This window comes from Lolium rigidum, chromosome 4 (assembly GCF_022539505.1).
Source record: "Lolium rigidum isolate FL_2022 chromosome 4, APGP_CSIRO_Lrig_0.1, whole genome shotgun sequence".
Lineage (NCBI taxonomy): Eukaryota > Viridiplantae > Streptophyta > Magnoliopsida > Poales > Poaceae > Lolium > Lolium rigidum.
The window spans coordinates 80,532,561-80,600,896 of record NC_061511.1 but is presented as its reverse complement, the minus strand read 5'-3'; the positions used below and the strand labels follow the sequence as shown (position 1 = coordinate 80,600,896).

The window sequence follows — 68,336 nt, the reverse complement described above, 5'->3', positions numbered from 1 at the left end:
CCGAATCCTCTTGCGTCCATTCGGCCCCAATCTAAGCCATCCTATGGCATCTGTCTGTTCACCACGACGACAAGCATCAAGAGTTTTACTAGCATAATGAATAACATTTAATTTTTTATCTACTCGCTGTCCAAGAACAGCGCCTACAGTAAAATCACTAGCATCACACATAATTTCAAATGGTAAATTCCAATCAGGAGGTTCAACTATAGGAGCAGTTGTTAAGGCTTTCTTTAGAGTTTCAAAAGCTTCCTTACAATCATCATCAAAAACAAAAGGTACATCATATCTTTTTGAAGAAGATTAGTAAGAGGCTTTGAAATCTTGGAGAAATCTTTAATAAATCTCCTATAAAACCCAGCATGACCAAGAGTACTACGAATACCTTTAACATCCCTCGGATAGGGCATCTTCTCAATGGCTTCAACTTTAGCTCTATCAACTTCAATACCTCTCTCGGAAATTTTATGTCCCAATACAATTCCTTCATTAACCATAAAGTGGCATTTCTCCCAATTAAGAACAAGGTTAGTTTCTTCACATCTCTGCAAAACTTTATCAAGGTTTCGCAAGCAACTATCAAAAGAATTCCCATAGACAGAAAAATCATCCATGAATACTTCCACAATACTCTCACAAAAGCCATGAAAAATAGCAGGCATGCATCTTTGAAAAGTAGCAGGAGCATTACATAAACCAAAAGGCATACGCCTATGAGCATAAGTTCCATAGGGACAAGTAAAACTGGTTTTCTCTTGATCTTTAGCTTTAACAGCAATTTGCGAAAACCCAGAATAACCGTCAAGAAAGCAAAAATGAGTATTTTTAGATAACCTTTCTAACATTTGATCAATAAATGGTAAAGGGTAATGATCTTTCTTAGTAACTTTATTAACTTTTCGATAATCAATGCACATTCTATACCCTACAACTACTCTTTGAGGTATGAGCTCATCATTATCATTAGGCACAACAGTCATTCCTCCTTTCTTAGGAACGCAATGCACAGGACTAACCCATCTACTATCAACAATAGGATATATAATACCAGCTTCAAGAAGTCGTAATACCTCATTTCTTACCACATCCTTCATCTTGGGAATTAGACGACGCTGAGGTTCGACAACTGGCTTCGCATCATCTTCCATATTAATGGCGTGTTGGCAAATAGAGGGAGAAATTCCCTTCAAGTCATCACGAGTATAGCCAATAGCACCTCGGTGTTTCTTCAATATTTGCAATAATCTTTCTTCTTCAAACTCTGTAAGCTTAGAACTAATAATAACATGATATATTTTCTTATCATCAATATGAGCATATTTAAGATTATCAGGCAAAGGCTTTAAATCAAAAACAGGATCTTCCTTTGGTGGCGGTGTTGTACCCAAGTCTTTCACCGGTAAATCATGCTTGAGAATAGGTTGGCGAAGAAAATCTCCTCAAGCTCATCTCTTTCTTTCCTAAAAACTTCACTCTCGCTATCCTCCAAATGTTGTCGCAAAGGATTATTAGGAACAAGAACAATAGATGCACACTTGCTCCATTTTAAAATCATTACTAAGCAAATCGGCTTTATAAGGAGTTTTGGTAAATTTAGAGAAGTTAAACTCATAAGATTCACCAGACAAATTTAGTCAAAATTTTCTCTTTCTTGCAATCTATAATAGCTCCACAAGTATTTAGAAAAGGTCTACCAAAAATGATAGGACAATAATCACTAGCAGCAGAACCAAGTACCAAAAAGTCGGCAGGATATTTAATCTTACCACATAGAACTTCCACATCTCGAACAATACCAATTGGAGAAATAGTTTCTCTATTAGCCAGCCTGAATAACCACATCAATATCTTCAAGTTCACAAGAATCAATTTCGTGCATAATCTCCGTGTAAAGCTCATAAGGTATAGCACTAACACTTGCACCAATATCACATAGACCATAATAGCAATGATCACCAATTCTAACGAGATAGCATAGGAACACTAGCTTGTTTGGGTTTATTAGGATGTGAAACAATATTAGAAGCATCTTCACGGAAAATAATATGACCATCCTCCACATTCTCAGTCACAAGATCTTTAACTATTGCAACAACAGGTTCAACTTTTATTTGTTCTTCAGGTTCTATAGGTTTCTTTTCACTTTTATGAACCGCACTATTTATAACGGAGTACTCTTTCATTTTAGCAGGAAAAGGAGTTTTTTCAATATAAACTTCAGGAATAACACGATCAGCAGTTTCAACTACAACACATTTATTAATAGATGAATCAATTTTATCTTTATACGGTTCATGATACTTATCGAAATTCTTCTTAGGCAATTCATAATGAGAGGCAAAAGCTTTATAAAGATTTGCAGCAACTTGAGAATCAAGACCATATGTAGCACTCATATTACGAAATGTATCGAGTATCCATAAAAGCTTCAATGCATTTATAATCATAAATTATACCTGATTCTCTATCCTTGTCGTTCTCCCAACCTTCAGTATTTTCTTGGATCCGATCAAGAAGGTCCCTTTTAAACTCTTCCTTATTGCGTGTAAAGGATCCGGAACAAGAAGTATCCAGACAAGGTCTTGTCTTGAAAAGAAAGTCTTGCATAGAAATTATCAATAATAACATTACCAGGAAGCTCATGAATGGGGCATTTGAGCATTAAAGACTTCAATCTCCCCCAAGCTTGGGCAATACTCTCTCCATCATGAGGCCGGAAATTATATATGCGGTTCCGATCTTTGTGAATTTCACTTGGAGGATAAAATTTGGAATAAAATAAAGGCACAATGTCCTCCCAATCAAGAGAATCACCATTCTTCGAGCAATTTATACCAATGCGCCGCTTTACCGGACAGCGATATAGAGAATAGTTTCTTCCTAACTTCATTCATAGCAATACCTGCACATTTGAATAACCCGCATAATTCATGCAAAAACGAGTAAATGATCACCGGGATGGACAGTTCCATCCCCTTCATAGCGGTTATCCATAACATGTTCAATAATTTTCGTAGGTATTTTATATGGTATTACTTCCTCACCTGGCGCCTCATCCACTACCGTTGCGGTAGTAGTAGATTTCCCAAATAGAAATTGAAGAGAAGATCTCTCCATAATGACTTATAGCAACGAGAGTGAAATAAAATCAGCACAAACAGTAAATGTTTTCCTTACCAATTCCACTTACCAATAGCGCTTCACTCCCCGACAACGGCGCCAGAAAATAGTCTTGATGAACCACAAGTATAGGGGGTGTATCGTAGTATCTTCGATAAGTAAGAATGTCGATCCCAACGAGGAGCAGAAGGTGTTGACAAGCAGTTTTGATGAAGGATTCACTCGTAAGTGCTCACAAACAAGTATTCGGGGGTTTTGATGTAACGGATGAATAAAGTACAAGTAAGTAAAATGCGAGAGAAATAATTGCAGCGAGTGGCCCAATCCTTTTAGCACAAAGGACAAGCCGGTTTGTTTACTTATAATGACCAAACGTTCTCGAGGACACACGGGATTTTAGTCTAGTGCTTTTGCTACATACAACTGATTAATCTTCATTGTTTTGATAAGTGTTGTGTGGGTGAACCTATGCTAATGTACCGCCCTTCCTAGGACTAATACATACTTGTGATTATACCCCTTGCAAGCATCCACAACTACAAGAAAGTAATTAAGATAAATCTAACCACGACCTTAAACTGCGAGATCCTGCGATCCCTCCCGCATCGATATACCAACGGGGTTTAGGTTTCGTCACTCCGGCAACCCCGCAATTGGCAAACGAGTACAAGATGCATTCCCCTAGGCCCATAAATGGTGACATGTAGTCGACGTTCACACGACACCACTAGAAGAATAACACCACAACTTAAATATCATAACATTGAATATTACTCAACCATAGTTCACTACTAACATTTAGACTTCACCCATGTCCTCAAGAACTAAACGAACTACTCACGAGACATCATATGGAACATGATCAGAGGTGATATGATGATGAATAACAATCTGAACATAAACCTTGGTTCAATGGTTTCACTCAATAGCATCAATAACAAGCAGAAATCAGTATCGGGAGAGTTTCCCCTATCAAACAATCAAGATCAAACCCAAATTGCTACAGCGGTGACGGTGTCCAGCGGTGGAGATGGCGGTGATGATGGTGGAGATGATGATGATGGTGATGGAGATGATGTCCAGCTCGATGGCGGTGACGATGGCGTCGATTTCCCCCTCCGGGAGGGAATTTCCCGGCGGATTCCTCGCCCGCCGGAGAGCTCTTTTCTCTCCGGTGTTCTCCGCCCCGCGAGGCGGCCGTAACCCTTCGTGAGGATTCCTCTCGTGGCTTAGGTCTTCGGGACAAAGGGTTTCGCGAAGAAAAGGAGGCGAAAGAGGCCGAGGGGCCCCACACCACATGGTGGCGCGGCCGGAGCCATGGGCCGCGCCACCCTATGGTGTGGGCCCACCTTGGGTCCAGCTGGCTCCCCCTTCTGGCTTCCTTCGTCATCTGGAAAAATAGTATTTTTGGTAAAACTTCCTTCCACAGTTGAACTTCCGAAATATTGCATCTCGACGGTGCTTTTTCCGGCAGAATCCCGGCTCCGGTGCTCGATCTCCAAATAATCATGAAACATGCAAAATAGATGAAATAACATAAGTATTGTGTCCCAATATGAAATATATCAATGAATAACAGCAAATTATGATATAAAATAGTGATGCAAATTGGGCGTATCAATCATCATCGATGATTGTTGCATTGGCCGCCATAGTTGCCGCATCCAACTTGCCGCGGGTCTTCCACTTTTTTCATTCCCTAGAACTTCATAGCAATGATGCAAGGTGAATGGCTTGCCAAAAATCCTGTTGCCTTTCTTGTTCTTCTTTCCCACATCCCTAAACAATCCTTGAGCCATAGAGTTCTACACATATGCGGAAAAGAAAATAGATGAGCTATATGAACTAGAACCGGATTCTTCACATATGAGCCATATGGTCAACATAGTAGTAGAATGGCTTACCCTATCATTCTCATTTGTGCCACTTGGATTAAGAACATCGACGTTGGCTTGCACGCCCGCCCATTTTTGGCAATCGGTGTTGATGCCGGATCAACGGGAGCGAAGTGAGCGCATGGTTTGCTCGTTCCCACTTGTGTTGTGTGTGTTGAAGTACTCCGTCATCCTCATCCAATATGTTTCTCTTGTTTGATCGGTATCGGTTGTTGGATCCATTCCAATTGTCAACCACGTCTTGCAAAGCAACTTGTCCTCCGCTATGGTGTAGTTGGCCGACCGACCGGGATGGCGAGGTTCAATCAACCCTTCTCCTTCCTCATCTACATCCTCATATTCCTCCTCTCCATCGGCGGCTTCATCATGCATGAACGAAGATCCAACATTCATTGTCTCCATGAATGCGTCATCATCGACTCTACATTGCAATGAAATTCATTATTATCCGGCTAGGTATGCATCTAAACTACAATTTGGATGGAAAGTAGTGTTTTTTACCTCTCGGGCATTTCATCATGCACCGTATGTGTGCCCGCGCGGCTGCCGGACGGAGGCGCCGGCTGACTCGTCGGAGGAGGAGGAGGCCGCTGCGGCCGGCGGGAGACGGGCGCCTTCGCTTTCTTCGGCGGCGCGACGGAGGCGGCACCGATGGACGACCGTTTGGTCGACGACACCTTCCCCCTCCTCGGCGCGAGCCGCGCGTTGCTGGCGCCCTGCGCGGCGGCTGCGCCTGCGTGCATCGCCCCGCGCGGCGGACGAAGAGCGCGCGCGCAGCTGCCGTTGTGTTGGCGGCGGCGGCGCCGCCGCTAGGGTTTTGGCGCATTGGGCGGCGGCGCGGCGGAAGCGGAGGGTGGGACGGAGTAGGGAGGGGTCGGTGGGTTGCCGGAGGGACCGTCCATCGTCGGGATTGCACCGGCGGCCGCGCGGGGACGACGGATTGGGCGCTCGGGCGGCGACACGGAAGGGGAAGTTTCAGCGCGGGGGTTTTTCGCGCGTGGACGAGCGATGCCGTGCGCTGTAGCTGACACACAAACTATGCCGCTCGCGATAGCGCAATCCCGCCCGCGCCCTAAAAAGTTTACAACGCCGCGAGGTTTGCAGCGCCTGCTGAAGAGCCGATTTTCCTCTCACGCGCTGCAAACCGACAGTTTTTATGCCGCACGGGCGTTTTAGCGGGTCTGTTGGAGATGCTCTTAGACGGGACCAAATCCAGATCGAGCTCTCCCAACTCCCGACGCTCTCCAACACCAAACCCTACCCTGCCGCCACCACAGCGGCGGCCTCCGCCTCGCCCACTTCCTCAAGCTCGTCGACTCCATCTTTTTTGGCTCACCGGAGCGACGTCCCTGGCCGGCCTCCGCCTCGCCCACTTCCTGTAGTTCCTCAACCCTGGCGCCACTACTACGCCGCCGTCTGCAAGGAGGGAGCCAGGTCATCCTCGGCGACCACGTCTTCCACAGCGCGCAAACGCGGTGACCCTCGCCGGCGTCCGCCACTCCCGCTTGCTCAAGGTCCCCAACCCCGGCACCTCCCTCTCATTCCTCCCCTTCGCCGCGATTCCATCTGCACCAGCGACCCTCGCGTCTCCCGCCTCGACGACGGCTTCCTGAGCTTGCGGCTCGAAGATGGATAAGGTGGGCCGACGAGGAGTTCTACAACTGCAAGGGCCGCATCTTCAACTACCTCGTCGAGAAGCATCCAGTGAGTTCTCAGCCTGCTCCTGTCCGATCCTTGCTTTATTCTTTGTGGATTTGATCAGATATCTGTTGATCTGGTATGGTTGTGCTCGATTTGTGCAGCCTAGTTGTCGATCTATTGGTGTTGGCTGGGTGTATATTGAGCTGCAGTCTTACTTTATCTGGTGAATGAAACCTAGGTAGTGGAGGAGGTAGAATAGCTCTTCTTTGTTTGTGCATTTTGTTTTTCCATGGTGTGATTGTATCAAGATCACCCTGCTGTTGGTCTAATCAACATGTGTCCTGACGTTAGTTGTTTTTGGGGTGTCAGAAGTAGACCAATTCACCTCCCACACGGACCTCACCGACATGGTTTGGTCTGTAGGTCCTCTTAATTTTCAGTTTAATTGTTGATATGCATCAACTGTGTTGTGCAAGATAAACTAACAATTAATCGCAACTCATGTATAAATCTGTATTGCTGTGTTATTTACCTATGTTCAGCCTGCCTGCAGTCAAATGTGTGACTTGGAAGAGCTTTTCTTGTAGTTGGAAATGCTTGTTAAATTCCTTTGAACAATTATTTTTGTATTCATTCAAATGTGATGAGGCTTGCGAGGTCTATTTGAGAAATTTGTAATGCCTTTTGTGTTCTTGATACACTATTGCGCAAGTTCTATAATATAGGACATCAACTGCGTGCAGGGCTGAAACCAAAGATCCCGGAGGAAATACCTGTAGAGGAACAGACTAGACAAGATTCAATAGGAGCTGCAGAAGCTTGCATGCAAGGTATGCAAACATATAGTTTCTTGAACCACTGGACTGCGGTGTCTGTTGATACTTTATTTCCATAAGTCTCCTCATGCCATGATGTCGTGTCCAGCAAATTACCATGCTTCTGCACAAAATTTTGCCATTGTTTTATTTCCAACGTATATGCATGTTTTAACTTCCTAAGTTGAAATAGTGTATATGCCCTTTGTGTCATGGATACTTCTGAGAGCTGTAAACTTCTGTAGGGCCCCATCCCATAGATTCATGAATACCTGTAGATATTTATGCTTTAACTTCCTAAATTGAAATACACAATATATATATTTTTTGTGTCTGTACAGAAAATTCTTCCAATGAATATGTATGTTTTAGCTTCCCAAGTTGAAGTACAACTATATATGTTCTTCGTGGGTCGTGAAACTTATGGGATCAGTAAATTTTTGTAGGGATATGCCTTATACGCTTGTGGTACTCTCTTACAAGAGCTCTAGGCTGAAGCTTGAAGAAGCCTGTAATAGGATAGCATCTTATGCTCATCCAGGTTGTTTGAGGGGCACTCTTTCTGACTAATGTTCATAAATCTGATTCTGAAACGCTAAAGTACTGCGGAATTTCTTTTGCCTTGTGGAACATGAAATAAATATGTGCATATTAAATTTTCGTTACTCATATACAATAGCAACACTCTGCATTGGAACTGTAGATAAGCAAGTCATTCATTATCGTTCTTTGCTGTTTTTGACACACTTGATCAACATGTGTTTATGTTTTTAAACTGTCAAGTAAGTGGACAACATTTTAACTGTCCTTATATTAAAATTTACATGAACATCTTGCACTAAATAAAAACATTTCCGTGCCCATAGGCATGTGCCCAGCCAGCAAATGATTGAACAGTCTTGTCTCTATTTGGTTGGGAGAGTGTTCTTTCTGAAATTTATACATGAGCAGTACTTAGACTTTTCATTGAACTTATATGACTGGAGATAGGAGCCCTTGAATAACAGAATCATGGCCATATGAAATAAAAGTCTGAATCAGAAAGGGTAACTCTTGCTGACTTCTTTCGTCTTGTGAAACATGAAACCGGTGAGATGCCTGGCTAATCAAGATTGATTAGAAAAGTGTGTTTTAGCTTTTGAATCTTCTTTTAATAGCATATTAAAATGTTATTTCAGTGAAAAGCTAGAGATTACAAATTTTATGGAAATACCTGCAGGCGATAAGTTACTCTATTGTTTTGTTGTATACATTTTTAGCGTTTTAGCTTAGTGTCTTTAACAGTCCCGGTTGGCTCAGTTACCTGTTTAAACAATCTTGAGTGTGTTGCCGAATAAATACTTGGTATATCCATAATAGGCGGAGGATGTTCTCAACCATGTAGCTATTCTTTGTATACGTGCCTGCTTTCTGACAACTATTATTTACTTGTCACAGATCTGCATTCTGCATATGTGTTTCTTTATTTTTGTTACCTATTTCTGTTACGCTCCCATGCTATGCAAACCTAAAAGTAATTCTGTTATAATATTTGATTGACTCTGGAGTTAGCTTGAATCCGTGCAATTCTTTGCAGATGGAGCCTCACTGGAGCTTTGATGGAACTGCGTTCTGGGCGCTGGACCACCTCGCATCGATCTTGTCCACCTCTCCGGTGGCAAGATCGGTGACTGCCACATCTACATGTTCAACAATAAGGTACTTTTCCTTGTTTCGCTCTCTGGATGCAGAAACATCAGGTATCAAAGTGTTTGCAAGTGTACTGTCTAGTAAGATGATAGAAGCTGCCTAGCTATGTAGCTAAGGTTACTAGCTATCTGATACATGTCCAGGGATGATTACTAGCTTAGCCTAGCAATGCAAGTTCCTTGTTGAAGCATTACTTTTGGACCTATGGAGCAGTAGATAACCTGGAATATGATTCTACAAGTTCACCACAGGCGTTGTTCGTTTAGGAGCAGTTTTTTCATCCTTTTTTTGGTAGAAACCTGAAGCATTCGGTAAACAGACCACATCAAAATGCAATGGCGTGATATGTTATAACATGTTTTTTGCTTTTCCTGAAGAGTGTAATAATTGTGACTACTTGATGCTGTCAACTCCCTTTCTGTACTCAAGCTAGGAAAAACAAATCTCACTTTTGCATGACATGTAGGTTATTGTTGTTTATTACCGAAACCAATACTTCTCCCTGGCAATATTTTATTCAAAACAGTTCTCCCTAGTATTTCAGTCAAAATTCAGAATACCACCCTCTCTACAAGGACTGGCATCCCAAACCTCTCTCTGTTTGGTTCCCATTATAATTGTTTGTTGTGTCATACTACTGAAATAATTAAAGGAAACAACATTTACTACTGAACAATTAACTTTCCTTTGTCATTATACTGGTATGTTGGGAGCTTCAACTTTATGTCTCTAGGACTTGGTTGAATATATGATGTTACTTTATGATCACTGCTGTACATGTTTCTAGCTATTTTAGAGATTTGCGTGCAGGATCATCATAATATAGGTTAAATAGTTTCTGGAATTTATTTTGTTATACAGATGTGCTAGTCTCATTGATCTGTGCCGTTTTCTGTTGTGTAGGCTCTCGGTGAAGAAGAGCAAGGCCGAGAGGGACCCCAACAAGCCAAAGCGTCTCCCCACCTCCCTGAGCTCCTTCATAGTCTTCATGTAAGTCCCCAGATCCGCTCCCTGTTTCGAGATTTGTCTTGGACCTGTGGTGTGCACCTCAATCTGAGGGTTGTTTTGTAGCATAACTAATAACTACTACTCCCTCCGTTCTTTTTTAATTGACTCAAATTTAGTACAAAGTTGTACTAAATCTGAGTCAATTAAAAGAGACCGGAGGGAGTATATTAAAGAGCAACAAACATCTTTTTTTACAGAATTTTGGGCCTATTTCTAAGTTCACTGGGTGGTAACACGTATGGGCTTAGTAGTTTCATTACCGTCACTGTTTTCCTGTGTGCATTTTCGGTGCTTTCTAGGATTTTTAGGCAGGCTAGGAAAAAATCTATGTAGTATAATGTATTAACTATATTAAACCTTAACAAACATCCTTTTTCTCCTAATTTTGCAGTTTTTTTTTGAGTCCACATCCCGCTGACACGTGTATTTTTACCCCACTCGTTTTTTCTGTGTACTGTTTGGGTGCTTGTCTAGCGTATTTAGAAGACCTGGAAGCACTATGCAATTTCTTTTGCCTTCTTTACACGCGTAGCTGTAGTATTTGTATAGGAACAAACTAAAGTATGCCGCTTAAGGATGCATTGGGTGTGGAGTCAACCAACCGATTTGCCCCCCACCTCCCCCGTTTCTTCTCTCGCATCTCTCCACCGCCCCGCTCCCAGCACCGCCCCGCCCCTATCCCTGGGCATGTCCAGCGCCCCGTGCTGTGCCCCTCCTCTCCCGTTTCCACGCCACCACGGTGCTTGGTCGCGCCCTTGGGCGCGTGCCCGCGAAACCCTAGCCCCTCCAGGCTTGGTCGCCGGCACTTCTCTGATGCTGCCGCACCTCCGGCTCCTCCTCCTCACGGATGATGTCTTTCTCTACTTCGCATGCATCTCCTCCTCGACCTCCCCTGGCTGCTGCTCCGCTACATCGACGCCGACTCCTACCTCCTGGAAGCCCGCGTCGTCCCGTTCCCATCCCTGGGTGAACGTCTATCTCGACTCGCCCGTTTGGTTCAGTCGTCGGGGCAGCTGGCGCTGATCTGGTCGCCGCATGACATCGGGAGGGAGCTGGGGCGGCGGTGTTGTCGTCGGCATGGAGGCGGGAAAACGAGCAGTGAGCAGCGAGGAGGTGACGCCGGTGGGGGTGCCTGGTGAGCCTCGCCATAACGTTCCACGCCCCTGCAGTTGACAGCAATTTTGGGGTCCGGGGGTTGCTGTCATGACACGTCTGACGGTGCGATGGAGGAGCTCAACGTCTTCCTTTCCTCCATAGGTTTCTACTAATTTTGTTTGAATCTTGTGAGTTCATTCTTATATGGTATATGAAACTAAGGCTAGATTTGCTTTGCTATGTTCTTTTTTGCTTTTGATATTGCGTTTTTCTTGATCTCTAGAATGAGCAGTTGCGAGCCATGCTGTTGTAGAATCAACCCGATGCTATGTTCAATTTTGTAGCAGATTTTCCATTCTCAAGTTTTATTTTTCAGAGAGGTATCTACCTGTAAATACATGCCATAATGAACATGGAAAATAAAATAGAAGAAGCCATTACTCCTGTTGTATGTTGGTGTCATGCAAACTCTAAATATATGTCAATTGTCTGTCCATTCTTGCTGCTTTTTTGTCACATTTTATCAGTTCAAATCCCTGCGCCTAGATCTGTATGACAACTGATTTATATTTGTTTTCATTCACATTCGCATATCTAGCTTTCACCAATCCAGCAGATCAATGAATCCAGTTGGCTGAACTTGCAGATGTGCCTTCCAAGCATGGGAGATATAATTGCAAACTGATCTCAAATCTAGGTATGTTTACAGTCCAACAAAAAGTCTGTCAACCTGATCCCTTTCCTATTCAACCTTTTAATCTCCTTGGGTTCCAAATTCTGACCATGATGCTATCTATATGATGGTTGATGACCCGATGCAGTGGAGGAAGTGCACCGGTGGTACTTTAAGGCAGATGGACAGACGACGGACTGCTGGTGTGGCGTTTTACCTCACTAACACTGTTGAGTTTGTCCCGGATGAGCCATGTCCAACTCCGAAGGCAAGCAACCCTATAATTTTTAAATTCCTTAAAGTTCTTGTTTGATTTCCAGCCGGCTGAACACATGATGAGCTATAGTAATTTATTTTGATCAGTAGTGATAAATAAAGAACAAAACTGTAATGTACATGCCTATCCATGAGACTTCTCTACATCGTATTATGTGTTCTAGGTAGCAGAGGAAATCCACCTGTGTTGGTCTGCATCGTCATTAGCAGCAACATGGGGGGATGCTACATCAATAGTTCGAACACTGGCAAACCAGTTCACTGTGATGTAAATTTCGTTTTCTATGTGAATTTCTTTCTTGCAGAATACATCTGAAGCTTAATTTTCATATTTTTGTCCTTTTCATCCCATGCTTGCCAACGGAATTAGTTGTTTTTTCATGTAGAGGATTTTTCATAGGAACATCATAGTAGGAACCACTTCTTCTGCTTTAACATCACAAGAAAAATATCTGAAGTATTTTGCATGCCCTATACTAAACAACCATTGAGGCCAATTCAGTGGCAAGATTTTTAAGCACTTACTGTGTGATATAACACCACATTTCTCCGCCTTTTCTCTTTTGGTACGATCTGGCAGTTCATGTGATTTGTTTGTCTTCCTTCCATGATTCTCCAAAGTCTTGAAGCTAGCGGTTAGACATTAAGGAAAACTAGAGATGCCATAGAGAACGGAAGAGAATTCGCTGTTAGTTGATTGATTATAAATAGAGGTATGTTACAGTCATATCCATGGAAGTAGGTGATGCATGTATTTTTATGTTGGTTTCAGAAAATCATTTTGATTTTGGGCCATTTAATTTTCTCGATGTTTGATTTAAAAAGTTATGCCATTGTGACTCTATGTTGATGCTTACCCCCATCTATATTACTATTTCGTACTTATGCGACAAATTAGGCTTCATCTTATTCAACTTAATTATTTATTTCATATCCGAGCTTAGCAATTATAGTTATGTATTGTTTTATTTGCAGCCATTGAGCTGAGAAATTATTAGACATCTATAATATTATATTGTTCATTGGGTTACTATCTAAGTATGATGTCAGTGCGATGTTGCTTCAGCATTGTATACTCTAATGATATGTTTTATAAAGTAATCAACTATGCCTGATCAGTTGAGGAATCTATGGTTTCTTATGTGGCTTCGTTTGATAATATAATGTTTGATGCATTTCTGATAGATTAACTTCTCAATGTGAATTCCAAAATAAGGTTCCACCTCTCTGTCATCTATGCATATAGACTTGCTAGATTAGGTTCGGATGGTTAATGCCAAATAAGGTTCAGATTTTTAGTCAGTGATTGCTACTTCAAAGTAAACTTGGTACTCGCTTACATTGTGTTTTCTTAGCACTGTTTATAACCTTAAAACTGCGTTGCCATTGTTATTTAGCTTTCGACAGCAACAGCGTCAGCTTAAAACTTAGACTTACCTCTCTCTCATCGATGGATGTATATATTGTTCTTCTCTTTTTTGTTTCACTCTCAGTCTACAACTACACTCCCTATCACCCTATGTACTGTCGGGTCCCTTTTCAATGTCTTGCGTAACTCAATTATACATGTCTGACTCACAGTTCCGCGGTGTTGGCGCCCATGTAGTTCGTGTGGTCTGATGCAACTACTTTGATCACTTTGTACTCTGCCTCCTCATCTTTGACACACAGTTATGCAGGGAGCTGATGAGATGCCGGTTCACGTTCGGGTTGTCACGCAGCTGTTGCTGGAGTGTTCGTCCTATTTTTTATAAACTATGATATTTCCAGAGGGGCTGATAGTGATGCTCGAGTAGTCTTCAAACTGGGGTAAATAACTCCCCTCCCTAAGACGTTTGACACTCTGCTTTCCCGAAGCAATTAGTCTATATATACTTATTTCAAATGGCAACCTTTAAATGTGTATGTTGCTCTAATAAAAATAGCATTTAGCTGACCAGGTTTTTAACTAACCTATGTATACCGAGTACCTTAAATTGACTTCTGAATGTGTAATAGACTAATTTTCAATGCACTGAACATACATTCCTTACTGGTCCATGTCTGTTCATGTTTAAAAGTTTTACACCTCTATATTTGTTTAGATAAATCCTAATTTACTAAGTAAATGATTGCACGGAACAAACAAATCATGTCTTGCCCCAGCCCAACAGATTACTCGTGACTGCTACTACGAGCACTCTATACTGAATTTCAGTTGGGCATCTACAGGTTTCAGGAGCTGTTCAACGAGCAATGCTGAGTTTCTGATCAGCAGAAATAGCACTAGCGGTGTATCAGTATCATAGGCTGCAGATAGCAGCGACAAGATGTCTATTGTTGAGCTGGAGTATTATGAACTGTACTTTTTCTGGTCTTCGGTAGCAATTCATGTTATAGGATGGTGAAATTAATCCTGTAAATTTTTGTGACCTGATGCTATAATATTTCGATTCAGTTATGCTATATAATTTATCACTTTAATGATTGTGATTTTTTCAGTTCACTGGTTTGACTTAAAATGAGTGAATTTTTTGAGTTTGCAACACAAGCATATAGATATTTGAGGTTTACATTAGGCGCAACCACCTACTATGTAGGTGATAATTTTCTAAATCAACGTTATGGTGCTGCCTTTAGCTTATTTCACATGTCCACTGAATCATGGCTATCTATGAGCAGCATATAGTGTCGCACCTTTCTTTAATAGCAGCATAATGCAATACTATAGGCTTGCAAAGGAAAAGAAAACAATGCATACTGACTCGAATCTATCTGTAATGCATACCGATGGATATGGTGACAATCGGTATTTAACAATCGTGAACAACACCGAAATTTGGTTGGGGAGAATCAAAGTGAATTAATAATGGAATGGAGGAACTAAGTTAACTCACTCCTTTCGTTATCAGTGAACTACAGTAGTATTATAAAATAAAAAATTAATGAGATTATCAAGCATTAATCGAGAACAAGGTGGGCGAAGAAATTACCGTTCGCGAAAGATGTTGGGAGGAGCATCCATCATCCACTCCGGAAGCATGCTATACTTTTTTTTTTTTTTTGCGAAACACAGTACAATTAAAGACGCTCATACATACGCGTATACACTCACCCCTATGAACGCACACACGCACATTCTACCCCTATGAGCACCTCCAAAAGACTGCGTTGAATAACTGATCCGGCGGGTCTTGAGATTGACGAAGTCACCACGGTGCGCTCATCTGTCGACGGGAACGTCGCCTCCCACTGAAGAATATTCCGCCTTTTATGAGACACCAAAGTGCCAAATCTGGGATTTGAACTCTGGTGGGCTGGGGGTGCCACTGCCCTCCTAACCATCCAACCACGGGTTGGTTCTCGAAGCATGCTATACTTGGGTGCTCCTGTGCTCCAACATGTCGGAGTGGTAGTAGGTGGCTGCCTTGGTGGAGTCAGCAAACGTCGTGGCCGCGAATCCGATGGAGACGAGGTCTGCACCTTCTGCATCCATTAGCGCCAACCTCCGGGTCACCTGGCCTTTCGCGAGCCTCCTGCTACCGCCTGGTCCTCGGGCTCTCCGGCAGCCCCAACTGACGATGACCGGCGGGGAATAGCAGGGGCGTGCCGCCAGCGCAAGCTAATTGGCGGCATCGGGTCATCATCAGGAAGGCCGGAAGGGAGACGCCGCCGAGGTCAGCGATGAGGAGGCATGGGCGCGAGCTGCCAGTCGCCGGCACTCGGGAGAAATGCGAATGTGAGGTGGAGTGAGATAGCCAGATTCTATCTCTAAGAGCATCCCCACTCGTTGGCGCTCCCCACGCCCAAATCCGGCGAAATTTTCGTCCGGATTGGAGGAAGATTTGGCGTGGGGAGGAGTAGTTTCCAGTCGTGTGCTCCCCAAGCGGCGTTTCTCGGGGAAAAAGAGGATGGCTCGGGGAATCCGGACGAAAGAGGAGACACGTGGGCGTGGACGGTTGGTTTAGCTTCATCCGGAGTCCCCGGGAGACCCCCGGGAAACCGAGGATGGCATGGGGAGTCCGGACGAAAATAGGCTCAAATCCGGACCAAAACGAGGAACCGGGGGCCTGACTGGGCCGTTTTTCGCCATCCGGATGAAAAAAAGTGGCCGTGGGGGGCTCTGTGGGGAGACGAGTGGAGATGCTCTAAAGGCCTCTGGCCTACCCGGCCAACCAAGGCACCAAAAGGGGCAAAAAGATCTTGGCTGCTGGTTTCACCTTGCATTTCTATCTATAAATGTTCCTAGCATACCCGCTCAACCAGACCATCCAAAAGGGGCACATCAATCTGGTTCGTCCAATCACGTGTCTGCAATAATTTTCAAGTCCCACTTTTCACTTCAACCGTTGGATGTGGTAGTTCCATTTTCACGTGCCGCTTCTCTTTATGGATGCATGACGATTGGGCCCGAGGGCATGCGGGGCCGCCTGTGGGAGGTAGCGAGGGCATATCGCTCGCGTCGCCCTGCCTGGGAGGAATCCCTGCCGCGGTGAAAACCCTAGCCCAATCCCCACCTATGCGTCGTTCCTTCTCTCCTCCAATCCCTAGCTCCTCTCCTCCTCCCCTCCTCTCGTATACTCTCGCTGCGGCGGCGGCGGCTGGACGCGCGCGCCCTCGATTTCTTCCTTGGTACTCCTGGCGTGGAGTCCTTCTCCTCTTACTGTCGTATGCTCTGTTGGTGCGGCGGCTGAAGGGAGCAAACAAGCGGCGGCGGCTGGCCCCGCACGCACCCTTGATTTCGTCTAGCGGCGGATCCGCAACTCCTCTCTAATATGCAGCTCCCCTCGCTCGATGGGCCGACGTCGGGATGGAGCCGGACGAGGACGGTCGTGGTCGTGGGCTGGAGGAGGTGCAGCAGGAGCACGGAGGAGGGCGGCGGTGACGCCTCGTCCTCTCCTCTTCCGCCGGCTTCGATGTCGTCTTCTGGCACAGCGACGGCAGACGGCGGTTGGATGCTACGAGGAGGGAAAACATGTGTGGTGGTGGCTGACGGAGGACAGAGGAGGAAGAAGGGATGCAGCGGCTGTCGACCCGTCTCGTCTTCAACCTCTGCGCGTTGCCGTCCCCGTACATGCTCGTCTCCGTCTGGTCTAGGTGAGATATTGCTCCTCACCAGGTGGGATACTGCTCCTCACCAACTGCACCTGTGACTATTCTTTTCTTTTCCCATTAGTATTCACATGTAGCTTCCTTTCCGCTTCTTCCATCTGGATTTCTGATTTCCTTCCTTTGATTTCAAGATGAGGCACAAAATTCATGCCCGGAGGCTGGATCCTACCCCCGGGGGGGGGGGGGGATCTTGATCAAATAGAAGAAGGGAAAATTCAACCAAGCCTGATGAGGTATATTGGGTGAGGTTCTGAGATTATTTAGGAAATTTTGAGCCCATCCTCTTGAAGGTTATGCTCTTTTGTTTGTTTGATTCAGAAATGGGATGCATGTTGACTTGTTAAATCAAAACATTTAGGTTTAAATGATAGCAGACAGTGTTCATGGTTGATAAAAAAACCTGCAGTGGTGTGTTTCTGTATCAATCATGCACTGAAAAGCATTATTTATCAAATATGGTGGCTTGAGGTTTGCTATTGCATGGCGTGATCCATGGTTTGAGCCTTACATCTACTTATGGAGTCTGATTGTTATCATCTGAAGCAGTCAAGCATGTAATCTGAACAGAATATCATTAAAATGTCATTGACCCAACAACTGAACCTTCGTTTGAACCATCCACTCTTTCCACTATATATCTATCTTTTTCTGAATTTAACAATAGAACAACATCATATGTTAGATCAGCACACAAGTGAATTGGAAATAATTTTATTCAGATTCTTGGTACCTGTAGTGTAAAGTTATTCCTTATCGGTTGGGGATTTGGAGACATAGTAATCTGGTTGGTGATGGATTTTTTTTGTCTCCTAAGCTCCACACAACCTGTCCTCACCACCGTCAAACAGAAGGAGGCGATGGCTCATCTTTGGCGTGTTACAGCGACGAGCCGCTGGTGATGATATTTGGCACTCGGCGATCCTGATGCTCAGGGGTTCATGCTAACTTGTTTTTGCTTGCTGAAGCTACAACCACTTCTGAATTAGCTAACATGAGCAAGCACTGCATTTACTGCATTGTTTTCATGTGTTGTGCCGATCTTCCATAATTTTTATCCAAAGTATTGCCTTTCAAGTCTTTTTTGGATCGTCCGGTGGAAAGCAAGGTGTCAAACTGTCAATTACCATGATTAGTGTTATTTATAATCTTTTCTATTTTTAAATTTATATCATGCGGATAATTCAGATCAAGACACGCGTCGCTGGCATCGAGATCAAGTGAAGCTGCGCTGGAGCGATGGCGCATGTCTCGCCATGCACGGTCGCTCCTCCCCATGAATCCACAGTTGACAGACTGGCATCACTTCTACCAGTGTTGTTGGTACAACAGGTCAACAACTTCATGGCTTCTTTGAGGTTAAATTGCCTCCCTGTATAATGTTCTGAAATTTTCTGAAATTATTTTTGTAGATGAGAAAAGGAAAACTATGATGTTCATGCAAATACATTTGAACTTATACTGTCAAAACCTTAAAAATGTGCTGCTTCTAACACTGCCATATACCAGTGAAGTAAGTTCTGAGTAGCTATGAATATTTTTTTTTTGAAACGGAGGCAAAAGCTTTGCCTCATCCATTAATTAAGAAGAAGGTGCCCGGTTTTTAGGAGAAAATCGGGCAAAAACCTACAACAACCAAGTCAAGCCCACAGAAACAACACACCCACATAGACCACAATGCGACCCCAACAAACACTTAACACGACACTCCAACACCGCGTCGGAAAAGACAGGCCACGGCAATGAGAGGCACCCGTCAACCAACCGCAGATCCCTGAAAGGCAACGGCCAAGGTGGCGAGAAACTCGGAAACCTCTCTGGCAACGATAGCTCCGGGCACCATTGGCAACACCCCCGACTTAGCAACCGTATCATCAATATGAACCACCTGTCCGTCGGACTCAGCCGAGGAGAGACTGAAGCGTCAACATCACCACACTTCTTAAAGGCAAGTGCCTGACATGGTGGAGAAGCCACATCCGAGAACTCGTGTGAGCCAGACCTCACTTCCTCGACGGGAGGAGGCGTAAGCACACCACCAAACAAGACTGCAGCGTCAACATCTGTCGGAGCCGTGACTGTCGAGCTCGCACCAGCACAAGGAGAGAAACTACCACGAGGAGAGAAACAACCGTAGAGATGCTCATCCTCAACAACAGACGAATTCTGCTCAGCGGAATCAGGCAGAACCAAAGCATGCGCATCCGTCGGCTCCATAGCAACACCATCGTGTGCCAACAACCGCTTAAGCGTTGCCACCTCCTCACGAAGGGGACGGACAACCTCCTCGATGCGGACGTCAACCAGCTGAAGGAGCTCCAAGCGCATCAACGCAACCTGTGACTGAAAAACGGAGTCCAAACTGAAGTCGAATGCTTCCACTATCAAGTCCCAAGTTTTTGTACCCTATGATTACCAACGCTGCTGTAACAATATTGTTGTAACTATTGCTTTCGATTTGCCAGGTCCTTCCATTGTGCAAACAAGCTTCTTGTTAATTGCCCGAGCCTCACCTTGAAAGGTGGCAAGAATGTCTACTAGATAAAAGTTCGTGCTCCATTCTTGCAATGCCTGAATGAGTTATGTGCAGCTCAAAACTTGAGCCAGGTTGTACACGAGAAGGTGAGCACCTATGGTAATAATAAATAATAGATGAATACATGTGTTTTTATGGGCGTTTACGCATTTGTTTTACTGTTGCTCTTGGTCTGGAGGTGTCCATGTCGAGGATGGTACGGGCTGGAGCTTTGGTGTCTTCGTCTCACCGCATGGAGCTGCTGCTACTGGTATGCCTCTCTTCTCACTGTCTCTTGGGTTGTTTCTTGCTGTGTAGCTTTATTTGTGTTTCCCGAAGATAGGAGAGCGCCAATGACACTTGTGAGAGTGACATCAGCTGTATACAAATTGATACTTAATATGGAGAATTGAGTTAGTGAAGCTATGTGGCCATGGCGATGTGCCGATGTACACCTGGTTCCTAACCCTGTGAGCTGCTCCTCCGCTTCACATATGCATAGTGCAGATATGCAGACACATTCAGAAGGTACTTTGTCAAGATCTAGATGCTCGGGTTCACCGACACAATACCAATAGTACGAGTACATGCTACTTGCGTCGCTGCTGACCTTCTCCTTTGATTTCCCGTCCATGTATGGATCAAGCACAAGAACTCATCGTTGAGTGTAAGCGGCACCGATGATTTACCGAATTCAATATAACTCACCATTGATAATTTTTATATGCAAAATCATGCAGAAAGATAGTGCAGGTGTTTCTTTGTATTCTGATGCTCAATAGAACTTATTTCTAGATCTAAATCTCTACTCTATTCATCTAATACTGGAGTAATTACTAATTACGTGTATCCTAGAAACTTCTACCAGTGTTGTTGGTACAACAGGTCAACAGCTACAACTTCATGGCTTCTTTGAGGTTAAATTGCCTCCCTGTATAATGTTCTGAAATTTTCTGAAATTATTTTTGTAGATGAGAAAAGGAAAACTATGATGTTCATGCAAATACATTTGAACTTATACTGTCAAAACCTTAAAAATGTGCTGCTTCTAACACTGCCATATACCAGTGAAGTAAGTTCCGAGTAGCTATGAATATTGAATGCTTCCACTATCAAGTCCCAAGTTTTTGTACCCTATGATTACCAACGCTGCTGTAACAATATTGTTGTAACTATTGCTTTCGATTTGCCAGGTCCTTCCATTGTGCAAACAAGCTTCTTGTTAATTGCCCGAGCCTCACCTTGAAAGGTGGCAAGAATGTCTACTAGATAAAAGTTCGTGCTCCATTCTTGCAATGCCTGAATGAGTTATGTGCAGCTCAAAACTTGAGCCAGGTTGTACACGAGAAGGTGAGCACCTATGGTAATAATAAATAATAGATGAATACATGTGTTTTTATGGGCGTTTACGCATTTGTTTTACTGTTGCTCTTGGTCTGGAGGTGTCCATGTCGAGGATGGTACGGGCTGGAGCTTTGGTGTCTTCGTCTCACCGCATGGAGCTGCTGCTACTGGTATGCCTCTCTTCTCACTGTCTCTTGGGTTGTTTCTTGCTGTGTAGCTTTATTTGTGTTTCCCGAAGATAGGAGAGCGCCAATGACACTTGTGAGAGTGACATCAGCTGTATACAAATTGATACTTAATATGGAGAATTGAGTTAGTGAAGCTGTGTGGCCATGGCGATGTGCCGATGTACACCTGGTTCCTAACCCTGTGAGCTGCTCCTCCGCTTCACATATGCATAGTGCAGATATGCAGACACATTCAGAAGGTACTTTGTCAAGATCTAGATGCTCGGGTTCACCGACACAATACCAATAGTACAGTACATGCTACTTGCGTCGCTGCTGACCTTCTCCTTTGATTTCCCGTCCATGTATGGATCAAGCACAAGAACTCATCGTTGAGTGTAAACTGGCACTGATGATTTACCGAATTCAATATAACTCACCATTGATAACTTTTATATGCAAAATCATGCAGAAAGATAGTGCAGGTGTTTCTTTGTATTCTGATGCTCAATAGAACTTATTTCTAGATCTAAATCTCTACTCTATTCATCTAATACTGGAGTAATTACTAATTACGTGTATCCTAGAAAAAATATTTCTGTGGATAGGTTTCTTTGTTCAAGCTAAAAAAGTAGTGGAGGCCTTGGCTGTATATATACATTAATATATAAAGATAGTTTATGTTAGTCCAAAAAGGGAGAAAAGGATTTATATATTTGTTATGGTAATGGTTTTGTCCAATGGAAAATGCCTCATGTTCTGATCTATTTGCAGATAGCAAATTTATGGAAAGATGCCCAAATCCTTTTTTTTAGACTGTCATATGTTTCTTTGAATATAGGAGGCAATCATTGCAGGATTTGATTTGAGCCCATTTAGGTGTTAATGCTCATAGCTGCAGCACCACCTTCTGGCATTGAAATGTCTGGGTACATCACAAGCTATATTTGAGCCGTTGAGAACTTGAGATACATACATTCGTTTCTCGTGAATAGAGTCAAGCCTGTGTCTGTGTTCTTATGTTACTGTTTTGCAAACGTAAGCATGAGTTTGCCATATTTGATAAGGAAGAGAGTATATGAAGCTAGGCCAAAGTTACAGTGAAAAGCTTTTATTTCTCCTGTTCAACTTATACTTGGCTTATTTGGTTCTTCCAGGTGTGTTGCCTAGGTTGAAAAAATTGCTTATCGTGTGCTCATTTTCATGTCTTAGCCTCTTAGGACCAGCACATGCCTTGTCCTTTCCTTCCAACCCAGAACACGTGATACCTATATTTTTCCTGCTGAAGCTATATTGCCCTCAATGGATTATACTATTTTTTATTAAACGGGAGTAATACAATAAACATGGAATTCTATAAATTTGAATATAGATATCAATGGACCAGACCAATACTCTGGTACTGTTGACTTTATACCAGAGTTTGAAATAGTACTTTAAGTTTTTATCTTAAACTGATAATGGGAACATAAAACCCACAAAGAACTACTTCTTGGCGGTGGAAGATGAAATCCATACAAACTTCTGTTGCTATAGGAATTGCAGTTTTGTAGCTCGCAGTTCCTCATTTGACATGGTTGGGTTTTGTCTTTGTTTCTCAGTATGATATTTTGTTTTTTAATAACGGGGTGATAGTGTTTTTCCTTAGTTTGATGGCTTCTTCGGCTGGGTCAGCGCAGACTAGTGCCTAGGGTGCTTCACCCGCTTTCTTTGCCTTTCATGGGTCCTTATGAGTCTGTCCGCTGTCGGGTCACGACCTTATTGGTTGGAGAAGAGGCTGTAAACGCCTAGGACTCATGCTGCTATATATTTTTAGCCAATTGGATTTGGTCTCCTTGGGATAACGCTTATCTGCTCACATTTCTGTTTTTTGGGTGCAGTTGACGTCTGGCGAGAAAAGCAACAAGAGGCACATTGTGATCAACATCTTCAAAAGGACCCATCCGTTCATATGGTTCAATGTCAAACACTGGAAACTGCCGTCGCTCTCGATGATCATGTTGTGTAGTATGACACAATATGTCATGACCTCCCACATATGCTCGTTGGACCATGTAAGAGCAGGGTATCAGACAATGACAAAGCGAGCTTGCACCACATCAAATATCCTCTCCACATTCTTTCTGGCAGCCTCCTGCATTTGAGCAAACCAAGCTTTCTTCCCTCTAGGTACACGATTCAAGATTGTCTTCACAAATGTTGACCATCTTGGATAGATGCCATTTGCAAGATAGTAGTCTTTGTTATACTAGTGGCCATTGATCTCAGACTGCAATGGAGGGGCATTGTCTTCGATAAGCTTCTGGAACACATCGGAGCACTGCAACATATTGATTTCATTGTGTGACCCTGCCATGCCATGCAGATAGGTCTTTCCAAACACCGCCACAATTGCCATGCAGAATCTATACATGCAATCAATGGCCGTGGACTCTGCCATGCGTACATAGTCATCCTATGTATCACCTGCAATTTCATAGGCAAGCATCTGAAGAGCCACCATGCATTTCTGAATTGTCGAGAAATCAAGCTCGTCGACGGCGTCTCTCTTCAATTTGAAGTAGTCTATCTCCCTCAAATTCTCGACTATCTTCAAGAAGAGCTTCCTACTCATCCGGAAACGACGACGGAATACGATATCGCTGTGCAATGGATCGTCGGCGAAGTAGTCGGTGTAGACCATGCAATAGCCTTCCATCCTCTACTTTGGCTTACTCTTGCGGCATCCAGGTGCGGAGCCACCAATGGTCGGCTTGTCCTCCTCGGCGATCATGGCCAAGAGAGAGATGAGGATCACCAGATGTTCGTCGTCTCCAGCGCGTCCTTGGTAGCAGCCGCGGCATCGAGCTCCTCGTCCATGAGCGCGGCCATGACGTACTCGTCGTCCGAGTCCATCGCCTTGCCAAATAGCCGAACACCTCGCGTGCAAGGTGGGAGCACACTGGGGATGGAGGTAGCAGCGGTGGCGGGAGCAGGTGAACGACGACGGTGGGAAGGGACGACGAGGTGGCGAGGGTTGCGGCAGATTGTATGCGACGGTGGAGTGGGTTAGTACCGGCGGTGAGGGGTGGTTGCGGCGGCGACAATGGCCGCGAGGCGAAAAGGGAAAAAATGTGTGTGCTTGCCCGCGATGTTTTCTCCCCGCATCGGCGCCCACGCTAGTCCCCCTGTAGATTGAGTTCGGCCTAGCGGCGCTGGATGGAAATTAGGCCACACCAGGGACCGTGGATGGACATCCATTTTCGCGTCGACGCTCCCAATCGGCTATTGTGGGCTTTTGGGAGGGCGGGTGGAGACGGGAGCTCCTCGACACCGACCTGGTCGGCGCTGGGAGGATGCCGCACACCCTCGCGCTCCCCGGGTAGCTAGCTGGGCCGCGACCCAACATCAGGTAATTCGTTTTTTTTCTTTTTGTTTTCTGTTGTTTGTTTTCTTTTTTAAAAGATTTTTTTTTTAAATCTGAACATTTGTTAAAATTAAAAAATACAAATAAAAAATAAATAACTTTTTAAAAATCTGAACATTTTTCAGATTTGAACATTTTAAAATTTGAACAAAAATGTAGTTTAATCTATGAACAATTTCCGAATTTGAACAAAATTTATATTTGAACAATTTTCGAATCTGAACGATTTTCATATTAGAACAATTTTTGAATTTGAACAAATTACAAATTTGAACGGTTTTCAAATTTGAACGGTTTTCGAATTTGAACGATTTTCGGATTTGAACAGTTTTCAATTTTGAATATTTTTGAATTTAAACATTTTTGAATTTGAACAATTTTTAAAAATTGAAATTTTCGAATCTAAAAAAATATAAAAAAAACCGAAAAAAGAAAAAAGAAAAAGAAAACAGAAAAAAACAGAAAAGAAAAAATAAAAAGAAAAAACGAACTGCTACAGGCTAAATAGACACTAATGGGCCTGGCCCATACCCGACCAGGGGGTGTGCGGTGGCCCGTATCTTTGATTCCTGGAGTAACCTGAACCCGTAGCGTGTACCAACTAGGGTCCTCCTCCTTGGCGCCCGCGCGCCAGGGTTCTTTCGTTTCGCAACATAGGATGTGATGAGCACCGATGGTTTCAATCGGTCAGCTGGTTTTATTGGGCCGGCCCATGGTTGTCGCTTGTTTCGTGCGCAACCGGCCGAGGTGCCTAGATGTACGCTATCTACGACGGAACCCCCTATTTAAGTTGCTAGTTTCTTTTTTTTTTGAGAAACACAGTACAAACGCAGGCGCTCACATACACGCGCATACACTCACCCCTATGAACGCACACACGCACACCCTACCCCTATGAGCACCTCCGGAAGACCGAGCCGGCAGATTGGATCTTGAAATTGACGAAGTCACACGACAGCGCCTCATTGTCGGCGGGAACATCGCCTCCCGCTGAAAGAATATTCCGCCTTTATGAGACACGCGGATGTCAAGCGCGGGGTTTGAATTCCGGTGGTGCGGGAATACTAACCACCCTCCTAACCACCCAACCTGAGGTTGGTTCTCAGTTGCTAGTTTCTCTCATGCGCGGGCGATGTGGGACTAAAAAATTGTGACTGAATCGAGGTGGCAGATCCTGGCGCGCGGTGACGCTGAGCCGAGCGTGCGGTTTGCCACCGTGCGTGCCGAGCGTGCGGTTCGCCTTTATGGATGGAGTGGCTTGTAGCCATTCATATCTGTTGACTAGTACTTGTACGAGCTACGTACGGATCGAGTTAAGCTTTAGAGCTAGCTACTACTAGTAGTAGGAAATACACAGGTACAAATCATCATGTATTTGATTGGATTTGTTAGTCACGTATATATGTACCAAACAGAAATAGCTCCCTAGTGAAAATTTTAGAATATCAAGCTGAATAGGTGCACGTCAAGTACGCATGTCTACATTGAAAAATCTCTTTATATCTCATATAATTCTGTGTATATCACACCATACATACTGTAGCAGTTTCTATCAAAAAAAACTAAATTTTAGCGTGTGAGGAAAAAAACACAAGTAAAAGAGGAACAATATTTTTTATAACTAGAACCAAATCATTAAAGTTGAAACAAGAACTCTAGCGTCTAAGGAATGAATCACGTCTACACGAGGTGACACGAGGAACAACATTTTAGACCCGTGGAACAAATCGCATCTGCATGAGGAACAATATTTTAGACCCGTGGAACAACGTTTTAGACTCGTGGAACAAATGGCTTCTACACTAGGAACAACATTTTAGAACCATGGAACAAATTACATATACACGAGAAACAATGTTTTAGACCCGTGGAACAAATCACATCTACACAAGGAACAATAATAGTGGAACAAATCGTACCTACGCGAGGAACATCATTTTAGACCCGTGGAATAAATCACATCTACTAGAGGTACAAATCACATCTACAAGAGGCACAAAACCTCTAGAACAACATTTTAGACTCGTGGAACAAATCACATTTACCGGAGGAACAATAGTTTAGTTCCGTGGAACAAATTAATCCCATCTACACGGGGAATATCATTTTAGACTCGTGGAACAAATCACATCTACACGTGGAAAAATATTTTAGATCCGTGAAAAATCATATTTACACGAGGAACAACATTTTAGACCCATTGAACAAATCGACCTATACGAGGAAGAAGATACACGGAACAACATTTTACACACCTGGAACAAATCGTATCTACAAGAGGAACAACCGACCCGTGGAACAAGTCGCATATACTCGGGGAACAACATTTTAATTAGACTCGTAGAACAACTTGAATTCACACGAGGAACAACATTTTAGACCCGTGGAACACAAGTCGCCTTCCCAGAGAACAAGAATATTGCGTCCGAGGAATATTTCTCGTCTACTTAGGGAACAAGAATATTGCATCCAAGGAACATATCTCGTCTACTCGGGGGAACAAGATATTGTGTCCGAGGAACACATCTCGTTTATGTAGGGAACAAGAATATTGCGCCCAAGAAAGACATCTCATTTAAGTAGGAAACAAGAACATTACGTCTAGATAACAAATCTCGCCTATTCATGAATAAATTATTGGTTCCCGAGTTAAAGAAAAACCGACTTAAAAATGAAAAATATTCTTACAGGGAATAAAAGAAACATGTTAAAGAAGGAAAATAGAAAGAAAAACAAGTGAAAGAAACATATATAAAAGGGGGAAAATACTAAATAAAATTTATGTAAAACTAGAAGCAACGCATAGAAAAGGATCCTCATGTCACGAAAGTTTGAGGATGAATGAAGAAAAAATTAAAAGCTAGCTACGAGAACAACGTTAAACGGATTTTTTCCTTTCACAGATCTCGCCTCATTACTAAATCTGGTGTATGTGTCCAAACAGCATCACGACGTCAGCCTAGTGGCAAGAACCACTCTACCCACCCACGGCACCATGGATCGACTCCCAGTTCACTGATATTTATTCCCTTTTTAGCGCTCCACGAACCAAGCAGTGAAACTGGGCCGGCCCGTAACGACGCACCCTTCAGCGATATGGTGGTCGGTAGCGCGCGTGCGCTACCGAGCAGTTTCCACCAACTAGCCCGCGAGCTGCGGACGGAATACGCGGCCTGTGCTACATGGGCCGTTGGGCCCAAAAACCACTCCCGCTGTGTGGCTGTTGCTGTTGCTACTTGCAAGTTGCAACTAAATCCATCGCAATCTCCCAGAACCCTAACCCACTCTCCACCATCGCCGCCACTCCCCCACCCCCTCTCCTCCAGGCCAACGCTCCCGCAAACCCTAATTTTTCTTGCCCGGCATTCGCCCTCCCAAGCTCCCCTCCCCAGGCACCCACCTTGCACGCCGGCATCCGCCTCCCCTCTTCGCCTTTCTTACCACTGTCTGTCATCATGCACTCAGATAGGGCAAATAGAATGCGCTATAAGCTCGGGGTCAAAAAATCGCTATCCTCGAGCGGCGATACGAGCTCAGCTGCCGAACAACCTGGAGGTTCCAGCTCAACTGCTGGACAACATGGAGACTCCAGCTCAAATGCTGAAGAAGGAACTTCAGTATCTTCTCAATCTGCAGATCAGAAGGCGAAGAAAGGGAAGAAAGGGAAGAAAGGGAAGAAAGTGAAGGAAGGGAAGGACTCAGAAGTTCAGAGTAGACAAGTGATCCTTCCTGCTGAAGAGCAATTCAGGGATGGTTCCCTCCCCGAGGACAAAGGTGATAACTTTTCTGCTGTTGATGTAGCTACAGGAGTGCAGAAGGCACAACTTGATGGCAATGAAGAAATTACCCCTTCCGCTGATGAGGTAGGTCCTGAAGGTGGGGCTACTGCTAACAAGATAGATGGGAGAAAAACTCTAGATCCCTATTCAGAAAGTTTTGCGAAGCCCACCCACTCTGCCATGCTAAGCGAGGGGGGTCTAGTGCAGCAGCAGCAGACAGCGAAGGAGCAGCAGCTGATAGTGAAACACAACAAGGAGCAGCAGCAGACAGTGAAGGAGCAGCAGCAGACAGTGAAGGACAGCAAGGAGCAGCAGCAAAAACAACTTGGCATTTCTACTGAAAGCAAGAGTGCAGAGGTGGAAGATACTCAAAAGAAAGGTGGAAGCATGCTGCCTGAACATAGTGGAAACATCACTGCTGAAACTGATGCACAAGAAGTTGACATTCCTACTGAAAGCAAGAGTCCAGAGGTTGAAAACGCTCAAAAGAAAGGTGGAAGCATGCTGCCTGAACATAGTGGAAACATCACTGCTGACTCTGATGGTGTTGAACAAAGTGTTGTCAAGCCTACCTATGCTGCTATGCTGAGCAAGGGTGATCTAGTACAACAGAGTACACAGTCAATGAAGCAAAGCGAGGAGCAGCAGCGGCAGCAACGGCAGCAGCAGATGAGGCAAGCCATGATTAGGGATGCAATGAAGGCAAAAGACGAAGAGAAACGTAAGCGAGACTCACAACTAGCCAAACTGTTCGAAGAGTTCCTCCCACGGTAAACTTTTTTTGTCCAGTCATGCAATTGTCACCTTAAGTACTAATCAGAATATACTTCTTATACTGCTATAACCCACAATAAATTCCTACAGGTGTATACATCCTAATCAAGTGAAAGAAATGGTTATTAATGGATCTTATATTCTAGAGGTCAACTTCATGGACCTATTGAAGGAGAGGAAGTTAATGGACTTGGTCATCGAAATTGCACAGAACCCGAATCATCTGTGGCTAAACGCCACAGCTGGTTCTTTTCTGCACCATAATGGGATGAGCCATGAAGACATCAACATGTTGAAGTTAAAATCTTCAGTTTCTTTTGTTGATGTGCCCGAAAGGTACTTTTTCTTACTCACATGGATAGCATTTAAAAAATATTTAGTTCATTATTGATGTCTTTTTACTGCTGAATCAACATTGTGTTATGGAGTTATGGCTAGTAAAGTTTAAAAGCAACAAGAGGAATATGAGGTTCTGGGAGATCGTAGCATAGGTTGCAGCTGAGTACATACCTAAAAAAAATGGGATGAACTTGAGCTAAAATCGAGTAGGGTTATAAACGAACTTTGTGCTAAAATAAATCACATTCTATCACACGACTTCACGCGTGCATGTGCTGTTAGCACATAGTTTTTGCTCAAATGAGTAACCACAATAGGAAGAATTCGAACCATGTTAAAATGGAAAAAAAATGTTACTAAGTTGCTGCGCTAACGTCAATACTGCTAACACAAGTCGGTACAAATATAATTGGAGTGTGGAAAGATACATGCATAACAACCATCATATGTAGGAGTATCATACTATTCATCCACCACTGCTCGTCCTTCAATAAAAATACACATGCTTTTTTTATTAATACGTCTTGTGTAATGGGACAAAAAATCATTAATATACAATGTTTAGTGGGACTAATATTAAAGGTTGACAAAATTGCAACCGTCCTTTTCTTTTCACAATAACTAATTTCAATGTTGCAACATATTTATGGAACCCAGTTTTTGCAACTATTTTTTGTGATATGAAGCAAAATTATGTTGACTTAATGGATATGACCCCCTTCCTCCTTGGCTTCTCTGCTCTTTCTCCCCTAGCTTCAGATATTTTTGGTATTACTACTGTTGTAAGCACTCGATTTGAGCTCCCAGATAATTCTTTCGCATCAGCTCTATATATAATTGGTGCATGTACATATCATTGCAGAGAGAGAAAGTCGAAGCAGCTAGCCAGACACATAGTGGTAGCTGACAAGCTAAGATTGAATGTTCATGACTTGATCGCTACCACATATTTTATCAGAATATGTAACAAATGGTTTAGCTAAGTATTTTTGTGAAATAAATTTGCTCTTCCTTTAGCTGCATGCGTGTGCATTTCACTGGGAATCAATTTAACAGTAGCAATGCAAAATCCGCATAAGCAAGATTTTCCAAAATCAGAGAATTTGGGGATGGACTCTACAACCCCCGTGACACTAGACTTGGCACGGTGGCCTACCCTCGAGGCCTCAACCAATAGCGAGAAGTGAGTGACCCCGACGACCTTGTGGTAGACGAGACACGATAGGTTCTGGTCCAGTCCGGCGCACAACTGACATACACAGCAAGAAATCATCAAACGAGGCAAACGAGTGAATGGACGAGGGATCGGTAAGCACGTAGGGTGAAGCAAAGGTACCTTGGATCAGGATGGTGCAGATTGTCGAAGGACACAGAGGTATTGGAAGTTGAGGAAGAGGAGGCAGCGAGGACATCGGCGCATCCAGCGGAGGAGGCAGACGGGAGGGAAGAACTTGATGGTGTCGTCTCGGCTATGCGAGGGGGGCAGCAGCGCGGCTGCTGGGATCTGGGGAGCGGCGTAGATCGTTCTCGTAGTACAGGGTGTGGGCGCAGTCGTGGGTAGATGGACGACGTACCAGGCAACGACCACCTCTAGCCATTTAATATATAGTAGAGATGTTTGTATGTTGTTGCATCTTGTCGGAATGTGTTTTATTAGAATCTTAAAGTTATTCATAACCTTGCAGATTCCTTGCTATGAAGAATCTGTTGGAAAGTGGGGAACTATGGAAAAAGAACCGTGCTGGACATTCTCCTCTTACTAAACTGGGTCGAAGACCATTTATTGCTCTAATTGATGCAGTTCTTCAAAAGCACGCGCAAGGCTTGAGTTATAATGGTGAATTTGATCTGGAAGACTTGATTATGATTGGCCTGAACTGTTGCTTAATTTATGCGGAACCTCAAACGGGTGCTCCTGCTAGTAGCTACGTAGCCGATTTTAATCGGATCTGGCAGATACAGGAACCCTTCTACAGGATTTGTGAGGACAGGATGGGTGAGGAAGTGAGGGGATTCATTTATCCTTTGAACATGAATGAACTAAAAGATATTCTATTGTGTGTTCGTACCTGGGAAGTGGAAACTCTTGAGTACCGCCTGAAAGCCCGGTATCACCCTACTCTTGCACCATCAAAGGCAAGACAAGTTTTTGTCGTTGAGTTCCGCAGGGAAGTGAAAGGTGATAGACAGTTGCAGGAGCATGGTTTTCTGAGTTGTATACCATGGGGTAGCTGGAAGACTTGGAGATCTGATCAGACTTACCGTACTGATGATTGGAGGCAAGATTTTCATGAATCACTATGTGCTGTTCTGTCTGGGGTTTTCAATTTTGACCCGAAGGTTCATGCTGCTGCCCCCAAGGCCCAGGTCAGTAGGAAAGCTCCCAGTGCCCAGGTCCCTACTGCTGTTCAGAGCGTCAAGGGTCAGGCTGCTCCTAGTGCTGTTCAGAGCAACAAGGGTCATGTTGCTGTTCAGAGCGACAACAGGCAGACCTCCTATGGTTTAAAAAGATTCAAACCAACAGTGTGGGGTATGGTAAATTACAACAGGTGTCTTGTTGAGCATGGAAAGGAGCATGATGATGAGGGGCACCAGGGCAGGTCTATTGTGGAAAATCACAGCTCTGTAGAGGTGCATGCTTTTGTTCATCTGAAGGGGTTATTTTTCTTCTTGTTCTCTCAGATTTTGGATCATCGCTTGTATTTGTTGCCTAGGTAAGATCATCTTTTGCAGTCCCTAAAAAAAGTCCTTTTTATTCATGCGTTTCATGTCATCACCACCTAATTTGGATCTTTTTGTAGGTTTGCTCCTATCTGGTTGACATACGTAGCACTTTTCGACAAGGACGATCTTGATGACTTCGAGTAGGATATATCGGAAGGGCTGACCATGTCTTTTGGCTGAAGTGTTGTAGAAGGATGCTGACTGATAGAAGATCTATCCACCGGTTGAACTCTGATAGCGGTGTCTAGTTTAGCTAGGTAGTTTACCACCTATGTGACATTGGCTGTCACAGGTGTATTCTAGGATGTCTGATCTGATTTTTGTCTAGACTAGAAAGTAGACCATTTGTGGAGATCTAGTTGATCCTGGTACTTTGGATCTCTTGGTACTTTGGATCTCTGTATTGGCTGATACTCAGTTTCTATGTAGTACTTGATTTGACGTGGAACCAAATTTTATGGATCAATAGAATGACTCAAATTCTGATCTCCATCATGGATCATCTTACTTTCAATATAATAACTCTTGTTTTCATTTGTTACTGGCAGTTGAAGTTACTAGACAAGTAGAAGTAAGAAAAAGTTGTAGTGGTGGTCTACTGATGGACGGATCGCCATGCTATTTAATTGATGTGTCTATATATCTGTTCTGGGATGTCATGGTGTATTGCTGCTTCCACATTAATGTAGGGATCAGGAGATATATGCTCTGGGAAAGGGACAAAGAAGATTCATCTCCACTAATCACCACCACTAATCTCACGCCTAACTATTGCACGCCATTTTTTTTTTATCCCACGCCTAATCAAACCGCATCGTCGATGCCGTGCCTCACGCCGACCACATCTCATCGACAACACTAACACCACGCCAACCTAGGCAAACCGCCGCCCCGCGCACAAGCCGCCGCCCTGCCGAGCCTCACGCCGCCGCACGCCCTCGCTCGCGTTGACCATCATGCCGCCGCACCCTCTGTCAGGGAATGGTATTGGTAGGTAATATGGGGTTACTAATGGTTATTAGTGTGTGAGGGCAGTATTGGTATTTCAACTAGTCCATCATCTTGTACCTAGCCGCACTCCATATAAGGTTATCTGTGTATCCTGTGAAACAAATCAAGAAATCAAATACCAAATTTATCTACCAGTTCTTACTTTCCTGCCTTAATTTCCTGCAGTTTATATCCAGCAATTTACCTAGTTTTTGCCTTAATTCCTCTAAATTCCCTGTTTTACCTATCCTAGTTCATCAGATCCTAGCAGGATCCTGACACCCTCCCCCATCGCCCTGCCGGACGATTTTGACCACATCGCGCTGCAGGCCGTCGCGATGCACGCCGGGGAAAGAAGTCGTTGCACCGCACGCCGGAAGCTCCTCTGCACCTGCCGTCCATCTGCACCCAGCCCAACTGCACTGCACTTGAAGGTATCTGTTAATTTTCAGATTGTTAACTGTACCGTGCTATAAACGTATGTTCTTGAAATTTGATTGGCATTACCATTGTAGTTATCTCGCGATAATTAGCACCGTTCTTTACATCATTGATGAAGAAAGAGGTATACACTTCTGTGCTATGCGACACTGCAGGATAAGGAAGATCAGATGAAGATAAATGGTGAGTGTTATCAGACTCTACCCAATGGCATATTGGTTCAGCCAAATTGCCATACAAGTGGTTCATACATTTATCACTCCAATCCAATCTAGGCCGGCGGATCAGCAGCATCGCCGGAAGTATGCTACCGAGCATATCGGCATCGTATCTCGACGGCAGCGTCTCGAGGTCGCTGGCGAATGGTGGTGGAGACGCCCAGGGACCCGATTGCTTTTTTAGTTTTTGTCTCGGGGTGTTTTATGTAAATTGGGAGGGCCTTTCTTCAAATTTAGGTTTTTCGGTGCAAGAGACGCCTGAGGACTTCCATGTAAATCTGTTCCCACCACGTGTGATGAAATGAAAGCTCCTGGGCCTTCTAGGCCTTTCCTTGTTCAAAAAAAAAAATCTACACATTCCTTGATGCAGCCTATCAATTCTTTCAAAATAAATACTATTATTAGAAAACTCGATATGAGCATCAAGAATGTCTTTTTTAGACGGAAGGCTCGAGCAGAGCCCGGCTTTAAATTAATAAAGTCCAACAACACCGTACAACACAAACATACATAACATAGTCTCGACCCACACACATCGACGACATACAAAGGATGGAAAACTAAAACCAACATAGACATCTATGGCAAGCGAGTGCCCCACCACCGGAGATACATGACCATGGAAGGAGGGTTGCTACTCGCTATCCCTGATGGTCAAGTGGAGGGCGCGAATCCGGCCAATCACCCACTCCACAGCCTCGCGATCCTTCCACCTAGCCACTGTCTTCCACACCTGCAAGTACATAGACATTTTGTATAAACCATCAGCAGGTTGGCGAGGGAACACCCCGCCAATCGTAAACTTGTTCCTAAGGTTCCATAGCGTCCAAAGCAAAGCGGTACACGCCATCCATAGAACCCGTTTGGACTACCCCTCTTGTAGACGCGGGATCCTAAAGATGTCCGCGAAACAAGTGGGGTTCCACATGCATCCGAGCAGTTCCCTAACCGCACTCCACATGAACTTAGCGAGGGGGCAGGAGAAGAAGATGTGATTATTATCTTCCACCTCCCCGCAAAGGGCACACAAGCCCGAAGTAGGCCCCTTACGCCGCCTTATGTTATCATTGGACGACATGCGTTTTCTGGCCAACTGCCACAGGAAAATACGCACCTTCCCTGGGACCGTGATCCGCCACAAGTCACTGAAGTGCTTGGAAGGGGTACCCTGGTAGAGCTTAAGGTACAAGGAACGAACTGAGAATCTCCCCGAAGATTCTAGCGCCCAGGTTACCTTATCATGCAAATCCGAGGTGGGGGTACCGTGACCTCCCGCATGAGATTAACCAAATCAACACGATCCCCAAAGCCTAGCTCACGCCGAAGGGTAGATGCCAGGTCCCCCCACGACGGGCAGAGTCAACCGAGGCCTCCTGCTCAGTCACAATGGCAAAGAGCAAGGGAAACCTATCGCATAGAGGTCCCGACCCCTGCCACCAGTCCCGCCAGAAGCTCGTCGTCTTACCATTATGCACTGTGTGTTTCGCCCCCAAGCGAAACACATGTTTGAGGTTTTGGATAGAGTTCCAGAATTGCGAGCCCAGTCGGTGTGCGTCTAACATCAAGTCCTTATCTCGAATTTTTCAGTTTCGATGATTTTAGTCGCCGGGCAGAATAGAAACCGAAAACACAAACTGAAAAACGGAAATCAAAAGTTGGAAATTTTGCTCCGATGGTCCATGCGAAATGAAACGAAATTTTGCTCCGATCGAGCTACATTGAAACATAATTTACACGTACTAATCAAAATACTAACTAAACCTACACCTCCTCGCTAATTTGACCCCAAAAACTACGAAATTGGCCCCGGGATTGTCACCGGGGCTGTACGCGCGGTGGAGAAGGGTTTTTTGGCGCCGGCGACGCCTATGTGAGGACGAGTGCGGCCACCTCGAACGGCGCCGCCTCCGCCGAGCTCCCACAGGTGAGAGGCGGCCCGTCTTCCTCGTCGTTGTTGTTGCTGTCACCGCACGGCGGAAGCGCCGGCAGCGGCGGGCTGCACGAGACTGCGGGCGGCGCGTCGGCTTCCCCATCGCGCGCCTCCGAGCGCGCATGCCGGCGCACGAACCTACGCGGCCACCTACGGGCCGCCCACTTCCAAGCTCCGTCGAAGCGCGCCCGCCTCGCGCGGTCCTCCGTCGACCGCACACCCGGCGGACGCGGCGGCGATTTTCCGCCGATTCGCCCCCCTCCCCTACCGGCCCGTCTTGCGCGCGCCATTGTGGAGGGAGGGGCGGTGGCGGCGGAGCCGAAAATCCGAAGAAGGCGGAGAAGGCGAAACAACTTCTCGTTGGAGGTGGAGCGGGTGGCGAAGTGGCGGCAGCGGCGGTAGGGGAGTTGGGTTTTGGAACCCAACTCGCCCCACGCCCAGTATAAATACGGAACGTCCGCCCAGTTTCTCGGCCCCCCGAACTCACATGTCGCGAGTTCGGGCTTCGTTCTGGGCCTCTTTCAACCTAAACCCGTATTCTCGCCGAAATTTTTCGATTCCGGCTCGTTTTCTCTAATGACCCAAAACCATAATAACGACCTTCGGCTTCAATGTTCAATGGGAGAGCATCTTGCACAAATTATTCAGTCTCACATACCATTTCACAAACAGTACCTTATCCAGTGAACAGTTCTATAGTTATAAATTGGTTTGATTGTCATTCCATTAAACTTTTCACACTCCTTCACATCTCTACATGGCCATATAATGTTCTCATAAGCTTTGTTGAATTTTTCAACTGAATAGCAATCACCAACATAACTCTCTGGTTTATTTTTGTCATGCCTAAGAGCTGAGCAAGCATGCCATGTTTTCTTCTCAAGATCTACAATATATGGAGTACCCCTTTCCATGATTTCAAAGATTCCCTGTCCAGATGGCTCAACTTCACAGTTGTTCGACCGTTCAACATGTTTCTGCAATTTTTTTCCTGATTTTAGGACAAATTGTCCCACTCATTAACTGGCCTTCAACCCGCTTATTATAAATTCAAGTTGTAATCTCACACTTGATCTTCATAATCATGGCAAGAATAGGGAACTTTCTTGCTTCGAAGATGTGCTTATGAAGACATCACAATTATGCTTTAGGAAACTCACTTTGAAATGCCCTCACCCGACCAGGCTCTAACTAATCATGTGATGTGCTGTTTTGCTTAAAACCAACATTACATCCATATTCTCATGCCATTTACCAACTGTGCTGCTTCTAACACATTTCTACAACATGTTCTTGAGAGCTTCACCTTTGAAATTTTTATTGAAATTCTACCAAAGGTATCTCACATAGAATCCGTGGTCTGATTCTGGGAACAATTATGTAACAGCGGACACTGCAGTCGCTGCTCGAACTAACAAAAAAAATCGTGACTAAATAGGCGCAATCGAACTCACCGTACTCGCGAACTGGGTCTCCTTCCGACCATTGAACGGGCGCCATCTCCGACATCACCTTGTTAGATTTATTTCGTCATTAGGAAAACATTAACATGTGCTGATCATACTTAGGGCACCTAATTGACGTTTATACAGAGAAATTATTAGGAGATGCACTTACACGTGATTGGATTGGACATAATCGCCTGCTCGATGCAGGCTTGTGGTAGATCTCGTGGAGGGTCGATGATGGAGGACGCCGCCGGCACAGCCTTGGAGTGGCCGGCGGTGGTAGTTGGCCTTCTGACCCCTTGACCATCCTTTTAGGATCGGTAGTTGAGGTTTGGGAGTTTTTCCCGTACGTCTGTGTATTCCCAGCGGGACTTAACCTCCTCCTTTTATATCGTGGTGGTAAGGGTCAGGGACCAAAACCAAGTCGTTGGCTTGTGCTCCCGATCAATGCACAAAACGTGAGAAGTGGAGACTTTGTCTCCCTTATTTTTCTCCAGGTTTGTTACAACCGAAGATCTATTCCAACATTCTCCCCCTAGATCGTATGGATAACAAACATCATAAGCCCACTCTCAATAGGAATAAAATACCAAAGTAAGGTGTTACAATGATCAATTGCATGCCACTGAACATCAGTACTGTTAGAGTATATCACGTCTAGGCTATATTAGGTAGTTTAAGATTGTACTCCAATTCTATCTCTACTAGGCTTCTTGCCCTCCAAGTCTCTAGTACTATATAAACAGCCCAAGAGGCTCAATGTAATCATCAATTACCGCATATCAATACAATCATATTCCGCAGTCTATCATGGTATCAGAGCGGTTCTTTCTGCGACCTAGGGTTTAGCCACCCACCGCTTCCGCCGCCCCCGGGGAGATCGAGCTCCATGATCTCCGCCGGGGGCATCCGATCTCGTTGCTAAGTTTTTCTTTAGATTAGTTTCGTAGTTTAGCAAATTTTGTTTCAGATCTATTTCTTTCTCTCTTTTTCTTTAGCCACCAAATAGTCTGCTCGCGATGTTGTCATCACGCGCCTCTACTCTAACCTCGGTGTTGACTCATCTTCGGAAAATCCCCGGCAATGACCGTGCCAAGGAGGCTCCACGCAGCGCCCCAAGGGACGCCTTCATGCGCCATCGCCGACTTCTCCGACCGCACGCCACCACCATGTCGGATCATCTTCGCCAACACCAACCGGGACACCCGTCCCAACTATGCGCTTCGCTATCAACAAAGGGCCGCATCATCGTCGCTGGTCATCATCGCCAACCACCATCTCCACCAACAACTCTGCCGCACGTACTGCATCGTCGCCGTCATCACCAATCAAGGTCTTCGTCAACGCCAACGGGTTCTGCGTCGCCACGCTCCTGCATGTAGATGAATAAAACGGGTTCGATCCCCGACATCTACTACCGCTACAGTTCAATCGCCATCGACAACCACCTCGTCATCTTCGTCCACAATGACCATACCGCCGGAGTTGCAGTCTAATTTTTTGTTTGCACCGCATGTGCTCAATTTTCTTCTTGCAACCACTTCGTCTACTCCGGCGCATACGGCGCGCAACCGACCGTACACGGAGACCTTCTCTGCTACTCCATCCAACTCTGGCGCGCATGGCTCATGGTGGTCCCTGTCTTCGCACGCCCGGTACCGGCAACACCGGCGCGTGCCTTCGTCCCCGGCGCGCTCCCGAGCCCGGCAAGTTCGGCGCGGCGTGTCGCCTACCTCAACTACCACAAATCCAGCTACGTCTACCTCGAGTTGACTACCGCTGCCACCGTCTTTTATTTTATCACTATGGCGACTTCCCCCGGGCTCAAGACAACACCGACTACAACAACATCAACATCAACAACTTCATCAACGGCGATTCAATCACACACGGCTCCATCGACCGCGACTCCAACGCCCTGGCTACCGTCTACATCGACATCGGCATCAAGGGCTATCATCCACCGGCCCCCTCTCCAGTCGGCGCCTTCGGCTTATGCTCCAGTCGGACCGTCCGCGACGCTCTTGCTGTATTCGTGTCACTACCGATCCGACTGCGGGGGGGTGTTAGAGTATATCACGTCTAGGCTATATTAGGTAGTTTAAGATTGTACTCCAATTCTATCTCTACTAGGCTTCTTGCCCTCCAAGTCTCTAGTACTATATAAACAGCCCAAGAGGCTCAATGTAATCATCAATTACCGCATATCAATACAATCATATTCCGCAGTCTATCAAGTACTTATAGTATACCATCCTATCTCGAAGTGAAAAACATATTTCCTTATGGGAGTTGGTTTATTTGACGGTCCTTATTTCCAGAATCAATAGACTCTCAAGCAACCCATGCCGGCAACATAATCATAAATATGGGCGACAAGCCTTTGGTAAATGGATCCATAAAACATATTTATATACTTCATCAATATATTGATTCTAGATTCTATCTTTCACAACATAAACATATTGTCAATGGTCTTGGCATCACCATTTGACTTGTTGTTACTCGCATAGAAGACTGCGTGTCATAATGCAATAAGTGGTTAAAATGTTGTCTACCACTTTAATTTCGGGAAACTATTTTAACATACTGCCTGATAGCCTCTTAACATGCCGCACTGTTAATTGCATCATTACTAATGCCATCAATGTTATTTTGGAGCTTTTCCACGATATAGCTCTACATGCGAGGGTGAGGATGTGACATGACGTGGAAACCTTAATATCCACACATCTCGCAAAACCAATGTCTGAATAACCCTAAAGTCGAGGTCACCAGATATATCATTAATGAGCATGTAACTTTGTTGTCTTGCATGTATCGCAAGACTTTTTGACGGCTTTTCCAATGGTCCATTTCTGAACTTAGTGTATTTGCCAATTATCCCGATCTTAAGTAGGGCATGTTCATTCTTGAATACATAAAGCTGCTTCTGACAAGCATAAGGAACCTGCGTAGTTTAAAATGGTTCCTTGGACATTGAAATGCCCATCTTTATTTCCCTTAATTTTAGTAGCAGGCGACATAGAGTACTAGTACATAATATTTATTTTCGTACTCTATTTCTGTATGTGATCATAATATAGAACTTATACTCCTTTTGGACATGTATTTATATCTTGGCGAACCTCAACACAATCAAAGTGTGAGGCATTAGCAAAATTCTTCATCATAATTAGAAGATTGAAAACTCTTATATAGCCATTAAGATTCAATCTACATAAAGTAGTGAAACTTGCTCCCCCTCGTCTTGAGGTAATATTGTAACATTCTTTGTTTAAAAACTATTAAGAATTCCTCAGAGTCACATTTGGTTTTGTAGAGCTATTATAGCCTACCATCATTTAACTCATTCAGGGAATTCTAGTAAGTTTCATACATCATCGAAGCTCAAAATATTCATCCTATATGGCAGAAAACCACTAAGATGAACTTCCACACACATTATTTATCACGGGAAAATGGTTGAGGCTCAACACAAGTGTTGCATTAGGGATTGCATAACTCTTAACCTACCTGATGCATATGAACAAAGATCTAATGGAATTCTCCTAAAGATTTATGCTCATAAGTTCCAGGTTCCGATGATCAATTTACTTTGGAGAACATGGCTCCAAAACTTTATAACACTTTTGTTTAGTTCTAAACCACAACACCGTTGGGAAGAAGGTGGAAAAGAACTTCATGAAATGTGGCACATGATCATAAATGACGTTGGTCAGAGTTACAAATCTGAACCAGATGGTACCAACAAACTCGTCACTTTAGCGAAGCATGGCAAATGATCATAAACGACGTTGGTCAGAAATATAATCAAAAGCCACATGCTACACCATAATCGACATTAGAATGGTAAACTTGCAACTTTATCATTCATGTGTGTTTCACAATGTTCATAAGGGAGTAATAACCAAGGTTTAAAATAGCGTGCTAAATGAAATAACGTCGGCCTCCTTCAAACGCTATAGACGCTATATCGTGCTAACTTCGTGCTATATTTTAAATAGCATTTTGAAAAAATATTAAATGTAGTCTAAAAATAAAGGATTTCGCTAAAAAGGTTGGATATTTAGTCCAAAAAATGACTGAATCATACATACATAACCACATACAACAAATAGATCTCTATTTTTTCAGAAGGCTAACATCAGTATTCCACAAGGCAACAACATAATATAAATTCTTTATTAAGAATCATCAGCATTAGCGATATTAAGTTCTAATCTAGAAAAGAAACCAACATATTGTAGTTTATCACCATGAAAAAGTGAAAGCAACTTAGATTGAAAAAATAGCGCGCTAACGCTATAAAGTTTTAGCACGATATATCATGCTATTTCACAAATAGCGCCATAGCGAGCAAAATTACTAAAATTTAGTGTAGACCCTCCAAATATGCTATTGCGTGGTATTAGCGAAGAAATAGCGCGCTATTTTAAACCTTGGTAATAACACATTAACATGAAAAGGAGTCAAAGCATTAAAGTGATTTTCATTCATTCACTCTCCAAATAGGACTTCTCGTTGGTTCCATCATACTCGGAGAATTAATACAATATCATTCTGGCGTAAGAAAAATGAGCGTGATGACCATATTAAATGAGACATTCCCTTTCCCCCTTCGAAATGTGGTAAACTTACCACAATTTCGACGAGGTCTCATTTCTCACCTCTCTTACATCATAATTGTGTCATAGCACACATAATTATTACAAAAGATACATGCACCGAGGATACAAAATCTCTCACCACATGGTGAGATTTACATAAAATGATTGCATTCCAAAGAACAAAATGTTCATATAAAGAAACAAGTTGTCTTACAATGCTTTATTCGTCATTGTCCTCATAGCAAAACCCCTTGTTCATTGGGATGAAAAAAGGGACAAAATCTTTATGAGCATCATTATAAATATTAAACATGAGTAAAACTTGCAATGATTAGAATCACAACAAGTTTATTTATTGTTCTAATCCTTATCACCGTTGGGCTGAAAACGGAAAAGAATCTTATTTCTTCAAAATGAGACATGACAATAATCAACGTTGGTCAGAATATTATCATGTACCATATATCATATGCTCATAAATAAAATCTATAATCAAAACTTCGTGTTGGTTCCATTTTGACTAGAGAAACTCAACTGACATAACAACCAGTGAAAACTTTCGCCAATTTAATAGCCATCATTAACATAGAAAAGATCAAGATAATGATTCATAACAATTCACCGATCATTTTTCCATCAAATTTTGACACTATAATATCAATTAGGTGTCAAATAATCATTAAACTTTCAACGACATGATACAAAAGTACTGTTCATTTTATACATTAACATCATAAAAAATTGACATCTCACTGAGTAAACATTAGGGTAACATCCATGGTAAGATTGGCATTATTCTCCAAATAACTTTGAATATCAAATTACATCAAGCTTCACCAAATACATTGAATTTGATAAGCAATAATAGTCAAATAAATGACCATATGTAACCATTATTTTGAATATCACGTCAAGATTCTCTAAGGAATACATCTTCATTCGGAGAAATAACCATAACTTCATAATCATTATAATAGCCATTGAATCTTTAGTCAGTGCATGCACCAACATAATACTTTGTCATACTGGCTCAATATTCTTTGGCCGTGCAGTGCGGTGCGAAAAACCGAACCACATGGTCATCATCATAATACTCCTTAAGTTGGCCTCGGCCCATTAGTGATGATCACATCACTATAAATGCCATAATCATGATATCACCATAAACTAATAATTGTCATGTCACAATTGCGATATTAACATAAACCTCATGCTCAAACAAAATTTATGTACACAATACACATAAACTTAGGAGAGCTACACAAAATTGTTCTCAATGTCAATATCATTTACGACATTTGTACTTCAACATCAAATTATATTAATAAGAGATCATTGAAATATGTCAAGGAAATGACATCAACATTAAATTTTAACGGAAGGAAAATTACTATCTTCCTCTGAAACTTCTTGCATTCTCTGATTTTAAATAGTACATATTACATCATCATAAAACTTTGGAATAGCACATAAAATGCACTGGAAAACAGAGAAGAACGTCTTTGACCCAAAAACGTACTGCAGCCCTTAACAAAATACCGCCCAGAGGCGTTAAAACGTTAGGAAGGCTGCATGGCGAGGTAACCTGGGCTCGGCCTATTAGTCGTATTTGGCCTAGTGAGCCAACATGCCCTGAATGACCTCCGCGTTGTTCTCGACCGTCGGATACATCCGACGGCTGTGATCGAACCAAGCCGGAACAAAACCGGCGGCCGGTACCCTAACCCTAATCATTCTCCCCCACTCCCCCGATATTTCCGCCCTGACGAGAGAGAGGCGACGGCGGTCGGCGGCCAACCCGTTATTTTCTCGTTCCTTGCCGACGCGGTGGCGGCGCTCGCCGGTGGAGCGTGCGCTGGACCAGGTCCCGCGCGCTCCTCCGTCGAGCGTTGCTTCCGGCGTCGTATTCATGCGGGACGGAGGCGGTGACGCTCCAGGCCGCCAGACTGGCGTCCATTTCGGGCGATGGCGGCGCGACCCGGAGGCTCGGCAGCGCCCTCTACCGCTTCTTCCTTCCGCGCCGGAGCGCGTCTTCTCGCGCGTCCCCTTCGACGGGAGCGAACGGCGTCCAGGCCTTCTCAGTCGAGCTGCGAGCCCGCGGTGATACGCGACCGTGCCTGAGCATTTTGGTGATGACGGGCGACTCGCGCGACCCGATGGTCAGGCGGATCTTCGTCCTTATTCACGGCGCCGATGCGCCTTTTCTTTCCGCGCATCTTCTCCAATGGGAGCCGATGGCGTGCAACATCAAGGCATCACGCGAAGACATTAGGTAAAGCCCTCATACCTTTCCAAAAAAAAAGGTTTCTCATTCGAAGATTTGGGGTTTCGGTGGTGGGTTTTCTGGTGATTGTCTCTTTATTTGCAATGCAAAAAGACCTCTGCTTCTAATTGCTAATCAAGCAGAATAACGCTAAAACATAACTAATTTCCAGTAATCAACCGAGAAGACATAAGAACATCAGAACTGCATTAGCACTAATCCTTAGCAATTAGAATCAAACTTCATCATAAACATGCTCACTAATTAGGCGAGGCTAAACATTATCTCCTAATCAAATTTAGGACTCTAAGATGATCAGATCAGCTCTGATACCATTGTTAGATTTACTTCGTCATTAGGAAAACATTAACATGTGCTGATCATACTTAGGGCACCTAATTGACGTTTATACAGAAAAATTATTAGGAGATGCACTTACACGTGATTGGATTGGACATAATCGCCTGATCGATGCAGGCTTGTGGTAGATCTCGTGGAGGGTCGATGATGGAGGACGCCGCCGGCACAGCCTTGGAGTGGCCGGCGGTGGTAGTTGGCCTTCTGACCCCTTGACCACCCTTTTAGGATCGGTAGTTGAGGTTTGGGAGTTTTTTCCGTACGTCTGTGTATTCCCAGCGGAACTTAACCTCCTCCTTTTATATCGTGGTGGTAAGGGTCAGGGACCAAAACCAAGTCGTTGGCTTGTGCTCCCGATCAATGCACAAAACGTGAGAAGTGGAGACTTTGTCTCCCTTATTTCTCTCCAGGTTTGTTACAACCGAAGATCTATTCCAACACACCTTGCTGCGTCGCCACGTTCAACTCCTTCGGCAACGACAACAACATCAATAACCTCGTTCGCCAATGTGGATCAGCTTCTTCCAACGTCCATCATGGTCTCCCGCTGAGGAAACATGGGACAAAAGGGAGGCGGTGTGGACTGATTTGGACTGTTGGGCTTGCTGGCAGGGCGGATTGCAATTTTGCCACGGGACACGAGGAGGCATAGTAGTGGTGGGGCTACCCTCGTCGCCACGTCTGAGTCTGCCTTGCCATGTCAGCGCTATACATTGGTTCATCGTATTCAGGATCACAGGTGGAAATCCGCAATATGGCAGTTTGTGTGTTTAAGGATTGTTCAAACATTGATGGTAAGTTCCAGGATTAATGATGCATTTTACTGGTCTTTTCATGTTTTATGACGCGGCTCATGTGATCTTTGACAAGGTTAGAGTATCTCCACTAGCGGTCTCCAAATAGGCGCCGGCAGGGGTACCGGCACTGCCGTATGAAGGTGTCGGCAGAGCATCCTCTATTTGGGGATGCTGCTCCCACACCGGCGCCCTCCATAGTGTAGTCCCAATAGAAATTGAAATTTAAAATTACATTTAAAAACCGAAATTCATACGAAATTTATACAAAAGTAACTTGAATTTAAACCTAAATAAAACTTAAACTTCATCCTAATCTAATGGCCGTCGGTTGGGGAGCGCGATGGGTCTGCCTCGTCGTCGTTCTTCGCCTTTGCCGTCTGCGTCCGTACCCGCTTCTCGTCCCTTGCTTCGCGCATCTGGCGGTGGAGCATGGCAGCCGGCATCGCAGGAGCTTGCCGGCGGCGCCGTCCTCGCGCTTCCAGCCTTTGCCGAGAAGCCTCGTTCTCGTCGCGACTCGCTTGCTCGCGGGCGAACCCCTCATAATGGCGATGAGCATTGAGCTCGTAGAGCTTATGTCGCTTCGCCTCCAAGAGGAGGCGTCCCGCCTCATCCGTGGCCGCTCGCTGGCGCGAGATCTCGAGGGCGTGCTTGAGGTTCACGTCGTTGACGAACTCCTGCTGCTCCTCCTTCAACCTCTGGAAGCGTTGCGCGTTCAACGATGCTAGGATCGCCGCCTGCTCCGGGTCGGCGGAGGCCTGCGGCTGCTCGCCCCACTGCGTCGCCTCCTCCGCCGCCTCAGCTTCGGCGTCTGCGACGTAGGCCTCGTGCCACGCCGCGAACCATGGGTCCTCGTCATCGTTGGAGCTGTATTCCGCGTCGGCTGCGGCTCCGGCTCCGGATGCGGTGGTGGTGGAGGCAGCTTGAGGCCCAGCATGGAGTACGTCGTCTTCAGACGGCGCGACATTTTTGAGCTGGAGAGGAGAGAATGGAGCGGCGGCGGTGGTGGAGATGAGAGGATAGCACCGCGGTGATGGATGACGTACGTACTATATAGTGGTGACAACTACCCACATTTACGACGGCGTAGGCGACTGGACGCCGCGTGGCCAGTCGCAGCCCTCGTGGCCGCCTCGGTTTCCGCGCGGGAAACCATTAAACGCCAACGACCAACCTTCCCGCGTCACGACCGATGCGAACCGTCGCGTCCTCTCGCTGACAAGGCGCCCCACCCGCGAAAACCGTCGTGCCGCGAGGCGCCAGCGCGCCCGATTCGCGCCCTACGCGAAGGGGTCGGCACGGGGATGCCGACAATTCTATTGGGCTCGAAAACTAGTCGGCGCCGTTTGGGGTACACCGGTGCGAGCTCAAAAACCACGCCGGCCCTCAAAACGCTATCGGGGCCGCCGGTGGAGATGCTCTTAGTGGCTTCTTTCGGAAAGAAGTGGGAAAAAAAGCAGGTTACCATATGATCGATTGGGCAACGGTCAAACCAAAAAGTTTGGGGAATCAAGAATCCGCAATAAAACTCTCACTGATTGTTATTTGTTAAATGGGGATGAGATGGAAGGCACTCCTTACTGGAAAGCACAAGATTGAGAGATCTTTATTTTTTATTTTTTTATTTTTAGATCAAACGGCTGCGACTTTATTCAAGTAGTGGCAACATCACATGCCAACAGGTTCACAAGATACATCGGAGGTACCTCTACCCACACATTACAACACTTATTCTCGCAGCCCTCTTTCGCTAATCTATGCGCAGCGCCATTACATGCCCGACACACATGCATTACCGAGTAATCAGCAAATTCACGAAGAAGAAGCTTGATTTCCTCCACCAAAGGCCCCTGGACCGATCTGTCCACCTCTTTAGACCGCAGCTTAGTGACCGCCCCCATGCTGTCCGTTTCCAACTCCAGCTTGGCGACCCCCAACTCACGAGCTAGGAGCACTCCTCGGCGACACGCCAGCAACTCAGCATTCTCAGCATCGCACACGGAGGGGAAAAAATGGCAAGCTCCCGCTACAAAGCCTCCATGATGATCCCGCAGGACCACACCGCCACCCCCATGAGCTCCGCTTAAAGGCATTGCTCCATCAGTATTCGCCTTATGCCAACCAGATGCAGGCCTAGACCACTTGCCTGGCAAAGTCAGGTTTGTTGTTACCTTAGACTGAGCCATCGCTGCCCATTCTTCCGCCAGAAACATAGCCCTCCTCACGGTACTATCCGGGCTCAAGATTGAGAGACCTTTTTTTTTTTTTTTTGACTACGTACGCCCGAAGGCATACGTTACTTGTATATATACGGTAAGGAAATACAAGCGAAAGCAGTACAAATACAAGTAAAAAGGAGAGGATACAGGCCAACCGAGTGGCACCACCTAGCTACGAGAGAAGAAACCGGAGACCTCCAGGCCTCCATCTTCACCGCATCCGCCGTCGCCGCCCCGCATACGCCCGCCCACCGTCGCCGGAGAGAGAACAGCACACGGAGAAACAGACAACCCGAGGAACTAAAAAGGCCTCTAGCCCCGAGGCTTTGAAGAACCGCAATCGCCACCGCCTCCGGAAGCCGGATCTTGACATGGAAAGCTCATCGGCGGGAGACTCGCTCCCAACCACCATCGGCTCCGGAACCGTGGCAACCGCCACGCCGCCGCAACCGTCCACCTTCTTCCCCGAACCGGCCGAGCCGCGAGATCCTCCCAAACTCCGCACACCTACCTCAGAAGCTCCGCGCCGTCGTTGGAGGAGACGACGCCGCGACGACCGAAGAGCTCGAGGACGGCATCTCCACCACGCACGGCCCGCATCGTCGCCATGCCAGCCGCGCAGGAGAACTTCCACAGATCCGCTGCCACCGCAACGAACGGCGACGGGAGAGGGCCGGATCCGAGAAGACCAAAACACCGGACTGCATGCCGACGCCGCCCCCCCGCAAACGCCGCCGCCGGTAACGAACCCTGCCCTCCTTGATGCTAGAGGGCTGCTCACATGCCAAATCTCAAATCTCTCTAGATAGATTATTAGATGTAGGAGTACTGAAATTTTAGCAGGCCTGGCTCCGCCGTACCAATCCTCGGAGCCCACGAAGCAAACAGTAAAGAACAACTCTTCCTCAAATTTTCCGCTCAAAAGAAAAAAAAAACTCTTCCTCAAATTTCAACGGAGCGAACTCCCACCCCAAAATTCCCCAAAAACAAATCCCAAATTCCCAATTCCCAATTCCCCATCCACCGCCACGACGGCGACGGCGTCGGCGACCCGATCCCCGCCTCGATGGGGACGGCGACCCGATCCCCGCTCGACGAAGAAGACCTCTTGATTGAGATCCTCCTCCGCCTCCCTCCGCTGCCGTCCTCCCTCCCCCGCGCTTCCCTCGTCTGCAAACTATGGCGGCGCATCATCTCCGATCGCAGCTTCCTACGCCGCTTCCGCGACCACAACCACCGGAGACCCCCTCTCCTTGGCCTGTTCTTCCACAGGCGCAAGGGAGTGCGCTTCGTCCCCACGCTGGAACCGCCGGACCGCATCCCCGCCACACGGTTCTGCTTGCCTCACACCCACGAGGACGGCTGGTTCTTCTGCGGCTGCCACCGCGGCCTCGCCCTCCTCTACAGCATACTCCACCGCCAGGCGGTCGTGTGGGAACCCTTGACAGGCAACCAGCGATCTGTGGCTTTCCCACCGGGTTTCAACAACATAGAAGACGCTGCGGTCCTCTGCTCGTCGCCTGAAGGTGATTGCAAGTCTGCCTCATTTATTATTGTCTTGGTGCGCAGCACCACCACACATGCAGTTGCCAGTGTCTACGATTCAGAATCCAATGCATGGGGTGATACTATCTCGACACCGGTTTCAGCGACAGGTGGGATTTGTTGCATGAAACCCAGCACACTTGCTGGGAATGGACTTTATTGGCTACTTGTTGGAGGCAACATTCTCGAATTTGATCTTCAAAAGCTGAGCCTGGCTGAGATTGAGAAACCAGCAGCACTCAAGTGGTACGATTATTCCAACATCCAGGTTGTGCGGACAGAGGATGGCAGCTTAGGTCTTGCCACTTTATCAGGATTTAGCATGCTACTGTGGGAGATGAAGGCGGACTCTGATGGCTTTCTTGGATGGGTTCTGCAGAAGACGATTCAACTTGACAAAGTACTTTCATTAGAAGGGACGGACGAAGATTGCATAGTGATCTGGGGTTATACTGAGGACAGTAACATGATCTTTGTGTCTGCAGAACCTGATATTTTCATGATCCAACTTGACACCGTGCAGTTCAAGTCTCTATCTCGATCCTTCTACATCACGAGATACTATCCATACTCGAGTTTCTTTCCTACAGGTAGTTATCCATCTTTGCTATTCACTTGCAAAAGGAAATTTGTGTTCACTGGAATATCGTTGTTGCGATTTACTCAAAGCAATTACTAGAATCTACCTCATTTGTTTTCGTTCTACCTGCTCAAGTGCAGATATAAGCTTATAGCATCATACTCTCTTTGAGTGACTCATATCTGAAGGAACCATGAAGGTCACAACAGTTTTCAACCACTTTGGGGAATGAATCATTCAGAGAATGCCAAGGTAAATTCTGTAACTAAACTGTGATCTACTGTCTTAAAGCACTGGGTACTGAAGATCCCCTGTACAGTAATGAAGCTGTATTTTTTTTTTTGAAAGCTGTAAATATATTGCTCAAACATTGTAGTGTTCATTACAATCCCGCTGGATCAGGCTCACCATGCAAGGAGGCGCTGATCCAATCATAACACCTCCAGTACCACTAGAATGACAGAATCTAGCCAGATTGTGGGCAACAACATTCTTTGATCTATGGATTTTGGCAGTCCTATAGTCAGGGAGGTTTTGCATCAGATTTCTTATGTCCCTGACAATCCCTGAGATAGCAGATTTGGTTTGTACTTCTCCGCTAAGCTCAGCAATTACAGAAGAGCAGTCGTTCTCTAAGTAAACCGGTCCTGCTATGTAAGGAAGGCAAGTCTTTAGGCTGTGCAAGCCTGCAATTGCCTCAGCCATTTCCACCGAGGGGCATCTATCAATACTACCCCATGCTGTTAGGACGATAGCACCTCTGTCATTTCTGAGAACAGCCCCCCATCCTCCTCTATTTTCCTCTTGCCAAAAACTAGCGTCCCAATTCAGCTTCACCCAGCCCACCTCCGGTTTGGACCAAGAGACAGGTGTCTGGTTAGTCCTCAGGTGCATGCTGTCAAACTCATTTTCGCTGCCTAAGATCCTTTTTCCTTTCGGGTCAGAGAGCTTCTCAATATCTGTTGTGTCACTGTTTGAAGCGAGCGTAGATTGCAGGAAGATAGACGATTGTTCGATTCTGCATTTGCCATCATCGAAGATAATATTGTTTCGTAGGTGCCAAGTTCTCCACCACATCAGAAGGAGTTTGCTTCTCATTTGGTCTGAAACATTACTTAGAAGCAGAAGTATCCAATCTTCCCCAGTATAACTGAATGCTTTTTCGTCTGGTAGTTCCCAGTCTTTTCTTAAGCATTGTCTTAATGCTTTTGCTTTTGTGCAGTTAACCATTGCATGGTGACTAGATTCTGGCTCCATACCACATATTTGACATGTGGGCATCAGGTCCATATTTCTGTTACATCTGTGTACTTGCACACCAAGCGAATCAGTTGCCAATTTCCAGCCAAACACTTTCACTTTTGGTTGTACATTTGCCTTCCAAATCAAATCCCAAAGGACCCTCTCACCGGCCTTGCTGTTGCTTGATCCAGGAGCATTGTTCTCAGTTTTGAGGTCCATGGCAAGTCTGTAGGCACTTTTTACAGTAAAGAAACCCGACTTTTCGTAGAACCAAGCTAGGTAATCATCACCTGAGTAGGATGGTAGATGGATTTGAAGGATGTGTTCGGCGTCAGGTGGATAGAAAATTTTCCGAATCAGATCCTCATTCCACATTTTTGTTGTTGGCTCAATTAAGTCCGAGACCCATTTCCACCTGTTCCTTGAAGCTTTCCCCATTGGTTTGAGCCTCCCTCTAGGAATCCAGTTATCACGCCAGATCTTTACTTTTTCCCCTGTGTTTATTCTCCATAACATACCCTTTTTAAGGAGTTCCAGTCCATGTACGATCCCTTGCCAGCATTTTGAGGAGTTTTGGATGAACGCTGTATCAATCAAGTGTCCATAGGGGTAATATTTTGCCTTTAAGAGTTGGGCACATAAACTTTGTGGGAATTCAATAAGGCGCCATGCTTGCTTTGCTAGTAAAGCTTGATTGAAGGCTCTCATATCCCTGAAACCGATCCCCCCTTGGGATTTAGGTTTAGTCATTTTGTCCCAAGCCATCCAGTGAACCTTTCTTTTTTCTACATCGTCACCCCACCAAAAGTTCCTAATGATTTGTTCAAATTCGTCACATAAACCAGCGGAAAACTTAAAGATACTCATAGCATGTGTGGGTATGGCCTGAGCCACAGCCTTTATTAGAACCTCTTTTGCTGCCCCCGAAGAATATTTCTCTGTCCAATCTGAGCATTTTTCCATTAGTCTTTCTTTTGTGGGTTGGAATTTGTCATCCTTCATTCTGCCCTCTGGAATTGGGAGTCCCAGGTATTTCTCTTCGAAGGATGTGTTCTGCACATTTAAGATGGAAGCCACAATAGCTCCCTCATCCTCAGTCACATTCTGACCCAGCATAAGAGAAGATTTCGCCGGGTTTAGAAGTTGACCAGTGCTCTTTTCATAGGCAGTGAGGACATTCTTTATATGTCTAGCTTCATCACCTTTTGCTTTGAAGAAGAGTAGACTGTCATCCGCGAACAGAAGGTGTGATATTCCTGGCCCTCTTCTGCAAATTTTCAGCTCCTCTATATTTTCCTCATTGATTTGATTGTTCATAAGAGAAGTTAGGCCTTCCGCGACACCAGTCTTTTTCTTCTAATTTGATTGTGTTCTTGACACCAGTCTTTTTCTTCTAATTCTGGTGGCCTCTTTGTTCTCGTTAGATACACGCCAGAATAAAAAGAGCTAGATCGCAATCAAATTTATGATGTAATTGGCATGCTTTCAGTTTATTTAAAAGGTCAACCCACCACTTTATACATGGCCACTTTTAACAACTGGTCAACTTCTGGCAATCTCATCTTCAGATGCTTTCAGAAAAAAAGCTATTTGTCCTAATTTTCTTGTGTGGTTATGTTGATAGATATAGCAAAACCTGCAAACCTGCATGACCAACCATGTCACTCCTTTGAAAATTAAGCTTGGTCCTTGTGCTAGCTTCTAGCAGTTGTTGTGATTATTATTGTAGTCTGTCGAGATAGCATGTCCCTACTAGAAGTGCAGACATGAATGTTCAAAGCTTGTGCACACTTAAACGATATATACCAGTGTACTTTAACTTTATGTCAAAATTTGAAATATCAATTGGTACCCTTAGTGTTTTGAATGGGCGGCTTAGTTATTCAGGATATGATGTCATTATTATTGAGTGTCCACATGAATGTTTCAAGCTTGCGAATGTAGTGATGACATAGATTTTCCTTGTGGGCTATTTCTTTCTTTCTTTCTTTCTTTCTTTCTTTCTTTCTTTCTTTCTTTCTTTACATAGTACATCTACTATGTAACCCTTCGGACTGTACAATTGAGAAATAATTCTGAGTTTTATGCCTTTCCTTCCTTGATACATTCATGGTGCATATTTGAAGTTTCTGTTCAATGTTATATAAATCACAGTCTTTATTACCTTGGACCAACCATGTTCGATGTTATATAAATCATAGTCTTTATTACCTTGGTCCAACCATGTTCAATGTTATATAAATCAGTCTTTATTACCTTGGTCCAACCAATACTCAACTAGGGATGTTTCTACTACTGCAGTTTCCATGAGTGGAAAGGGAGTTCGGTTGATGGAAAATAGGAAGTGGTGGATGATACGTGGAAATGATCTTTTCCTATGTACAGCATGTGAGATCAGTGCAATTTCATAGAGAAAAAAGATTTTGTTGCATGTATATATGTTTGCTTGAGGAAAAACCTATATACCAGAGATGATAGACCAGTGCAGTTTGCTACAGGGAAAAAGATTCCTTACAAAATGAATTCATTATCGACATGTATATATGTTTTGGTTAATTCTGTACCGAATTGTGTATTTGTTGGTCCAGGACATCGTTTCTGTTGCATTCTTTATTATAAGGCTTTGGGATATGCATTTGTTGCACAGCCCCTCCGATGAAATTGCGATGCTCATGTAAGGAAATAAAACCTTTTTTCTCAGTTCTCTTCCTCTCATCCTGCTCACCTGGACTTTCTGAAAAATGTTCTCGCTGTTTGAGCTGGACCATGCAATGGAGGAAGCCATTCATGAATATACCATTCTGAGCTTAATTAACTATTTCAATTTTGCCATATTTTTTACCACCCATATTATATGATCGACAACTTGTGGCTTCTCAGTCATGTAGTGGCTTGCCATTTCTGTATCATGCTTCTGAACAGGGAACTAAAATGTTGTGTCTTCTAGATTACTTCTCGAAAACTTCTATTCCACTCCATTTTTATATTTGTGGTGCTTTCGTACTAAACTCTTAGTGTAACACGTTGCTGTGATGTTTTATATGTCCTCTTCTTCTATGTGCCCTTTTGTGTTATAAGGCGCCTAATGAGACAGCGAGTTGGGACTACGAGAAATAAAAATCAACAACCTGTTATTTCCGCTTCATCGCCTAATGATCTATTTATGATGTCCTGAACTCTGTTCTGTTCCATTCTATAGTGCCTATAGTTTTTTGGCGCGGAAATTAGCGCAAGTGTATATTTTACACAAGACTCCTAGCTGAACGATTTGAGATCAACGTAAAATTTGGGAAATCCATATCTTCCTAACATACCATAACAAATTTGGGAGCTGAACGATTTGGGAGCTGAACGGGGAGGGGGGTAATTGAAAAAAAAGCTAAGCTACAACCTTATATTCTGAAATAAATACCAAAAATCTATAGACATTATAGAAAGGAACGGAGGGAGTATTTCCTTTGTATTTTTTTTTTACTTTGTTAACTCTCTACGACTGGTGGTCTTCTCATGTTGTTTCAGCGGCAACAATACCACATATGATGTTAAAATTGATCGTGTGTTTACTTCATATATTAATGCCTCAAGTGATAAATGTTGAGGATGGTACGCAAATTTATATACTGTATATGATTCCTTGATGGCATCCATCCATGCCTATGGAATTTATTTTGGGCTCCTTTTGATCTATAATCTTCTACTTTTTCCCAGCAGCTGGGAGGTATTCAAAGTTGTATTTGTATGATTTTCATAATTTCTGAAATCTACATTACTCAAGTACAATAAATGTTATCCAAACATGTTTCACTCCACTTGAATTCCTTAGACTCAGTAGCTGATTCAAGTGAAACTGAAATGCAGTTGAACTTTTTGTATTCATTCCATGTACTGACAAGCATGACAGATCACACTAATTAGAGCATCTCCACCGGCAGCCCCCAAATAGGCGCTGGTACCATCCTCTATTTGGGACGCTGCTCCCACACCGGCATCCCCAATACGCCAGCCCCGATAGATTTTGAAATTTGAATTCAAATTTGCAAAACGATATTCATACGAAGTTCGAACGGAATTTGTATAAATTTAAGGCGATTTCAAACGAAAAAAACTAGAAAAAACAACTAGCGGCATTGGGAGTCGAAGGCACTGAAGTCCAGTTCGTCGCCGCTGGATGACCCGAAGGACCAGCTGTCGACGTCGTCGGCCTCCTCCTCGTCGGCCTTCTCCTCCTTTGGAACCGGCAGCTCGGATGGTCCGACGAGGTCGACGTAGTTGGCGCCGTGGTCCCTGGCGGACCACACCGCCACCTGCCGCAGGTCGATCGCGATGTGACGATAGTCTTCGTCGACGGAGAGGCTGAGGATGAAGTTTAGGGCGGGGAACTCCTCCTCATCGTCGTCGCCGCAGAGGGCCGCCTGCGCCTCGGCCTCCTTCTCCCACCATTGCTTCTTCGCCGACGGAAGTGGTGGCGAGGCGTCCTCCTCCTTGACGCGGGAGCGGCGGCCCGACCCCGTCGTCCAACGAGCCGGAGCAGAGGACGAACGCCTTGCGTTGTCGCGGATGGCGACGCCTCCGGAAGGAGGCGCGAGCGCGGCCGAGCACGTGCGCGCAATGGCAGACGATCCGGTGCGTGAGGTTCCAGACGCCGCGGTCCATTCCGGCGCCCTCTGCCGGGTAGGCGGCGGCGCCATGTTCGCCGCCTGCGGGACGTATAGTGGCTCCCGTTGCCCGCGGACGCGGGGACGGTAGCCGTATTGGCGGAGCGTGTCGTCGATGTCGCGGCCGTACCACCAGGCACGGCGGCCGACGTTGTTGAAGCGGCCGCCCGAGGGGTTGTCCCTCCACGCGAGCTCGACAACGCGCTCGTGCTCGAAGCGCCCTGCCTAGGACGGGCTTTCTACGGTGTTCTCCGGCAGGCTCCTCTCCTCCGGCATCATCTCGGCCCGCCGTTCCCTGGTGAGGGCCCGTGTCGGTGGTCCTCGCGGTGGCGGCGGTGGCATGCGAAGCCGTCGTTGGAGATGTGCCAGTCGTGCGGCAACTTGTACTGTACTAGCACGGGGATGTGGTGCCAGTACAACATGTCGGCCTCGTCGAACGTCAGCTGCGTCGAGCGGAGCATGCCGCCGCCGCTGCCGCCGGCCTGGTCGTTGTGCGCCATCGCGTCGGCGGGGTGCGTGGGTGGTGGTTCGCGCGGAGGTTGAGGATGGCGGCGACTAGGGTTGGACGGCGGGGAAAAGAGAGAAGTGCGCGCCGGTGGGGTTTTAAGGGAGGCGATGGACGCGCATTGAAGGCGCGTGGGTAAGGTAGATGGACGCCGCGTGGCCAGTCGCCGCCATCGCCGTTTTGGTTTCCGCGCGGGAGGCCTTTAACGCCGATGACCAACCTCCCCGCGTCGTTTCGATGCGAACCGCCGCGTCCCCTCGTTGACAAGGCGCCCCCACCCATGAAAACCGTCGTTCCGCGAGGCGCCGACGCGCCCGATTCGCACCCTTGGCGAGGGGCAGGCACGGGGTTGCCGGCCCTTCTATTGGGCTCGAAAAATCGCCGGCGCCGTTTGGGGCGCGCCGGTGCGAGCCCATTTTCGCTCCCAGCCCCCAAATTGCTATCGGGGCCACTATCCGGGCCGCCGGTGGAGACGTTCTTATACCCTTACAAAAAACATTTGTATCCCATTGTAGCGCATGGACAACTTTCTAGTATTCCTAGTATTACCTTGCTAGCATTGGAAAACTTAAAATAGAGGCTGAGCTAGTCTTTATTTATAAACACTTAGAATTCGTATTTCAAAGTTTCAAAAAATCTTACATAATATTCTAGAGAGATAGCCAATGATGTATACTACAATTCTATAAAATCTCAATACAAACTACTTTGTACTATATGCTACACAAAAATGACAAATTTTGTAGTGAATAGTGCACATTTTAGGACTAGATTTTGTCAATTTCGTGTAGCCTAGAATACAAATTGGTTTGCATTGAGATTTTACACCATTATATCACATATCATTGGCTAACCGTAGAATTTTGTTTTAGATTTTTTTTAAAAAATTTAAAATATAAATTTTGAGTTTTAAATATAAAGAGCTCCAAAATGCCACAAACTCAGTAGCCACTTTATTTATCTGGAACATTCGAAGGGATACAAAGAACATCAGGAGGCCTAACGAGCTAAACCTGACGTCCCAGATCGCTAACAAGAGCACTACGGTACGGGCTACCTTATGTGGTTCAGAATTCGAGAATCTACTCTCTGGCTGTAGCTTCCACTTTAATTTCCTAGAGTATCACACTGTAGCTTCCAAAAAACGGCCCCTCCATGTTATTGATAATTGAGACAGTCCGTTGCGATCGCCACCTTCTGAAGCTGCATATCTTCAGCCAAAGCAAGTGCTTCCCTGCATGCCTCCAGTGTAGCTGGATCGTCGATCTCCTGAATAGTAAGCGACGAGGCTCCAACGAAACAACCGTCGTCTGAGCGGCACACTGCTCCACCCCTGCTCGTTTCGTTTGGATACCGAGGTATCTACATTGATCTTCATGAATCCTGCAGGCGGAGGAATCCACTTAGGCCGAGGTTTGTTTATGGCCTTCCTTCGGCATCGCACAGTGTGTGTTGGATATTGCCAATTCCTTCAAGAATCTCTCAATGAAGACATGAGTCGATAGAGGGCTCTGGAATGTCATCATGAATAATACGCCGGCGAGCATACCAAATCGCCCACAAGGTCACCGCACATTCGCAAAGTCCATTTGCAGCATCGATTCCATTAGCAAGAAAAGCCAGTTTCTTGCTGATGGATCCTCCGATCGGCTCACATGCTCTGCTACCTCCTCATCAGCTAAAGGTCCAGACACAGCGAGCAAATGTACAATCAACCAGGAAGTGTCTCCACGAGTCTTATTTCTATGACACCGAACATCCCCTGTCAGCAGGACTGATGTGCAAGGTGCCAGTCAGAGGAAAACTCTCAGCTTCGACGGCACTTGCACCTTCCACAATTTCGACCACAATTTACTTTCCCTTATCATGTTCGACCCCACAGATCTCCATCTAACCAATCCTCCCTTCTTTTCTTAGTTTGAACTAGGAGGCGATAAACAGATGACAGTAATCCATTCTTTTCATAGTGCCAAGTCCACACATCTTCCATTCATTAGTACTCAGCGGAATAGAGCAAATTACTTCAACATACTACAGGAATGGACGCATACGCCGACGGCCAGCTGCCCTCGGCGTAGCCACGCCTGGCCCTCGGCATAGACTACGCCGACGGCAGCCCTCGGCGTATGACATCGGTGTTTAGGTCCCTCGGCATAGACAATATTGCCATCGGCGTAGCCCGGCCCTCGGCGTAGTGCTACGCCGACGGCAAAACCGTCGGCATACAAATTTTAAAAATTTGAATTTTCATTTTTCCAAAAAAAATTCAAAAAAAAAATTCGAAAAAAAATATTTTTTTTATATGCCGAGGGCTTTGCCGTCGGCATAGAGTTTTAAATTTTTTCAAATTTTAATTTTTTACACCATTTTTTTTCTTTTTTTTACTTATTTATCTTTCACCCATACACTTTTAACTCTAAGTACACATAATCCTAGGTCAAATTATAATCATGGTTAAACTTCCCAGCCGGTCACCCATCCTCACACTACTCCAACCTCAGCACGCTTAACTTCTTGGTTTCATTTGGATGAGCTTCCCTTAAAGAATTGACACCTTACTGATAATAATAGTCTATCAACCCTTGCACCGTGATGTCACAACTCTTTATTTTTGAATTCCAAAAATTACTTAAGTAAACAACAATGAATATATAAGTAACAATGAATAATAATATTGAATTCAAATAACAATAAAATAATTTTATTTTTTGGTTTTTTTCTATTTAATATGGAATAATTAATATCTTTAAATCGAAAAACTGAAATTCCACAAATAATATGTCTAAATCGATCAGGAAAATAAGAGGAATCTAAATATAACATCCATATCATCATTTGAACCTAAAAATTAGAGTAATCCAAATATGACGTCCAGCTTGCCATCTGGCCAAAACGGCCCCCTCGGGAGATGCGAAATGGCCGTACCGGACGCGCTGGTGCATCGTTCTCCAACATGCTAAACGGAAAAAAATTAGCACATAAAGTGATGTGTTATAGACCTAAAAACATTTTTCGTGAAATTTATTGAGCGACGGAAAGTGTACCCCTAGTTCAAATCCGGTCAGTTTCCAGCGGATTCGGCGGGACACCGCAGGAAGCCGCAGGGATTTTCAGATAGCTAGCACACACATATGGCATGTGATATATGGTGCGGAGGCGGTGTCCTACCACTACGCGGAGGTCTCGCGCAATACTAAAATACGCCTCATGTAGCTGCTTCACAAAAAAACCCGTTTTGGCACCCCGAAAATGAAAAAACCATCGCCCATGGGTCGGATTGGGAATCCGCTCCCGGGGCCATGCCTTCCTTCCCAGGGACCACACATGTGCCAAATATGGCCTCGTTCCGATAAACTATGCGGTGTCACAGGCCGTTTCCTACTCATTTGCCCTAAAAGCCATAGAACTCCGGACGTGATAGCTCTGTTTGTGAAGGGTTTTCCAAAATAATTGTCGTATCCTAATTCCAATTTTTGGAGTGGTTACTAGGACACATAAAATGACGCCATGCGGCTCCAAGGGATTTTCTAACTTAGTTTAAATTGCCATCCGGCCAAAATGGGCCCCCACGGAGAAGCGGTATGGCCGCACGGGCGCTGCTGGTGCACCCGTTCACCATCGCGCTAAACGGAAAAAATTTAGCACATAAATTGATGTGTTGTAGACCTAAACATATTTTTCCCGAATTTATTGAGCGACGGAAAGTGTACCCCTAGTTCAAATCCGGTCACTTTCCAACGGATTCGGCGGGACACGACGAGAAGCCGCAGGGATTTTCAGATAGCTAGCACGCACATATGGCATGTGATATGTGGTGCGGAGGCGGTGTCCTACTAGTACACGGAGGTCTCGCGCAATACCAAAATACGCCCCGTGTAGCTGGTTCACAAAAAAACCCGTTTGGCACCCCGAAAATGAAAAAACCATCAGCCATGGGTCGGATCCGCTTCCGGGGAATTGCTTCCCATCCCAGGGACCACGCACGTGCCAAATATGGCCTCGTTCCGACAAACTATGCGGTGTCACGGACCGTTTCCTACCCATTTGCCCTAAAAGCCATAGAACTCCGGACGTGATAGCTCTATTTGTGAAGGTTTTTCCAAAATAATTATTTTATCCTAATTCTGTCTTGTGCAGTGGTTACTAGGACACATAAAATGACGCCATGCGGCTCCAAGGGATTTTCTAACTTAGTTTAAATTTCCATCCGGCCAAAACGGGCCCCCACGGAGATGCGGTATGGCCGTACCGGGCGCGCTGTTGCACCCATTCACCATCGTGCTAAACGGAAAAAATTTAGCACATAAAGTGATGAGTTGTAGACCTAAAAACATTTTTCCCAGAATTTATTGAGCGACAGAAAGTGTACCCCTAGTTCAAATCCGGTCACTTTCCAGCGGATTCAGCGGGACACAGCAGGAAGCCGCAGGGATTCCCAGATAGCTAGCACGCACATATGACATGTGATGTGTGGTGCGGAGGCGGTGTCCTACTACTACGCGGAGGTCTCGCGCAATACAAAAATACGCCTCATGTAGCTGGTTCACAAAAAAACCCGTTTTGGCACCCCGAAAATGAAAAAACCATCGGCCATGGGTCGGATTGGAAATACGCTTCCGGGGCATTGTTTCCCATCCCAGGGACCACGCACGTGCCAAATATGGCCTCGTTCCGACAAACTATGCAGTGTCACAGACCGTTTCCTTCTCGTTTCCCCTAAAAGTCATAGAACTCCGAACTTGATAGCCCTGTTTGTGAAGGATGTTCCAAAATAACTGCCTTATCCCAATTCCGTCTTTTGGAGTGGTTACTAGGACACATAAAATGACGCCATGCGGCTCCGCGGGATTTTCTGACTTCGTTTAAATCGCCATCTGGCCAAAACGGGAACCCGATGACATATAAGAAAGTGTTTGAATTGTTACTATATTAACATGATATACATGATTCAAATATGCATGATTTTGACATAAACGGATAGAGGATGTTTTTCTGAACATTTTGATACCTTATACGCATTTTTCTGACATCATATGAATTAGTTATGATTTTTACAAAATTTGACAAATAGTCTACGCCGAGGGTGGCCGTCGGCGTAGCCCTGTCTACGCCTAGGGCCAAACATATGCCGAGGGCTGCCCTCGGCGTAGACTTCGCTACGCCGACGGCAACAATACGCCGAGGGTGAGACTCGCTGGCTGGCCGTGCCGGGCCATACGCCGACGGCCCCGACATTTGGCCGTCGGCGTATGCCACGGCCCTCGGCGTACGTCGCCATTCCTTTAGTGACATCCATTGGGATGAAAAACTCATCTACAACCTCTGTCTTCCACGTTGCACTTGTTGCATCAATAAAAGCTGAGACGAGCATTGGAGGATCTCTTTTGGAAGACACTATCCGTCGGAGCATGAAAGCACGAGGCAACCAATTTCGATACCACCCATGGGTTGATCCCTGCCAATCCACAAATCAGTTCTTGTTTCATTATGTCACGACCTTCCACTAGAGCCCTCTGACGAGGATTAACCTCGGCAATTCCCATAAATATGGACTTGGATTTTCAGGAGAGAGAGAGAGAGAGAGAGAGAGAGAGAGAGAGAGAGAGAGAGAGAGAGAGAGAGAGAGAGAGAGAGAGAGAGAGAGAGAGAGAGAGAGAGAGAGAGAGAGAGAGAGAGAGAGAGAGAGAGAGAGAGAGAGAGAGAGAGAGAGAGAGAGAGAGAGAGAGAGAGAGAGAGAGAGAGAGAGAGAGAGAGAGAGAGAGAGAGAGAGAGAGAGAGAGAGAGAGAGAGAGAGAGAGAGAGAGAGAGAGAGAGAGAGAGAGAGAGAGAGAGAGAGAGAGAGAGAGAGAGAGAGAGAGAGAGAGAGAGAGAGAGAGAGAGAGAGAGAGAGAGAGAGAGAGAGAGAGAGAGAGAGAGAGAGAGAGAGAGAGAGAGAGAGAGAGAGAGAGAGAGAGAGAGAGAGAGAGAGAGAGAGAGAGAGAGAGAGAGAGAGAGAGAGAGAGAGAGAGAGAGAGAGAGAGAGAGAGAGAGAGAGAGAGAGAGAGAGAGAGAGCTAGTGGTTTCGAAGACCGGTCAGACAAACTAGGCATCCGACGAAAAAAGATTGAAGGCTAAAGTCGACGAGATTATACTAAAATTAGGGTCAGAAACAATGTGTGATGTTACAAGAGTTTCGATGCCCTTCCCGGTGGCTCCTCTTAGCCCTTATATAGTGGGCTAGGTCTCAGAGTTCATACCCGGGTCGGTTACAATGACTTATGCCGGTTTACCTGATATGGTTAATACTTGCCTATTTTCATATAGTTTATAGTCTTGGACTCTTTTTGGGCTTCATGGGCCTTGTATGCTCCTTCCTGAATCCGCACTAGGGTTGGTCATGTCGAATATCCAATATGGTATACCCATGTTAGTAGCCCCCGAGGATCTACTCGAGTCGTAGACTCAGGTTGAGTCTCAAAACCTTGACTTCTTCCTCAAAAAATATTAGTATGTACAATACCAAATGCATAAACTATGAAAGTATATTTCATGGTGGTTTTAATAACATTGATTTAATATTAGTGTAATGATACTTTTCAATGTATTTGGTCGAAGATTACAAAAAAATGAGCTTAACGAATGTTAAACGCAAGCTAATTGGAAATAGAGGTAACCCGACTGTCCCTCACTCCCTCATATCTGAATTCTATAGTAATGTTTGAAAATTATTGGTGTAAGTTCCATATAAATTGATCATCCAAGAACAAATGATTTTTTCAGGGAAAGAAAATGTGTTAGTTTTGATGTGCAACTATAACTCCCATAGCTAAGACTACTCATAGTAGGAGTAACATCACACATTTCAAAATATTTTAGTGGCATGGCATGATAATAAATGAAAATGGAGAGGGAGATGGTAACTATGTATGTTACCATAACATCACACATCCCAATACAATATAATAAATGGCACAATGCATAAATTACATATACTCCCTTCGTCCACAAATAAGTGTACATGCAGGTTTTCCAAGACACATTATCAAGTGGAGTAAAAATTACATTGAGAAGATGCAAACCAACATCTCTCTCCTCTTTAATTATTTCACCACAAAATAGGTAAGCCACGTAGAAAATAAGATAACATGTGCTGATTATTATTAGGTTTAATTTCCGTACGATGAGAGAGAAGCAATTTTTGATACTTTAAAGTGCATTAGAAAGGTAGTTTTTCTAAAATGGGGATTAAAGCCCCGACTTCTGCATCATGATGATGCACATGGCCTTTTATTAATAGGGATTTCTATTTTCGTGCCCTCAGGTTCTTAGTTGTACTCAGTTTTCCCTAGCTCCTTAACTTTTCCTCAGTTTTCCCCTCCCTCTAGTTTGGAACACTCACAAGTGCTGGAACGGCCGGTAGCCGTCAGGTCAGAGGCCTTGACCGTTAGTCTGACCGGGTGGGGTTGCACAGGGGCAGCTCCTCGCTGATAACGCGTGAAGCACACGTCCGTTGGGAACCCCAAGAGGAAGGTCTGATGCGTACAGCAGCAAGTTTTCCCTCAGTAAGAAACCAAGGTTATCGAACCAGTAGGAGATGAAGGCCACGTGAAGGTTGTTGGTGAAGGAGTGTAGTGCGGCGCAACACCAGGGATTCCGGCTCCAACGTGGAACCTCGCACAACACAATCAAAATACTTTGCCCCAACTTAACAGTGAGGTTGTCAATCTCACCGGCTTGCTGTAAACAAAGGATTAAACGTATGGTGTGGAGAATGATGTTTGCTTGTGAAGAACAACAGAGAACATAGATTGTAGTAGATTGTATTTCAGATGTAAAATAATGGACCGGGGTCCACAGTTCACTAGTGGTGTCTCTCCAATAAGATAAATAGCATGTTGGGTGAACAAATTACAGTTGGGCAATTGACAAATACAGAGGGCATAACAATGCACATACATATCATGATGACTAATATGAGATTTACTTAGGGCATTACGACAAAGTACATAGACCGCTATCCAAGCATGCATCTATGCCTAAAAAGTCCACCTTCGGGTTAGCATCCGCACCCCTTCCGGTATTAAGTTGCAAACAACGGACAATTGCATTAAGTATGGTGCGTAATGTAATCAACACAAATATCCTTAGACAAAGCATCGATGTTTTATCCCTAGTGGCAACAACACATCCACAACCTTAGAACTTTCTGTCACTGTCCCAGATTCAATGGAGGCATGAACCCACTATCGAGCATAAATACTCCCTCTTGGAGTCACAATGTCGTCGTGGTGAACAGACAGATGCCATAGGATGGCTTAAGTTGGGGCCGAATGGACGCAAGAGGATTCGGGGGAGGGTTTGTGATTAGATGGGATGAACTTCCGGATGGTTTCCTCAAGAACTTAGCCAAGGCTAGAGGTTGAAGAAGAAAGACATAAGGAAGAACTCGCTCTAGATCATCTTCTGTATTGATCTCAACAGGTTACAAGTTTCTCGGTACAAGTTCTTCTACGTGTTCATGCGCGTGTCCGTAAGAAGGGCTGCCCCCTCTCCTTATATAGGGGAGAGGGTGGCTTACAGGGCAAGAAACCCTAATGGCATCTTTGACTAGATAAACTACTTTACAAAGCTACTTTAATCATAGAAGACACCAGAGTCCTCTTTAATCAGGGATGCTGACGTCCTCCGGCTTCTTTGACCGTCATCCTTCTCTTTATCGTCAGCCCTTCGTCTAAAGTTACTTTGCTTAGCTCATCTTTGTCTTCTAGCTCTGGAGAGAATCTTTGACCAGTCCTGCCGACCTGCTCTTCCCTCCGGTGGCCCGGTATCTTCTTATCCGGTTCCGGCATACCCCTCCTGGGGATTCCGGCTTAGCTTCACTTAGCTTCACTTAGCTAAGTTCCTATCTCTAAGTTCCGGTACGAACATTAAACCGGTATCTTGATGGCTCAAACCATCCGGTTTGGCATGCCTTTGGCATACCGGGGGTCATCCCCCCAACATTAGTCCCCGAAGCTGGTATAGTCTGGCGGATCCTATCCAACAGACCATGCCAGGTTCTTTTACTTTAGGATACCGGTTTAATCTATCCGGCCTTAGGCTTGGATCCGGCATCTTTACCCAGTTCATCGCTATTTCTTCTTCTTAAGACGTTGTCCGGTGTCTTATCCTCCGGTATCTTAGTCATTAAACACTTCCTCGGCGACGTCGAGAATATCTCGGGCCCCGCGCCTGTCAGTGACATGCGCACTGTGACTGACGCGCCAGTGTCAGGGGTCACTTCCCTTCGACTTCTGCGCGCGCATTTAATGCACCGCTGCGGATCCCACTAGCCGTTTTGGATCCCGCGTGTGCCTCCGTGTGGCCTCCCTTTTTTCGCGTGTACCTCTTTGCCACGTGGCGGCCCGTGGCGCGAACCGTCGCGGGCCGCGAGGCGAACCGCCGTGGCCCAGCGGTTTTCAGCCCACCTTCTCTCTCCTTTATAAGCACAACTGCTCCTTCTTCTTCCTCTTGTTCGCATTCCTCATCCTTCGCGCACAGTGCTCCTCGCCTTTGCGCTTCCGCCGCTCTCCGTCCGCCGTCGCTTGCTCAAGCTCCGGCGCCCGGCGAACTCACGCCGTGCTTCCGCCGGACCTCGCTGTGCGGGAATCTTTAGCAGCACCTTCACCGCGCCCGCTGCATTCTCGCTCCTTCGCGAGCTTCTCCGCCTCGCCGTCGACGGTGCTCATCGGCGACCGCAGGTCCGCTCCACCACCGACGAACTCCTTCCTCAGCGACTGCGCCGCTCAAGGTTGGTACCAATCTTGCTTTGCTTGCCATCTGCTTGCTTTTCAGATCTTGGGTCTACGGTGTTCTTATTTCCTCTTTTTCTTTGGTTTTCTTCTTACTCGTAGATCTTCACGCGGGGTTCAAGTGTGGGATTTCTGTTTTTTCGCCTACCCATCCAATGTCTGACGAGGAATCTTCCTCCGCATCTTCTTCTTCTCTTTTCGTTAAGCGCCGTAGAGAATCTCCCGGCGAATCCACGGCTTCAGATCCGATGGAGACCGATTCCGGCAACCAGCAGGAATCCGGTAGCCGCCAAGAGTCCGGTGGCCATCTAGAATCTGGTAGCTTTAGCCAAGCTTCCGGTAGCCAAGAAGCGAGTGGCTCTGGCCAAACCTCTAGTAGTTCTAGCCAATCTTCCGGCGCAGAGCCTTCCCCAATCACTCGCGGAGCCTGGATGGGCTCCAATGTCACTGAATTCGAGATCGACTGGTTATACCGGTCCCGAAGGATTCCGGAAGGAGTCACTTGCCGGATTCCTGGCGACGAAATCGAACCGGACCCCAAGCCCGGTGAACATGTTGTTTTTCTTGCTCACTTTGAACGTGGCTTCGGCCTTCCTGCCTCCCCCTTTTTTCGGGAGTTTTTAGACTTTTATAAACTCCAACCTCACCACCTTCCTGGCAACGCCATCTTTTACCTTTCTTATTATGCCACCTTCATGTAGGCCTATATCGGCATTCGTCCCACTCGTGAGACGTTTGCCCGCTTCTTTTGTTTGCGGATTAACTCCGTCCAGGGCAAGGAAATCCCTAAGCCCAAGCCGCCCGTGGAGTGCGGATCTTGCATCGTTGGCTCCCGCCGGCGGAGCACTTTCCTTAAGTTTGCCGGCCTCGAATCCTGCCGCGCACGGCAAGGAACCTTTTTCTACGTGAAGAACAGCGGCCGCGCCAACCTTATTGATCTTCCTCCGTTCCAAGCGGGGCCTCCTAGCAGAACCAACTGGAGCTACAACCCGAAGACGGATCATGCTGAAACCAATCGGGTGGTACGCTTCCTGGCCTCTTTGAAGAAGGAGACCAACATCTGCTCGGATGACATCATCCGCACCTTTATTTCACGCCGGGTGCTTCCTCTGAAGCGCCGTGCGCATAGGATGAGCGAGATGTATGGCCCAGGCGATCCTACCAAGATCACAGGCCGTCCCCTTAGCAAGAAAGACGTTGTTCGCAAGGCTAAGCAGATTTGCCAAGCTGCTATGCCATTTGACTGGGAATGGGGCCTCCTTCCCCTCAGCACTACTAACCCTCCGACCCAAGAAGTAAGGGATTATGCAATTGGGGTTGTTTTTGGCCGGTAACTTTCTGCTCTTGCTAATCTTCTTTTTTCATGTTTCAGGCCAAGGACCGCTTCCCCCTCATTGAAGCAGAGTGGCGAGGAACTTGCCAGAAGCGCGCCCTTGACTCCTTCGACCCAGATCCCTACATCTTTTGGAAGGATCTGAAGATGGGCAAGACCCCGGCTGCGCGTCTTGGCCGGACTCCGCCGGAGCCAACCGGGTCCTCCGATGACCTGACCACGCTTGAGGTATTTTCTTTTCCGGTTTCTTTTACTTTTCCACTATTGCTTTCCTGCGAATTGCTTCTTAGCCATATTCAATTCATAGATCCACGAGCGCGTGCCGCCCCTGCGCGCCGAGGCCGGCTCCGAGTTTGTGGACAAACTCATGTCCCAGGGCCAAAAGAACAAGCAGCCGGCATCTAATGCCGGTCCCAGCCAGGCCCCTCCCTCCAAGCGCTTCCGGACCGAGCCCGTGGGGGAGAAGGAAGTGGGCGTGCGCCGCTACGGGCGCAAGGCGATGCCAACTGCTTCCGGGTAAGTTTTTCATTTTCCGGCTTGCCTCTTTTTTGCCAAGTTCTTTCTCCGGTTGCTTTTTTCCAACTATCTTTCTTTCTTTTTCTCAGCCCTGCGCTCAAGCTTGGCCCAAGGCCATCGGGCTCTGAAGGTTCCGCAAGGACTTCAACCCCTCCTCCTCGCTCAAGCCCGACACCATCTGGTGCCGGCAACACCTCTGCCTCCCTTTCGGGGGGCACAACAAGTTCGGGGCGTGCGGCCCCTTCATCATCAGATCACCGCACGGAGGAGGATCTTTCCTTCTTCCCAGAGAACCGGGATACCGGCGCCAGCAACATCGGTGCCGGAGAAGAAGAAGCTGCCGGGCAGGCGGAGCCTCCGGCTCCTCCCGTCCTTGAAACAATGACAACTTCCGCGCCGGAACCTTCCGCGCCGGAAAGTTCCAATCCGGGTGATGCGCCCAGCGCTCCCCATTCTCCACGAACCATCCTCATGCCGCCGCCAGGTGCTCCTCGCGCCAAGCCTTCCGGGGCCGCTCCTACCGCGCCGCCGCCCAAGATTTCCAAGCTCATTAAGGGGAAGGCGACGGCCTC

At 45.6% G+C, this 68,336-nt stretch overlaps 2 protein-coding genes and 2 long non-coding RNA genes across 5 annotated transcripts; all 4 read left to right on the top strand.

Moving 5' to 3' along the window:
- Window positions 1-6,617: 6,617 nt before the first annotated feature.
- LOC124706669 lies at window positions 6,618-9,153 on the top strand. Its single transcript, XR_007004522.1, has 4 exons — window positions 6,618-6,719; window positions 7,400-7,486; window positions 7,918-8,012; window positions 9,048-9,153. It is a non-coding gene; the product is annotated as an uncharacterized LOC124706669 (long non-coding RNA).
- Window positions 9,154-10,080: 927 nt separating this feature from the next.
- On the top strand, window positions 10,081-14,732 carry LOC124649581. Of its 2 annotated transcripts, XR_006986700.1 has the most exons (5): window positions 10,081-10,150; window positions 11,910-11,960; window positions 12,085-12,925; window positions 13,892-14,021; window positions 14,424-14,732. It is a non-coding gene; the product is annotated as an uncharacterized LOC124649581 (long non-coding RNA). The 2 variants fall into 2 exon arrangements; XR_006986699.1 differs by lacking the exon at window positions 10,081-10,150 and having other exon boundaries at window positions 11,866-11,960.
- A 14,452-nt stretch (window positions 14,733-29,184) lies between these two features.
- LOC124705471 lies at window positions 29,185-32,784 on the top strand. The gene is made up of 4 exons (XM_047237187.1): window positions 29,185-29,281; window positions 29,376-29,621; window positions 31,310-32,338; window positions 32,426-32,784. The coding sequence occupies exons 1-4, from the start codon at window positions 29,193-29,195 to the stop codon at window positions 32,490-32,492; spliced, it is 1,431 nt and encodes a 476-aa protein (XP_047093143.1). The 5' UTR covers window positions 29,185-29,192; the 3' UTR covers window positions 32,493-32,784.
- A 15,900-nt stretch (window positions 32,785-48,684) lies between these two features.
- LOC124647293 (putative F-box protein At3g49980) lies at window positions 48,685-53,513 on the top strand. The gene is made up of 3 exons (XM_047187255.1): window positions 48,685-49,753; window positions 49,884-49,995; window positions 53,287-53,513. The coding sequence occupies exons 1-2, from the start codon at window positions 48,685-48,687 to the stop codon at window positions 49,895-49,897; spliced, it is 1,083 nt and encodes a 360-aa protein (XP_047043211.1). The 3' UTR covers window positions 49,898-49,995; window positions 53,287-53,513.
- The last annotated feature ends 14,823 nt before the right edge of the window (window positions 53,514-68,336 follow it).

Bases quoted from the DNA above. Each gene is read 5' to 3' on its own strand.
- LOC124705471 (XM_047237187.1), top strand. From the start codon at position 29,193: ATGATTAGGGATGCAATGAAGGCAAAAGACGAAGAGAAACGTAAGCGA. The intron at 29,282-29,375 runs GTAAACTTTTTT...AAATTCCTACAG, and splicing joins TTCGAAGAGTTCCTCCCACG to GTGTATACATCCTAATCAAG. The intron at 32,339-32,425 runs GTAAGATCATCT...ATCTTTTTGTAG, and splicing joins CGCTTGTATTTGTTGCCTAG to GTTTGCTCCTATCTGGTTGA.
- LOC124647293 (XM_047187255.1), top strand. From the start codon at position 48,685: ATGGGGACGGCGACCCGATCCCCGCTCGACGAAGAAGACCTCTTGATT.